We start from the raw sequence: 53512 nt of genomic DNA, 5'->3' as shown, positions 1-53512 counted from the left end.
TATATTATTGACATATAACTTACCAATAACAATCAAATTAAATACCGCAAGGGTGGTTGGCCTAAGTGGTGAAGAGGAAGACATTTCTTGTGAAAGTTCAAACTTCAAATAGCATGACCTCCCACATGTGAAAGGTTAGAGCACAAATAGCTTAGGGTTGACTAGTAATGTATCACGATAAATTACCTTACAATGGTTGTAGGTTCAGTCATTACACTCCCAAAGTTTACGTGTAGTATTCTCAATTAAAATAACCCCACCTAATTTCACATATTATCGAATATAATATGCCTTGATAACAAAGACATATATGTATTATCTAATTGAAAACTTTTTCTTCTCAAGTATCAAATTAATGCACATTTTAAGGCATTACTTTTATAGATTTAACTTCGAATGTTATAAATACAATATCTTTAAAATAATTTTATATATACAAATAAATTATACAAAGTTATTTATACAAATTAAGGTCGTAGTATTTGATTGAATAATTTTGAGGTGGAAAAAAATAAATACGCACATCACCTAATCACAAACTACCACATCAGTTTGTATAAATAAGTTTATACAATTTGTTTATACATATAGTTTTATTCATATCACAAAAACCTTTAATTTAATTTTTTGTAGATTAGAATATTTATATTTTTGTGTAATGTGAAATAATATCGTTGATTACCAATTCTCTAACATGTGAGGATTGAAATGTCAACTCCTATGTTGTGTTCAAGTGTATTTTTGAACCAAAGCTTCATGGAAATCCCTATTTCTTGGCCAATAAAATTATGTGCACAAATTTGTGTATAAATAATAACATGTTATCGTATGATTGAGTGATTTTAAATTAAAAATAAAATTATATTTATGCACAAATTTATACATATTAATTATCCACATAGTGCTACTCTTTCCTGCCATTGATTTAATGTTTATCGCTTAAAGACATTAGTTTCAAAATTGCTTTCACTTGTTAAGTTTAATGGAACCTTACGGAGGAGCTGAGGCCTCCTCTCCAACTGATGTTAAGCTTTCTGGGTCAAAATCAACAGAAGCCCAATACTTCATTTTAGAGAGGGAAAAATTAAAGGCCGAATACCCTCCACTTTTGTAACGTAAATAGAGTAGAGTAGTGTTATATATATAATTTTTATATATAAATAATAATATATTATTATGTAATTAAATAGTTAAAAATTAGAAATAAAATAATATTTAATCATATGATAATATATCGTTATTTGCATACAAAGTTATACATAGTTTTATTGATAGAGTTATTATCTCTGATCTCTCCTTATGTTTAAGAAATATTAAAAATTTCCACTTAGGTACGCATCAGATTCTAAAAATTTGATTGTCTAACTGTGACACCCACGAGCATATTTCAAAGTAATTTTATCTTTTTGTAATCATTGAGTTTAATATTGATTGTGACTAAGTGGTAAAAAAGAAATTTTAAAACGATGAATGATTGTGTATAAAAACACATATCCATTCATACAATACTATGTAAGATAAGCGAATAACATTCCATATATGAAAATTTTAGGGGTACACTAACGTGCATGACGAGTGCATGCCTATGCATGGGGTTAGATGCGAACTGATTGTTTGATTCAGTTCCGTTCAACTCTAATTTGAATTTAAACTAAATTTAAACTGAAAGATTTTGTTTGTTTTTTAAAACTAGGAGATGTTCAAATTGGATGAACTTGTTCAAATTCGAATTCAAATTGATCAAACTCATCTAAAAATTGTTTGAGATCAATTGGCTTGAGGGGTACATTGCATTTGGTACAAAGCAGTTGTATCGCATTCAGCTTAAAAAGTCAACAGCAACTACAACTTCTTACATAGGAATACAAAGCTATGTTGTCAATCCTTGCAACAAACAATCTGACCCGTTGAACACCTTCTGAAAACACAATGAGCAACAATTCCGGCCATCAGATTCTGACAGGAACAGTAGCATAAACAGGAAGAAAACCCTTCTCTCCAATTCTTTAATCTATGGCGAGTCTGTGGACTTCTGTGTTTGATGATACGGCGAGTTTTGGCTAAAACTCACCATGTATATCACTTAAGCCAGATTCCTCCCTATGTCCATCGTCTTCTCCTTCTATCTTCTTAATTTGTCTTAATGAAATCTTACTGCTCCGTTATTGTACTAAAACAGTTTAATCTGAGGCCAAGGTGAATTGATCTTGAAATCAAAACTACTTCAATTTAGTAGTCTGTTGTTGCAAGTTCATTCTTCACACAAATGCACTAAAAGATCCCTCTCAACTAAGGTTGGATTCAAATAAAGCTTTTTCAAGCTTGATTCAAATAAGCTTAAGCCTGAGAGTTCAATTTTTTCGAACTTGAGCTAGAGCTCGAGCTTTGGGGGTGTTCAGTTCGTCAAGTTCTTGAGCTTTAAAAATTTGATATTAATTGCTTTAAAACGATTTTTTTTTTTACTAATATACATCAAAATGACATCATTTTACAATTAGATTGAACTCAAAGCTCGGTTCCAACTTGACTTCTCTTAATCGAGCCAAGCTTGAACACCTATGATACGAGCTCGAGCTTGTCTCCTCTCAAGTCGAGCTAAATTTGAGCTTAACTCAACTCAAATCCAACACTACTCCTGACTCCATGAATACAACTACGAGGAAAATGTTCCGTACCAAATGCAATTTACATTGAAATAATTGCTTGTATAATACCTTATCAATCAAATTATATGGATATATTTTTTGTATATAATTTAGGTACACAAATAATGTTTCACTTTGTGATTGAATGATTTTGAATTAAATATAATATAATATTTAATCACATTATGACATATTATCTATATATCAAATTGTGTACAAAATAAATGTGTACACTTCCCATATATGCTAAGCTTACCTGGGTATTGAAAATAATGGAATAATGTCTCGTGTTTAATCAAAGAGCTTGCTGATCAACACGGCCACCAGAAAGCAAATTCCACAGACAACCAACCAGGTGGATAACGCGAGAATTGAGGGCAATGGAGTTATAATGCGCAAGAAAAACGCAATTGCTGCAAACAATAAACCCAATCGTTGGAGCGCTAGAGAAATTTTAGGAAATTTCGAGCTCAGTAATTTGGCAAGGGAGAGAAAAGTGAGGGAGAATACGATAGCAACACAAAGAAATTTCTGGGATTGAGTCCGCCGAGATTGGAGAGATATTACAACAGCGCTTGGAAAGCAAAACCCTATCATTAAAAATGTCACTTCTAAGGTATGTTGATCAGCCACCGGAGCCGGTGGTGGAAGTTGGTGCACGTGTTCCACTATTGCTTCATGATCGGAAAAAAAGAAGGCCTTGAGACGACGTAGTTTACCCATTTATGTCGTGATTCAAGTGAAACAATAATGGAGACCATGTAAGTGCCGTGGTTTTCATTATAAGTTCTTACTTTAAGAGCGGCCGGCGGAAGATTCTAGCGTATACATACAGCCGCCAACGGAAGAAACAATTAGTATAAAGACAAGATTTGTTACAGACCGACAGGAGACAAAAGTAGAGGCGGTCCATGGCAATTGTCGAGCAAGAGACCAAAAAAGGAAGGATTCATAGAAGTTATCTGCTCCAATGTTGCAGCTACAAAGGCCTATGGTTGATGGATCATCTAATCAGGGGGATGAGTTTGACAATGGTGACAATTTTTTTTTTTTTTTTCTGGTAGTGTTTTTTTTCTTATCATATATTTGGGATATTTTTTTATATTAATTTAGCATCCTCAAAATTTAGAATATAATCGTTTTTCTTTATTTTATATTTGAATTATGTGCTCAAAAGTATATGCATATAATATCGTTATAATATGTATTTTAGGTATAAATCGCACTCTGAGTCACGATTATACGCACACACTTTTGAGTATGTAAATGATGTTATTATATAATAATCATATAATAACATATCATCTTTGGACAAATGATTTAGAATACTTGTTAGTCACAATGGCACGATCACATTTTTAAATGAAATATATATTTTTGATCCGATTTGATATGATTTTGATTTGTTTGCACATCATTTTTCTTATTTCATAGAATTATAATTCCATTTCATACTAAATTGTAATATTATAAACAAAACTATGTGAAAAAACAGTGTACACAAATTTGTGTATAAATGATGACATATCATTATATGATTAAGTAATTTTAAATTAGACATAAAATAACACTTAATCACACAATAATATGTTATAGTTTGTGTACATAATACTACTCAAATACTATATATATTATACAGTATTTCATCAATAATATTTATTAGATTCACAAATTCTTTATGGTATCATAGAAGTAAAGATCTTCCGACATTTTCCATGAAATTACAGTTTTTATATTTTTCTTTAGTTTTAAAAACTGACATTTTTGCTATACGACAGTTCAACCTTATTCTCTCACATAATAAACAAGGCAAGTATACGTGGATATTAACAAGTTTGTACATGGTGAAATTCAAGGTGAAAAATATAGTAGGTGATTCTGGATAGTTATCCCTTTGTATTTTTTTGTCATTCCTAGCTATTTGGTTTAAAACCTGTCAGATTTGAGCAAAACTCAGTTGTGAATACAAAGTGATGAGTTTGCCCTGGCTTCCCTCTCTTTGGTTTCTTGCCTGGAGGAGCACCTAGAGCATGATCAGCAACAGGAAGAGTCAAAGCAGCACAGTAAATGGACTGGTGAAATGTCGAGGACAAACTGGCGTACGTAGCTTGCAATTTCGACATGGGATAAATTAATGTTGAAGTTGTGATGGAAGAAGCAAAACCAACAACAATTCAAATTGAAGTTCAAAACGATTGCGGATAAGTTCGTATCATATGTGACAAAAAAGGTCATTTCAGAATCCAGATAAGATACACGGAATAAATTCTGGAAGTTATCTGTCTGATCACTATTATTTCACTCTGTTTCGGTGTCCTAGTCCCTGAAACCCAAGAACTACCATTAAAAGATCAAAATCATATTAACTTGTTTGATTTAATGATTTTGAGGTTAATTATTAGATATGATATTTTACCTATTTTATGTGATCAGTTTTCTCCCTCTCTTAAAAAAATTGTCTAACTCAAATAAAGTTTTTTCGCTAATAAAAAAAAAAAATCTGAAACCTAAAACCTGAAGCTCCAGTTGGGTGGTTTATATGATTTATCAGGTAAAAAGACTTTACATTTTAAACGAAAAGGAAATGGAAATGGAAATGGAAGGTTAGTGAAGGAGGTCTTTCTCAATCTCTCCTCTCCTGCATCTATTTAAACCATGTGGGTCTTATATTCTCTAGTTTTTGCAGAATGAGCCATCTGTGTTTACACTTAAAAGCATTCTTTTTATTATTAATCAATGACAAAGTGAACAACCCCATGTCCTTTCAAATTGAAGGAACTCTTGTATTTATGCCTTTGGTTTTTAGATGGGTTTCGCTCTCTTTCACAGCTTGTAGCTGTCTTCTGCTGGCTGAAGTCAGAGAATTAATGGTCTTCAGATTTATTTTCAGGAGATCAATGAGAGTTATCCCTTCTCCATTTAATATTAGGGTTGTAGAGTTTAGTTAGAGTCAAATTAGTTTTTTAATTATAATATAGGTTTTTTTCCAACATGTTTGCATATGATTATTTTTTTAAGAAATATAATTAAGAATAGGAAAGGAACCTGAGAGTATTCAAGAGAAAATGAAGAAAGTTTGAGAGAAAAATAAGGGCAAGGTTGAACATGAGCATTTTAAAGTAAAGGTAAGGTTGAAGGCGAACATTGAAAATAAGGGTAAGATTGAAGATAAACAACCACATGGTACAATAATTGTAAGTATGATTATTATGTCTCTGGTTTATTCAGGCAACTAATACGAACGGAATCTTCGGTTACAAAAAAAAAATACTAAATCTTTTTTATTGTTTTCATTAATTGAAATTAATTACAAGTGTTACTTTATATACAAAACAGAAATACACACGCGCAATAACTAAGGCTAATAGAGATAGAATACCAACATTTTTCTGACTTTACTAATCTCTTAATAGTTCTTTTACTCCTTCATTCATTTACTATATAAGAACAACAATAACATGATTAGTGGAATATTAGGACTTTAAAGGAGATAATCTAAGTTTAAATATTCGTTATGCATATGAAACTTTGAAAAAATTGCTTAAAAAAGAAACCTTCATCGCATGTTCATTAGATCCCATGTGAAAGTTCGTGTAAATGTGATCGTACCATTAGAAAGAGACGTAGAGAGAGAGTCAATTTGTGAGGCGTGAAAAGGGACTAGTAATTTTTCTTGGACTGAATCACCATAAATTTTGTGCTTGTGTGTGAGTATTTATTTCTAGTCCGCTATAAATTTTGTGTTTGTGTGAGTATTTAGTTTTAATAATAAAATTATTTATACATATTTTTAATACATAATTTAAATATATAATTGATATATTATCATATAATTCGATAATTTTGAATTAAAAATAAAACAACATCAATCACATGATGATATATTATCTATGTACTTAAATTATATATAAAAAAATTGTATATATTTAGTATTTCTCATTATGTGAATTTTTTCATTTATAAAAGAAAGATGTTTTAGGTCAGTTAAGGCATAACTGGTTTACTCAGGTGTCTAAATAAATTTATACCCTTAATTTTCTATTCAAACTTCTCGTTCTTCTTCAGCTTCTTCTTCTTGGCTGTTATACCAATGGAGTCTTCCAACGTGTTTGGAGGATCAGGTGAAGAATGTAACAGCTGTGAATCTGGTTGGACCATGTATATTGGCTCTGATCATGATGATGAAGAACAAACTGATGATACTGATGATAATGGTAGTGATAATAATGATGAAACAGAAGGTGGTGATGATGATGAGACGACGACGACGATGATGCTGACAGTGATGATTCCATGGCTTCTGATGCAGCTTCTGGCCCTAGCTATCCATATGGAAATGGAGAGAGCGTTCGCCATTTCAAGCATGTTGAAAAAGTGGAGGTTGACGGCAGCTCAGGCAAGAAAGCTAAAAGACAAATGGAAAGGCAAAAGGCTCAACATGGAAAAAATCATGAAGAGAAAGAAGAGCATGCTTCTGAAAGAGCTTCTGGTCGAAGTGACTCCAAGGTAGAGACAAATAATGTCAGGATAGGCAAAATAAAATAGACCATATTTTCTCCTTTACCCTCTTGTTTCTGGCATTGCCTTTGAGCTTTGTAGATTGGCTGAAACTGCATGTAGTACTAAATCAAAAATAATACTTAATTAATTTTAAGTAAGAGTTAAGTTGATTAAGAAATTTTCATTTTTAGCTGAGACCCACTTGCATTGGCTGAAAGGATAAATCTGAGATACAGTAATCAGACTTTTGACAAATATAAAAATAATTCAAACTCAAACCTTATTTTTAAATATTTTAATATTTTTTAATTGTACTAACATTTGGGTCAATTAAGATATATTACTCCTACCTTATATGATCAATTGCTTCCACCAACTTATTGCCGACAATATTACTTCTGTATTCATGTGTGGCTTTTGTGTTTGTGTTCTTTGTTCATTATCAATATTATTATACTAATTGATCAACTGTGGCAGGTACAGAGATACAGTATAGGGAGGTTAAAATTCAATAAAAGTAAAATATATGGGTAAATTAAGAAACAATGAAATCTCATCAGGGCAATGAAAATTTTAGAAGTTATATATTTTGATTTTTTTTCTATAAACAATATTTTGTGTACATATTTTTTAGTATATAATTAGTTATATAAATGATATATATTATATAATTAAATATTATTTTATCATTCACTAAAAATCACTCAATTATGTGATTATATATATTGTTTATGTATCGTATTGTATAACAAAAATTATGTGTACATATTTTTATTGTTTTTTAATATATTAAAGTACTAGTTTTTTAAGAGTAATGCTATATATATATATTTTGAGTACACAAAATAAGTACACAGATGATGTATCATCATATGATTGTGTGTTACTTTATCTTTAATTTAAAACAATAAAACTATGTATACTCATTTTTTATACATAATTTATGTATACAGATGAGGTATTATCATGTGATTGAATATTTCTTTATTATATGATGATATATGTTTTAAAATCACTTAATTACATAATGACACATTACTGTGTACATAAATTATGTATAAAAAATGGGTACACATAGTATTGCTTAATTTAAAATCACCCAATAACATGATAGCGTATCAACTGTGTATTTATTTTGTATACTTAAAAGGGTGTGTTTGGTTTAGATAATTTTTATTATAAAAAATGAAAAATTACCTGTTTGATAATGGTTTTGATAATTTTATTATAAATAATTTATATTGGGTATAAATTGTTACTATATTGATAAAATTTGATAAGAATTAATAAGTATAAATAATTATTGTATTTAATTAAAGATAATAAAATAAAATTATGCTCATGGTTATAATTATTCTAAAATATTTTTTATTTTATATATTATATTAATTGAAAATGAGGTTATTTTTCCCAAAAAAAATTAACAATTAAGAAATGATTGTAATAAAATATAATAAAGATTACTACGGTAATCTTTTAATATCTAAGATAAATAAGAGTATCCATTATATAATCTATTACATTACTATCAGTAATAGAAGTTTATCGAAATTTTTTATTACTAATAAATTAAACAAAATAATATAAATACTAAAAGATATATTATTAAAGAATTATTTCAGTTTCCTCAACCAAAATGGTTTAAAATATATTTACATAATTTAATTAAATTTTTTAACCCTAAACCCAAGAGTGACCCAGCATTCCAAGAGAGAAAAAAGAATATGTAAAAGCATCTGTGTGTGTGTGTGTATATAAATAATGGGTCTCCTTGTCCACTAAAAATCATGCCAAACTATATATATATTTCAAAGTTATAATATAAATTATAAGGAGTAGTAAAATTGGTAAAGTTTAAAAATTTTCAATAAAAATATCTAAATTTAAAGGAACAACAACTATTTCTCGTCCAATTTTTAATCTGCTCTCAAAAGTATATTCACGTTTGATGAAAAACTCAAACATCCACTCATCTATAAACAATCGTTAAGTTCTCGTTTAAATAGAGGGATAAAACTGTCATTTTACTATTTATAGTTCAGTTATATAATTTTATCTTATTTTTTCCTTCCGATTTTAAAAATTAACTTTTATCCTCATCTCTAAACTTTGAAAAGTGACTTTCACCCCCCAAATCCCTAATTTTTTTTTTTACTTTCCCTCCAGCCACTAGCGATGATGTCGTTAGAGGGAGAGTGACAATCGTCGTCCATCTTGGACAACGGTCATCCTTCTTGGATGATGATCGTTGTCTAGAGGTCATCGTCTTCCAGAGGTGATCGATCTCTGGACGAAAACTTCTTTGTTGTTGTTAGAAAAAGTGACTGCATTTTAGGAGGGAAAAACAATTTTTTTAAAACTTAATTTAGGCGACAAATGTTAGTTTTTCAAATTAAAGAGAAAAAACTAAGATAAAATTTTAATTATTTAATATTATTGATAAAATGACGAATTTATTTTTAACCCTAACATGAAAATTTGTGATGGGTCTAAACATATTAAACTTTGAAAAGGTATTTAAGTTTTTTATAAAAAATAAATATATTTTTGAGATAAAACTAAAATTTGGATGAGAAATAACCCTTTTTCCGAATTTAAATCTTCAATATATTTATGAAAGTTTAATTTATCCTATTCAGAATAGCGATAGCAAAACATAGATACGCAAGCTGGATTCGTAGGACATATTGCCTTGCACCAGACATGAAGACGATTTTAAGGATTTAGCCTTGGATTAAGACAATTCTACACAATCCCTACGCATATCACGTTCCTGGCCCTTCGCAATAGGGTCAGCCTAGCCTCCAATTTAGACCAGATTCATTTGACCGTATTTATATCATATGAGTTTGAATTTCAGACCAAAGATCCCCAACCCTAATCTGTTCTGTAGTAGAACTGTATCTAACTTTTTAAACCTGTCTAGGTTTAACAAATATGGTTTGGCATCTTTTGAGTTTATTAGAAATTATTTATAGTATTTATTCTCTTAAGGTTTTTTAATGTTTTAATTTTTTATCAAATTAATTTAATTTATTATTAATAAAATACATAATGTAATATAATATTTTATTTATAATTGATTAAAAAACTATATATTTAGACTTTTAAAATATATTAATAATTATAATAATTTGTCTGTAACAAATTTCATTATAATAATATTTCTCTAAACATTTTGATCAGTTTAAATTAGTTTGAATTATTTTAATATTAATCATACCATAATTCGATTCAATACCGAATTATGTCAGAGTAACTCATGTTAAATTTCGTATCAAAAAATTCAACTCTTACTCATTTTTTTATATCATACCATATTTGTTCAATGAATCCATCTCTAATGCAAAATTTTCTGGTCTCCCCAGTAATGACATGGGTGGCTATTTAATATTGGTCCACTTTTTCATCCTATACTTACTCTGCCTAAATATTAATTGTGCAGCCGATGCCTTTCATATGGCCACGGCGCTTTTCTTCCCTTGGCAAGGAATCCAACATTATATTCAATTAATGCGTCTTCCATAATGGTTTCAAAAATCGACAGCAAGAATCCAGCATTGCCAACGATATTACTTCTGTATTCATATGTGTTTAGGGTTTGTGTTCTTTGCTCATTATCAATATTATTTCACTAATAGATCTGTGGCAGGTGCAGAGAAACTATATAAAGAAGTTAAAATTCAATAAAAATAAAATACATAAGATATCTAAAAAGGGTCGGTGAAAATTTTAGAAGTTATGTATTTTGAATTTTTTCTATAAATAATACTTTGTGTATATTGTCACGAGCTCATATTAGAAGTTGTGATAGAACTTTGGATAACTACTAATGATATGGCATGGCGCATGCACCACTGATCCTTGAGACGATACATCGAGATGTTGCACAAGCATGCCTGTTATGTTAACAATTAAGAACATAATTGTAATAAAATATAATAAAGATTACTTAAGTAATATTTTAATATCTAAGTTAAAAGTGATAATAAAATTATTTATTATATTATCTGTTATATCATCATTGATAATAGAAAATTATTGAGATATTTTATTATTTATAAATTAAATAAAATAATATAAGTGATAAAAAATATAATAGTTTAATTTCTTCAGCCAAACTATCCAAAATATATAAATTTATCCCCTTTTCTTAACCCCAAAAATGTATTAAACTATTAATTTTTTTAATCTAAGAGGACCCAATAGAGAAAGAAAGATGAATACGTAAAAGTATTATGTCTGTCTGTCTGTCTCTCTCTATATACAATGGTTCTTCTTGTCCATGACTAGAGTGATATGACATAGCGCATACACAACTGATCCTTGAAATGATGCATCAGGGATGTTGCACAAGTAGGTTGAGAAAATTCAGCGTATGACTATATTTTTGAGTATAGAATTGGTTATATAGCTAATGTATTATTATGTGATCGGATTTTATTTTATTATTCATTCAAAATCACTCAATCATATGAAGAAACATATCATTTATATATCATATTGTGTGCTAAAAAATGTTTGCACATAGTTTTATTATTTTTCGATATATTAAAATACTAATTTTTTAAGAGCACTATTACATATATACACTTTGAGTATACAGAATGAGTATACAGATAATGTGTCATCATGTGATTGTATGTTATTTTATCTTTAATTTAAAATCATTTAATAATATAATGACACATTAATTATGTATTCATTTTATATACTCATAGGGTATATTTGATTTTGATAATATTTTATTACAAAAAATGAAAGATTACCCGTTATATAATGGTTTTGATAATTTTATTATAAATAATTTATATTGGGTATAAATTATTACTATATTTAATAAAATTTAGTAAAAATTAATAAGTATAAATAATTATTATGTTTGATTAGAGGGAATAAAGAATACTAAAATATTATTTGACTTAAATGTCATGATTATAATTATTCTAAAATATTTTTTATGTTATTAAAAATGATATTATTTTTTCTTAAAAAAGTAACAAATAAGAACATAATTGTAATAAAATATAATAAAAATTACTTAAATAATATTTAAATATTTAAGTTAAAGGTAATAACAAGAGTATTTATTATATTATCTGTTATATCACCATTAATAATAAAAGATTATTAAAATATTTTATTATTTATAAATTAAATTAAATAATATAAATAATAAAAAATATATTACCAAAATAATAGTATAATTCCCTCAGCTAAACTACCCAAAATATATAAATTTATCCCCTTTTCTTAACCGTAAAAAAGGTATTAAACTATTAATTTTTTTAATCTAAGAGGACCCAATAAAGAAAGAAAGATGAATACGTAAAAACATTATATCTGTCTGACTATCTCTCTCTATATATAATGGCTCTTCTTGTTCACTCAAAATCACCCCAAACAATATATATCTTAAAATTATGAGGCATATAGATTAATAAAATTAATAAAATATTAAAATTATTTAAAACTTTTTAAATTTAAATATTTATTATAATTATAAATTTTAATTTACCTAATAAATAATTATTATTATGGTGTGATTTATCCATCCGATCCACCATAGAAAACGATTTGAAGAGAGATAAAAAGAGAGAATAAAATGGTAAAAGGTTGGTGAGAAAAATGAATGGATAAAGGAAAAAAATCTGTACGGAATACTGATAGCAAAGCAGGTGGATTTGTGGGACATACTGCCTTGCACCAGACATGAAAAGCCTTGCATTATGACAATCCTACACAATCCCCACCCAAATCAAGTTCCTGCCTCTTCGCACTAAGGTCGGCCTAGCTTCCATTTTAGACCCGATAGTTCTCTTGGTGGTATTTATACCATATTAGTTTGAATTTGGTCATGTTTTGTATTAGAATTGTATCAAAAATTTTAAATTATTTTTAAATTAAATTATATTTAAATTGATTTAAAATTATTTATTGTATTCATTCTTCTGAATTCTTTTTACGGTTAATTTTTTTTTCAAATTATTTTAACTCATTATTAACAAAACATATAATATAATATTTTATTTTGTTACTTTTAAAATACGTTAATAAGAATAGTAAATAAATTTCATTCTCACTACTTATTATAAAATAAAACTTTTGAATAAAAATTAAGAATAATTAAGTTATATAAAAATATAACTATATATAATATATAAGGAATGTAACTTTAGTTGATACTTGTTTTTCCACATTTTTTTAATCTATTTATAACAAATTCTACTATTGTAATATTTCTCTAAATATTCTGATCAGTTTGAGTTATTTTTGTGTCCATCCTAATAAAATTTAATTTAATTCTAAATTGTGTCATATTAACCCATGATATATTTTATATAAAAAAAAAATTCAACTCGTATCCCTTTTTTTTCATATCATATTGTGTTGGATTAACCGTTAAAAATTGTCCATCTCTAATGTGAAATTTTCTGATCTTTTCAGTAATGATATGGGTAGCTATTTAATATTGGTTTACTTTTTCACCCTACACTTCACTACAATTTCAAATCTATAAGTTGCTTGCAGGTTGTCCAGCTGCAGCAGCTAGGCTGATGAAACTTGGGGCAGCTGAGACAACATTATCCCTGGTGAGTGTTAGAGATGAGAATTTTGCCCCATTTTAAGGGTTTTAACCTTTTTTATTTTAATAGAGAGAAAATTTTTTGATAGAAATAAAAAAAGAAATGAGGATAAGGATAAAAAATCTCTCTGTAATTGGAGATGAGCTAGAGATAGAGATAAATATATCTCCTCCCTTCCCTGCCCTTTCTTTGCGTCACTCTTATCTCTCCCCTTCTATATTAATATATTTACTTAAAATACTAATATATTTTTATATTTATTTATATTTTTTAAATTTATTTAGATTTTTATTGTACATATTAAAGTGAGTAACATATTATATCTGTTACATTTGAAATAGTATGTTGGTTTTAATTTTATTTAATTTTATTATTTAATATATTTATATTATATTTAAAAGGTATAAGAAAGTGATTTTTTCTTATGCGTACGAGAAGAGGATTTTTCCTTGCGAGGACGAGGAGGGAATGAAGAAGAAATTTTTCTTCATGAGGAGGGAATGAACAATCATTTTCATCCTCATAATGAAAACAAACTAAAGATGAGAATTGATATCTCTTATAAAAATAAGGACGAGGATTGAGATTCTCTCACCTCTTCTTTTTATTGTCATCCTTAATAATTATATTGATAAAATAATATTATATATATTTAGTATATAATTTAAATATATTAATAATATATTATTATATAATTAAATATTATTTTATTTTTAATTTAAAATTATTTAATTATATAACAAAATAATTTATATATTTAAATTTGGTATAAATACACAATATTTTATTTAGTGGCAAAACAATGTCTTTTCTCTTTGAAAATGGCTCTTCCAAATCGTACAGAATCTTGTTCCCAACCAGCTGGCTTTGCCCTTTATGCCTCTCCCTCTCTTCTCCCTCCTGTCATGTCACAACTTACAAGCCGAACACTTGTCTTCAACACATCTCCATCAATAATTGCCACCCAAATGTCATCAAATCAATCTCTTCAACTCGGATTGGAATCCACACTTCTTTGATTCTCAATCTCTTTTAACAGTAATATGAAAGATTGAATTTATAGGCAATATTCTTCATGATTATAGGATTGACTCTTGCACAAATCATGAAATTTAATAACTTATTTTCCTTTAGGATTGTACTATTGATTTGTATAAACATTTCTTTTAATAATAAAATTATCATCCAGTTCATTTTTTTTAAGGGATATTAATTAAAATAGGCAAAAAATTTTTCGTTTATACTTTTTTAGGCAAACACACAGTAGTTTTACTTTTATAAGCAAATTTTTTTGTAACTCCAAAAATACACTCCCAGCCCTGTAGCTGTAGGCGTTGGAAGGAAGGTGTGGTGCACGCGGTGCGTACGCAGTGCGCACCGTGCATACGTAGTGCGTGCGGTGCGCGCGGTGCGTACGGTGTGCGGTGCGTGCCAGTGTGCAGTGCGTACAGAGTGCGTGCACCCTCATATAATATATATAATTAACTGCATGCGCACTTTCTTTTATATATATATATATATAATAATATAATATAATAAATAAATATATATTAAATATTATAATATTTAATATAATATACATAAATAATAATAATAATAATTTTTAAATATATATTATATATAATATTATAATATAATAAATATATATTATATTATTATATATATTTAAAAATTAATATTAATATTTATATATATTATATTAAATATTATAATATTTAATATATATTTATTTATTTATTATTTAATATATATATATATATTTTAAAAAATATAATAAATAAATATTTATATATAAAATAAATATTATAATATTTAATATATATTTATTTAATATATTTTTTAAATATTATATTATATTATTTAATATATATATATAAGAAAGGGTGCGCGCACTGCATGCACTGTGCGCACCCCCACACTCTGTTTTTATATATATATATATATATGAGGGTATGCGCACTCTGTACGCACCGCGCGTACTGCTCGCACTCCTCACGCACCGCGCGCACTGCGCGCACTCCGCATGCACCGCGCGCACCAGACCTTTCTTCCAGTGCCTATAGCTACAGGGCTGGAAGGGTATTTTTGGAGTTATAAAAAAATTTGCTTATAAAAGTAAAACTACTGTGTGTTTGCCTAAAAAGGTATAAGCGAAAAATTTTTTGCCTATTTTAATTAATATCCCTTTTTTTAATTTGTAATATGGTATCAAGGAGGGATGGGAATTTGGGTTTAATTTTAGGAGTTTCGATTCTCACTGATCCTAACAGAAAGAGAATTCTCTAATAAAAAAATAAAAGTAAATTAGGATAAAAAAATCTTCGTAATCAAGAATGAGTCAGGGATGGGGATACATGTGTCTCCTCCCAGTCCCGTCTCTTCCTTTCCCAATCTCTTTATATTAATATATTTATTTAAAATACTAATATATTTTTATAATTTATTTAAGTTTTTGTTATACATATTAAAGTAGTTAATATATTATATTTGTGATATTTAAAATAATAGATTAATTTTACTTAATTTTGTTATTTAATATATTTATATTGTGTTTATAAAGTATAAAGAAGAGATTTTTTTGTAGGGACGAAAAAGGAATTTTTTCCATTGAAAATAGGGAGGGGATTTTTTTTTGCGAAGAGGAGATGAGAAATCATTTTCATCCTCATAGCGAGGATAAACTGGGGATAAGGATTGATATCCCTTACGGAAATGGGGATTGAGATCCCCTCCCCGCCCCTGCCCATTGCCATCCCTAGTATCAAGGTCTCATGAGATTTCATAACTTGAATTTTTTTCCTTATATATTGTATTTGTTTAAAATAATATATTTGTTTTCCTTATGTATTGCACTCTCATGATTGTATATGAACATCTCTTTTAGTAATGAAATGATCATCCAATTTACTTTTTTTCATTTATAGCATGAATAAAATGAATTCGTGAATGTAGGGCGTGGGGGTTCATAAGCAATCAACTTTGGTAAAATTAAATATACATAAAGAAGTTACGTGGATAAAAGAAGTTCATGCATATGCATGCAAGAGTTAAAATGGAATAAGGTAACTGTAATTATAAATTTTTTACCTATAGATATTGAATTTGATGAACTACTTGAAAGAAAAATATAAAAAGTGTTGTAAATTTTAATAAGTGGAGACAAAATGATAAAGAAAGAAGAATATATAAAGCTTTCAGGAACAAAGCACAAGTGAAAGAGAGATGCTTATTTGTATTAAAAGCGAGGAGGAGGTAATTGTACAATGTAAAGAAAAAGAGGAGGGATACATATAGGTTGCAACCACCAATGTAATACCTAAATCAATATAATTATACGTATATATTTTTTATATATAATTTAGATATACATATAATATATTATCATATGATTAAATATTAGATCTGAATCTACTCATAATGGGTCGACCTAACTCGATTTAATATAACTGTCAAAGGCAATTATAAGAGACAATTGGACATATATAAATTGTCCAAACTACCTTCCTATGAAAACATAACGTTATTTTTCTAGAGAAAAGAACTCTTCCCTCTTCTCCTACCAATGTAATGCAAGATTTTATCTCTCTAATTGAAAATCAGTACGTGGACAAATGACATCATGGAAATAGACTAACGTCGATACCTTACGCCGTATTCGAAGAAGCTTCATCAAATATTACTTTAGGTACATAAATTTTTATTTACAAATTTCATAGAATTTGATCATAACATATTTAATTATTTTTAATATTAAATAATTTTAAATTAAAGATATAATAATACTTAATTACATAATAATATATGATTTATATATATCTAAATTATATATATATATATATATGTATATATATATATACACATAATATTATTCTACCTAAATATTAATTGTGCGGCTAATACCTTTGATATGGCCGGTGCTTTTTCCTCTATAGGCCGGAATCCAACATTATATTTTAATTACTGCACCTATCATAATGAATTCAAAAATTGGCAGCACGAAAAAGTCGATTTTATATATAAACTACCACCTTCGACTCATTAATGTGCTGTTTTTTTTTTTTTTTCCCGATATTTGACTCTGAATGCTCGATTTATTTGATCACATGTACAAATACGTTAAAACGTTTAACACGTGCGCTTATTGGAGCTAGTTTAGTGCATATTGTTGACATTTAACTTACCGACCACAGACAACAAAACATCCAAAGCATTTGATTTGGCATATTATCGAATATAATCTGTCCTGTACACACACGGGTGTAATAAAATCATATATAATATAACACCTAATTTAAGTCAAAAATAGTTGTATATAATATTATTTTTATATGTATCGATCAATTTTGTCTAAAATAAAAACAATCAAAGAGGATAATGACATAAATTGAGGGGAAAAGAAAATTTAGGAGAGAGAGAATAGGGCTAGAGATGGTGATATCCACCAAAAATAGTGATTGAAAAAATAAATATTATAAGAGAAAGAAAAATAACTTTTTAAAACTATCAATAAAGAGATATTGTTAATATTTTAAACTAAATAAAAAAATGATAAAATTTTAGTTTTTAAATATTTTATTAAATAATAATTTTATTTTTATTTTAATAAAAAATATATATTTTTAAGCTTTTAAAATCACGAGTAAGCAAAAAAATCGATATTTAAGATTGCAAATAAACCTAACCTGGGGTGGGAATAAGTATGGAATGTTAAGCTTTTTGGGTTAAAATCAAGGGAAGCCCAATACTTCATTTTAAAAGATAAAAAATAAAAAGCCCGAAATAATTTCCACACTTAGTAATGTAAATAGAGTTATTATCTCTTATCTTCCCTAATGTTAAAGAAATATTAAAAAATCCTCTCAATTATACATAAGATAAAGAAAAATTTATTATGTAGGTGTAATATACATTGGTATGTTTCAAATGTAATTTTGTCTTTTGTAATTGTTGAACGTAATATTGAATGTGATTAACTATTAAAGACAATAATGATACATTGCATGTCTATTCATACAATGTTCGTAAGATAAATAGATAACATATCTATTTAGATTTTTCAATGTAATAAAATTTTTTAAACTCAAGAGGGGTCGGGTCTACAAACCCCTCTTGACCGTTCTTAAATCTATCTCTACCTATATAAGGACAATAATGATACAAGTCTACGCATTCTCAATTGACTTGACCCCTTGTTTAATAGATCTTCTGTTGCTATGTGTTTGTTAGAGGATTAAAGTTTGCTCAAGGCATTAGCTTGAAATGTCAAATGTAGAAAACTTATTTAAACATCAAGCTGATTTTAGATACACACTCTTGACTAATAATTGTGTACATAGATAATATATCATTATGTGATTTGGTAATTTTGAATTAAGAATAAAATAATATCCAATTATATGTTAACATATCATCTATATGCTGAATTTTATATTTAAAAGTGTGTACACATAATATTGTTCAAGTTTGTTTAGGAATTTATAAGTGTTATGAAATCTCTGGGGTATACTTTTACCTAACTCAAACCTCATGGCCAATATTGTTTTGATCTCAAAGTTCCATATGCATGATCCAGATCCTGAATTCAACTACTAACAGCTTTTAACCATTGAAAAGATTGTAGCTTGCTGAGTTAGGGCTTACAAGTTCTTGCACAGGAATACAAAGCTACGTTGGCAATCCTTGCAACTAACAATCTGACCCGTAGAGCACTTTCTGAAAATACATTGAGCAACAGTTCCAGCCATCGGATTCGGACTAGGAACAGTAGCATAAACAGGAAGATAACCCTTCGCTCCAATTCTTTAATCTTGGCGAGAGTTTGTGGACTTTTGTGTTGATGATACGGCGAGTTTTGGCAAAAACCCACCATATCACTTAAGCCAGATTCCTTCCTATGTCCATCGTCTTCTCCTTCTATCTTCTTAACTTGTCTTAATGAAATTTTACTACTCCGTTATTGTACTAAAACAGTTTAATCTGAGGCCAAGCTGAATTGACCTTGAAATCAAAACTACTTCAATTCAGTAGTCCATTGTCCGTTGTTGCAAGTTCATTTTTCACACAAACGCACTAAAAGATCCCTTCAGACTCCATGAATACAACTAAGAGGAAAATGATTTGTACCAAATGCAATTTTCAAGCAAGTAATTGTCTATATAATACCATATATGCTAATCTTACTTGGGTATTGAAAATAATGAAGTAATGTCTCGTGCTTAATCAAGGAGCTTGCTGATCAACATGCCCACCAGAAAGGAAATTTCGTCGACAGCCAACCAGGTGGATAACGCTAGAATTGAGGGCAATGGAATTATAATGCGCAAGAAAAACGCAGTTGCTGCAAACAATAAACCAAATCATTGGAGCGCCAGAGAAATTTTAGGAAATTTCGAACTCAGTAATTTGCCAAGGAAGAGAAAAGTGAGGAAACATATGAGAGCAACACAAAGAAATTTCTGGGATTGGGATGAAGAGATCTCCAGACGAAGAGACAGTCTCTTCATCAAGACAAGAGACTGATCTTTTCATCGGAGACAAAGAGATCTAGAGAGAGAAAATCTTCATGCCTCGTCATGTGTCGATCAACGTTTTAAGGTGGAGAGAGGAGATTGTCAGCACCAAAAATGGTGGTCCATGAAATGAAGGAAAAAACCTTGGGTGGGGTGGGGTGGGGTGGGGTGGGGTGGGGTGGGAGAGGAGAATGTGATTTTTCAAAGTTATAAAACTTTAAACAGGATGAAGTTATTAGTTTTTAAAACTTAGAGGAAAAATATAATGAATTTTACATTTTTTTAATACTACTAGTACAATAACAATTTTATTTTTATCTCTAACAAAAAATTTTAACAGCGGTTGATACATAGATAAGACTTTAATTTTTTCAAACCTCGTGGCCACCAAAATAGTAATAGAAAATCTTGCGAGTGACTTTGGGAATGTATCAAAATTTGGGCCGGAGTAAGTCCTTTGGCCACCAAAATAATATGGGGCGAAGCGTTGAAGTTAAGGTTTTATTGTGCTTATCCCATGTTACAGAAAAAAAGAGCCTCTGAAATTAAGCATGTTGCGGGAAGTGAGGTAAGTCGGACGATCTAATTATCTTAAGTTCTGGTTTGGTTGCTGAAGCATGTTACAGAGGGTTCGGCATGATTGTGATTTAAAATATATGCTTATAGATGTAATATCTAAAAGCATGATTAAAATATTGGAAATCATGTGTCTGGGTGAATCATGTGTCTCAATCCCTCCTCAACATTAATGGATCAGTCATTGTGAGCATTGGCGATGATAATTACCTCGCCAAGTTGGTGCTTCCATAAGATGTTAGTACTAAATGTATCCTTGAACCTTCGTGCAGCTGTTTCTCCTTGCTTGGGGCTGCCGGGTCTATGGGCTTTTTATTGGGGGTTATCTTGGTTTTGTACTTTGGGTGAGATGCCTGGATCTTGCTTAGAGAGAGCTTGGTTTAAGGCTCTTTTGCTATTTCTATGGATTGTACTTAGTGTCAATTTGCTTTTCTTCCTTGGCAAGATGAGCTTAGATTATATTTGGATCTCGTTGCTCTTTTTTGGTGTAATGTAAAGGCCAAAAGACTTATTCCTGCCCAAAGTTTAATGCAAACCCAAAGTTATGTCCGCTAATTTTTTAAAATCTAAATATTTATTCGTTTGTTAAATTTTGTTGTTACTATCAGTGATAAAATTGTTATTTAACAAAAATATTTAAAAAACTAAAAATTTATCATATTTTCCTTAGGTTTAAAAATCTAACAAATTCTTTTACTCAAAGTTTGAAAAATAAATATTTTTTCCTAGGGTTTTTCCAACCATGTTGCTAACAGTTGAAGACAGCAACAGCCGTGTTATCTCTCCTTCCCAACTTTTCTATCAATCTCATTCCATTCTTGATCATACCCGATCGACGAAAATGACAAATGTACAGAGAACTTGTACAAATTATCGTCTTTGTCGAGATGAGAGGGGAGCCTTGGTTAGTTGATTTTGTCGATTGGTGATGACCGAGGATGGACTAGGATGGAGAGAGAAGTCAGGAGGGGGAGAGAACTAGGTTGTTGTCGTCTCTAGTCATAGATAGTGATGACTGGAAAAATCCTAAGAAAAAATATTTATTTTTCAAATTTTAGGTGGAAGAATTTGTTAGTCTTTAAACCTGAAAAAATGTGATAAATTTTTTAAAATATTTTTATTAAATATCAATTTTACCTTTGACAATAATAACAAAATTTAATAGACATATGAGTATTTAGGTTTTGAAAAGTTAGCGGGAATGATTTAGGTTTGCCCCAAACCTTGGGTGGGAATAAGTCTTTTGGCTTAATGTAAATATTTTCTTACAAAAAAAAGAAAAAAATTCTAAACTAGGATGAAAGCATATATGTCGATCTGCCTGGAGTTTGTGGACTTCTGTGTTGATGATACGGCGAGTTTTGGCTAATGAAATCTTATGTTCATCATCTACCCTCCAGATTCCTTCCTGTGTCCGTCATCTTCTCCTTCTACCTTCTTAACTTGTATTAATGAAATCTTACTGCTTCGTTACTGTTGTTTTTCTAGCGAAACAGTTTAATCTCAGACAAAGCTGAATTGACCTTGAAATCAAAACTACTTCAATTCAGTAGCCTGCTGCAAACAAACAAAATTAATCTTGCAAGTTCATTGTTCACGCAATTGCACTGAAAGATCCCTTTTCACGACTCCATGAATAAAACTACCAGGAAAGTGTTTTGCTCCAAATGCAGTTTACATGGAAGTAATTCTTTAGAACATACCAGGAAATTGCTAATCTTGCCTGCGTAATGAAAAAAATGAAATAATGTCACATGTTTATTTTAATCCTAAGAGCTTGATAATCAACATGCCCAACGGATATGAAGAGATGCGCGATGTTGACTGCACAGGTGAAACATCATGTCAGAAGGGAGATAAATTGCCGAAGATAAAGGCTGGGCTGATGGCGGCTTGGTCTTGGGCAGAGAAGGCAGCCGGAGACGGAGGACGGAGATGGCCGGGAGGAGAGCACTAAACAGATATTGAAAGTGGGGGGTGAAACGAAAGTTTAAAAAATATGGGGCTGCACAAAACAAGCTGAAAACTATGAAATCCTATAGCTGAAAAAAAAAAGTCACTTTTCTAACTGCAGTTACTGGTGGATAATAACCGCTCTGATTCCATTAAAATTTATGAACTGGGTTATAAATTGAAAGGTTATTATTGACTAAATATTATATCTTAATCCTATAAAATAAAAAAAATATACAACAAATTAGAATCATATCAAATCAAATTTAGATAAAATTAGAATTATATCGATCAAATCAATCAGAATTGGATCACAATAGGATCACACCGAATAAGGAAATAAATTTTATTAACAATTGTATTTGTTGTTCTAAATAAAACAGTTTAATCTGAGTCAAAGCTGAATTGACCTAATTCAATTCAGTAGTCTGCTGCAAATCAACAAACAAGGCTAATCTCGCAAGTTCATTCTTCACACACACTGAAAGATCCCTCCTGACTCCATGAGTACAACTACGAGGAGCATGCTTTGTTCCAAATGCAATTTACATGGAAGTAATTGTCTATATAATATCATTTATGCTAATCTTACCTGGGTAATGAAAATAATGCAATATGTCACGGGTTACTATAGTCCAAGGAGCTTGATGATCAACATGCCCACCACATACGAAATTGCATACGCAGCCAACCAGGTGGTAAACTCGAGAACTGAGGGCAATGGAATTATAAAGTGCAAGAATAACGCAGTTGCTGCAAACAATAAACCGAATCTTTGGAGCGCTAGAGAAATTTTAGGAAATTTCGAACTCGTGAATTTGCCAAGGAAGAGAAAAGTGAGGGTGAATATGATAGCAACACAAAAAAATTTCTGGGATTGAGTCTTCTGAGATTGGAAAGATATACTAACAGCGCTTGGAAGGCAAAACCCTATCATTAAAAATGCCACTTTTGGGGTAAGTTGACCAGCCACCGGAGCAGGTGGTGGAAGGTGATGCACGTGCACCGGTATTGCTTCATGATCGGAAAAAAAGAAGGCCTTGAGACGACCTAGTTTACCCATTTATGTCGTGTTTCAGGTGAAACAACCATGGAGACTATATATGTTCTGTGGTTTTCATTATAAGTTTTTAGTTTAAGTGACCTATGAAGAAAGTTATCAAGAGCGACCGGCGGAAAATTCGAGCATATGGATACAGCCGTCAACGTAAAAAACAATTGGTATGAAGACAAGATACGAGAAAGAGACAATAGTAGAGGCTGTCCATGGCGATTGTCGAGCAAGAGATAAAACATAGGAAGGATTCATAGAAGTCATCCGTTCCAATAGGTGTAGCAACAAAGGTTTATATTATAGAGTTTATTATTAGACTTGAGATTTGACTAATTTAATATCGGATAGTTCTTTTCTAAAAGAACGTATAACTCAAATCGATCCATCATTTAAAAAAATAAATAAATAAAGGTCTATAGTTTATGAATGATCTTGTAAGGGGATGAGTTTGACAGTGGTGGCAATTTATGCTCAAAATTGTTTTTATAGCATTGTTACAATTTATGCTTTTGGTATAAATCGCTCTCTGAGGCGCCGTTGTGTACCCATTGATAGCAATATGAAAGATTCAATACCCTTACTATGATGCTTTAGTGTTTTTGCTTTCGAATAACAGCAGTAGGCAAAATCCAGTAGCCTCACCCAAGGTTGGGGAATGATAAAATAATAGTCTTTATATATAAGAGAGTATAAATTTAACTCTCTTTTGATAATAAATTAAGATCAAAATTTTAATTTATTTAATTTAGTGATTATAAAATCAGTGAGGGGTGGATTCAGGCGGGGCTAAACCCGAACATCCATTGGCTCAAGTTCAGCAAGAATAGAAAATGATCTAGCTAGAATTCGACTAGAGTTTATTGAATCAAAATTAAGTCTAACTCAGATGAAAAATGGTTTAACTCGATTTGGTTCAAGTTTGGCTCAATTTCGTAGCTCGAATTAATGGTTCAAATTTGTAGCTCGGTTCAACTTGAATTAACGGTTCGAATGTATGACTCGGATTCATAACTCAAGTTCGTGGTTCATTGACAAAATAACGTCGTTTTACCTAAATAATATTCAAAATTTTTTATTCGAATCGAACCAAGTCATAAATTCAAATTGCCAATTTGAATTATTAAATTCGAGTCAAATCGAGCCACAAATTTGAACTACTGATTTGAGCCTTAAATTCAAACCGAAAACACCTTGGCTCAAGTTTAACTTGAATTGAAAAACAAGCCAAATCTTTTTGCTTGAGTTCAATCCGAATTTGAATCAAACAAATTTGAGTCAAACTAAATCAAGCTAAATTGGCTTTTCAAATCAAGCCTACTCGGATCATATCCAGGCATAAGGTCGGCCATTAGACCTGAGATTTGTTTTACTCAGTATGGTTGTTTTCAGTCTAATGTGACAATCTGGCTTGGATGAGGTTGATTGATTTCGACTCAATGTGATACTCCAATTCAAATAAGGGTTCTCATTATTAAAAAGAATTTGATAGCCTCTTTCAGCCATGTCTATGTAAACAATTTTTTTTCTATGTGCATATACACGGATTCTACGTATACATTATGTTAAAAAATGGTAAATTAGTACATTTATGATTAAATTTACAAATGTCAAATAAAACTTTATCAATGCGTCTAATCTTAAGTGGAAATAAGTCTTTTAGCGCACACACTTGATTATTAAGAATTATGTGGTAACACAGAATCGCGTAAATTAAATCATTTTAAATTAAAAATAAAATAATATTTAATTATATATTATATATTTAAAAGTGTGTATACCTAATAATGTTTATGCAATATGTATGAAGTAAATATATGCAACTGCATGAATTATAGTCTTGGAATCAAAATAATTAAGCTAGAGAAATGACAAATGGAAAAGAGAAGGCACAATTTTGACGCACAAGAGAGTAGCCAAAATGAGTTTTGGCGAATTTGTGAGATTAACAATGGTAATTTTATTAATCTGTTGAATGTAATGCATTTTGAGAATCTTCGTTGGAATATGATGAAGATGGGTTTTGCAATCGTGTCTGCAGACAATCAGGCTTGGCGGCTTCTGTTTATGCTTTCGGATTTGAAGCTTGACTCTTTTTGTTTTTCTCTTTTGACTGCGATGAAGTTGAAAATGACTGCACCAGATAAACTTCAATACCATCCCATGGTTCTCAGCAGCACCACTGAACATGTCTCTGGTGAGTTCACTTCCATGCCTTCTTCACCACCACCGCTATCACAAACACTCTCCAATTTTACAGAGATACTTCTCAACCTTCAACGCAAAATCTTCTCTTTCTCTTTCCACCAAAACCCTCCAATCACAAGCACAAACCCCTTCTTTAGCCAGCAAAGCCTCAACCCATGAAGTCGTCTTTCTCCAAGAATTAACCAGTCTCTGTCAATCCAAAAACCTCGCCGAAGCTTTGTATCTCTTGCAAGAAAACCTACACACGGCTCAAGCCAGAGAAGGTATAGGTTTGTTATTGCAAGCCTGTGGACAACAAAAAGACATCGAAGTTGGTAAAAGAGTCCATGAAATGGTTTTGGGTTCGACCCAGTTTAGTGATGACTTGGTTCTCAACACTCGTCTCATTACTATGTATTCCATGTGTGGGTCTCCATTGGATTCTCGTAGCGTTTTCGATGATTTAAAGACGAAAAATCTGTTTCAATGGAATGCACTAGTTAGTGGGTATACTAGAAATGAGCTTTATGATGATGCATTGAACATGTTTGTTGAATTGCTTTCCGCTACGGAGCTTAAACCCGATAAATTTACTTTGCCTTGTGTTATTAAAGCTTGTGGGGGAATTGGTGAGGTGGGGTTTGGATATGTTATTCATGGGATGGCTGTGAAGTTAGGTTTGATTGGAGATGTGTTTGTGGGTAATGCTTTGGTTGCAATGTATGGGAAATGTGGGTTTGTTGATGAAATGGTGAAAGTGTACGAGTTTATGCCTGAGAGAAATTTGGTTTCTTGGAATTCTATAATTTGTGGGCTTTCTGACAATGGTTTTGTTAATCAAAGTTTTGAGTTTTTTATGAAGATGATGGGATCTGAGGAAGGTTTGATACCAGATGTTGCAACTCTAGTGACTATGTTACCAGTGTGTGCAGTGGAAGGGGATGTGAAAATGGGAAGGCTGGTTCATGCTTTAGCAGTAAAATTGGGGCTGAATCAAGAGATGATGGTGAACAATGCCTTGGTTGATATGTATTCAAAATGCGGGTACTTAGCTGAAGCCCAAATCTTATTCGATAAAAACAGTAACAAAAATGTTGTTTCTTGGAATACCATCATTGGGGCTTTTTCTATGACAGGAGATGTATGTGGAACAATTGATTTTCTACGCAGAATGCAGATGAAAAAGGAGGAAATTCAGGTAAATGAGGTCACAATTTTGAATGTATTAACAGTTTGTTCAGAGAAGTCGGAGCTGTTGAGCTTGAAGGAACTTCATGGTTATTCATTGAGACATGGGTTACAAAATGACAAACTGGTAGCCAATGCTTTTGTTGCTGCCTATGCAAAGTGTGGACTTGTTACTTCTGCTGAGCATGTCTTTTATGGTATGGAGTCTAGGACAGTAAGCTCCTGGAATGCACTTATTGGTGGTCATGCTCAAAATGGTAATCCTTCACAGGCTTTAAAATTTTTCATTCAAATGATGAACTCAGGCTTAGAACCCGACTGGTTTAGCATTGGTAGCCTCCTGCTAGCTTGCACTCATCTGAAATCCCTACTCCATGGCAAAGAGATTCATGGATTTGTGCTACGTAATGGGTTAGAAACAGATTCTTTTATTGGCATCTCATTACTATCACTTTACATGCATTGTGAGAAATTGTCTTCCGCAAGAGTACTCTTTGATGTAATGAACAATAAAAGTTTAGTATCTTGGAATGCAATGATAGCTGGTTACTCACAGAACAAACTTCCAGATGAATCCCTAGTTCTCTTCCGAGAGATGTTATCTAATGGAATTCAACCCTGTGAGATTTCCATAATGAGTGTGTTTGGTTCTTGTTCCCAGCTATCTGCCTTGCGGCTGGGGAAAGAAACTCATTGTTATGCTCTAAAAGCTAGCTTCCTAGATGACATATTTGTTGGCTGTTCAATCATAGATATGTATGCCAAATGTGGCTGTATAGAACAATCTCAATTCATTTTTGACAGGTTTAAAGATAAAGATGTGGCATTATGGAATGCTATGATCATGGGTTACGGAATACACGGATATGGAAAAGAGGCAATAGAGCTATTTGAAAATATGCAGGCACTGGGTAAGAAGCCTGATGGCTTCACATTTGTTGGTATATTGATGGGCTGTAGCCATGCCGGGTTGGTTGAAGATGGGCTGAAATATTTCACCCAGATGCAGAACTTCCATCGGGCAAAGCCAAAACTAGAGCATTATGCATGTGTTGTCGATATGCTGGGTCGTGCAGGAAGACTAAATGATGCTCTAAAACTCATAGATAACATGCCTGAGGAACCAGATGCCAGAATCTGGAGCTCATTGCTGAGTTCTTGCAGAACCTATGGTGCTTTGGATACTGGAGAAAAAGTTGCTGAGAAGTTGTTACAATTAGAGCCAGACAAAGCAGAAAATTATGTGTCGCTCTCAAATCTATTTGCTGGATCAGCAAAGTGGGATGATGTGAGGAAAATTCGGCAAAAGATGAAGGGGATTGGCCTGCAAAAGGATGCTGGCCACAGTTGGATTGAACTTGGAGGGAATGTCTATAGCTTTGTTGCAGGTGATACAACAGTACCAGAATCAGAAGAGATCCGAGGAATGTGGAGAACATTAGAGCAAAAAATTAGTGAAATTGGTTATAAACCATACACAGATTGTGTGCTTCATGAAGTAACAGAAGACCAGAAGATAAACATATTGCGCGGCCACAGTGAGAAGCTTGCAATTTCTTTTGGGCTGCTAAAGACAAGAAAAGGCATCAAACTGAGGATTAACAAAAACCTGAGAATCTGTGTAGATTGTCATAATGCTGCTAAGTTAATTTCAAAGGTTGCTGAAAGGGAGATAACTGTGAGAGACAATAAACGGTTTCACCATTTCAGAGATGGTTTCTGCTCTTGTGGTGATTACTGGTAGGCGGAAGAAACTCAGAAACAGAACACAAATTTTCTCACAACAATGGAATTGCTTGAGCTTCTTTTCCCATTGGACATTTGCCCTTTATTCTTAGATTCATTAACCAACCTGCCACATACATACCTTCCTAATTTAGATGGTAGAGTGAATATGTAAATGAGAAGGCAGATTTATTATTAGGCCAAATAACGGTTTCACACCCAAGGTTGGATGAAATAACCAATTCTCACTTGCTAACTTTTAAAAAACCAATTTTTCACTTATCTATCAAAGTCAATGGTTATTTTAACAGTCAAAGAATATTTATGTAATTTTATTCAAATATTATAATAGAAGTATAATGTGAAATGTCAGTTTTATTTTTTAAAAACTTACAAAGGGTAAGAAATATTTTCCCTATCTCATTTAAAAAATTATTATATTCTTCTTATATATTTTGAAAATGTAATATAGTTTTAATAGTTTGTAATATAACATTTGTATCTCCTATTTATTGTGTATTTTGAGGGTGTAATTATCCGTTTTGAAAATGTTAAAATGTATATTGCAATTTAAAACTTTCAAAAAGACCCCCTTTTTTTAATTACAAAAATAAACCTTAGAATTTCACTAGCACCCCTAATATTTTAAAAAAATTCAATTACCTCCAAATGAACAATTATACATTACTGACACCCCTATTTATATTTATATGAATAATATTTTATTGAAATTGATATAAATTGGGGTATAAACTTATTTAACAAAAATTTGGGAGTAAAGTATTAATTAGTTTAAGGACTTTGTATGCTTTTCAGTAATTTAATAAAAAAGTTAACCAAATTAAAAAGAAAAAAGAAAAAACTTAATAAATAGGTGGGAAATTGGTTTTTTTAAAACTTACAAGGGTGAAAATCATTTTGTCAAACCTTGGGTGGGACTTTGTCACTTGCCCTTAATTATGAGTACAAATGATATTTGCTTGATTAAAGTAAGTTTTCGATTAAAAGTGCATTTAGCGGAACTTCTCATTTGTTACTATAACAACAAATTTCAGATTCTAATTTTGTGGAATTAAAAAATTCTGATTTCGATTTCAATAAATTTTGATTTCAACTCCGATTCCATTTTATATAAAGAACCGGAACTATAACCGAAACCGAAATCATTAATTATATGTATATAAATATAGGAATATGTTATACTCATATAGGTTTCGAGTTTTAATTTCTATTTTTAAGAATTGATCAGTTTCAATTATATCCAAACTCACTCTTATATACAAATGAATATAGGAAATATACTACAGCCTTGTAGGTTCCAAGTTCTGATTCCAATCTTTAAGAATTCACCAGTTTCGATTGTATCTGACCCTATATATATATATATATATATATATATATATATGCCAAAAATTGCGTTAGGGTTTGTGGACAATGTACGTAACGCCGTTAATTAAAACCCCATTTTCCATTTTGTTTGAGCTCTCTTTGTTGGACATGAAGTGTCACGAGTCACAACTTCTCAAAATTACAGTATATCTGTCATTGACCGAAGCAGGCACTGGCCGGAAAGTGAATTTTTTTTTTTTAATTTGGCTTTAATCTGTATACCATAAACACACCATCTCAAAGTGTTGGGAAGAAATTATATTGAAAGGATTTTGTGCTGTGCTGAGCTGCTTCTAAAACCGAAAATGGCAGCTGTGGCATCGTCGTCGCCGTCCTCCGATTCTCGGCACTCAGCCACTCAGCCTGTGCAGCCAAAGGGCGAGGTCCTTTCTCTAAATAATGCATTTATGTTGTTATTGTGTGTTTAGTGCTGTGATTGTTTTAAGGGTTTTTTTTGTTTTTTCGCTTGTAAGGTTGAGGATGTTACAACCAACAATGGCGTATTCGATGTATTCGAGAAAAACCCTGACTCAACGCCCCAACATTTTCAGTAAGTTCTTTCTTCGAAGAAAAGTGTGTATTTGGTTTATACATATTTGCTTTCTTTCTCAATCTATTTTCTGTGCAAATAATCGTGTGTAATGCTTCCAGTATTTAATTAGAAAAAGATTGGGGTTCTGAGGAAGGACCTTTAGTTGCTAGCTCTGTATCGTTGGACTGCAAGGTATTTAAAGATTTTTTGGGATATGATGCGAGCCTGCTTGAGATTAATTCTTGTGACTGAGAAAAAGAAATGAATAATTTTTATATCACATGTTTTTGATGGGAAAGGCTGTTCCAAGTTGGTTTCCAGAAGTCGTAAAATGAAATTACTAACATTTGTCACTTTTCAACACAGAATTTCAAGCTTTTGCAATTGAATGCACTAAACTGTTACACTTATGTCTTTGCTCAAAATGGAATTGCATGGATGCAAATATTAACAGGAAGAGTCAAAACTAGTAACCTAGTTTGGGAAGCTTTAAATTCGAAGTATGCTGAGGGTTTAGTGAATGATAAGATGTTTTATCATCATTGTGTGATTAGTTGAAAGGGAAGGAACTTTTATAGTTAAGAGTTCAAAACTTTTTAGGTCAATCTTTACTTTTTCCTTATTTTGTCTTTCAAAATACCAAGAAATGAGGCACGAGATCATCACTTCAAAGAATGGAAATCTGGTTTTTTAGATCTGTTATGTGTTTTCTTCCATTATCCATTTTCTAACATCGTTTCAAATAATGTTCATTTGAAATGGCATGATATAGATTTATAATTCATGCACTAATTTATGGAAGGAGTATATTTATTCGGAGTTTTCTTGTTTGATATGGTCGAAGTATCCACTTTGTTTAGGGTTTCTTGTTTTCTCTTGTTTTGCCTCTGTGTGTGTTAGGCCCCCAATTGTAGCAACGTATCACAGAAGACTGCGGAAAGATAAAGCAATGAAGGTCTACAAGAGGAGGACAAGAGATAAGAAGTAGCAGATGAGGAGGAAGCAGATAAGGCAAGAAGAGAAGAGTTGGATAAGGCAGGAATGGTTTCCAAATTAGTAATTTAGGATTGAATAATAAACAATATTACTTATATAAAGATAAGTGAATGGATTTACCTATTTAAATAAGCCATTGTTGGTAGGAAAATATGAATTATTTTCTGGACATTGTTGACAGAGTAGCTCTGTTTTAATCTGGCGTAGTGTCTAAGTTATTTTATTTTATATTATTTTACCTTTTGGTTGTATTTCTTATCATTCAATAGATATTCTTCCCGTTATTTTCTTATCGCAATTTATGGTCCTATCAGTGTTCTACCTGTTCGTGCCAGAGTTAAGCTCTTCTTCTAGCTTGCTTTGCCTTCTCATCAAATTGCAGGTGTCACTTAAATATAGTCTCTTACTGTTATTTATATTGAATAAATTAATTTTTTTACAATATGTGATTACGTGTGCATGTTTATTTTTTTCCTCTTATTATTATTTTTTTTCATTTGGTAATACATATATATATTTTTTGATTGAGAATATATCTCTTCTTTACCACATTAAATAGTTCTGATACTCTATTATTATTTTTTGTTTGAATTGATGTATAGTGGGAAGAAATTAGTGCCCTTTGTTTCAAAATATATCACTCATTTACAACATTAAGTAGTTCTGATCCTTTATGATTATATTATGTAAAGTGGGAAAGAAACCCTGTTTCATTGTTTCAAATTTTATTCTTGTTTTGAGTCTTGTATACTCTCTTGTGCATGTGTGCACTTCTATGACTGACCTTAGTTCTCATATATCATCTTGCTAGAACTTGCACGAAGTCTTTGCCTTGATGGTAGACATTCATTACATGATGTGCTGGTGTGCAAGTTATATATACACAGCTCAGTCACCTATGCATATGCTTACAAAATCCTAAATTGTTTTGATAGCCTACAAAGATTAACTCCTCATGTGACATTCTTACCCATGATATATGAATCTCTAAATGGATAAGAGCAAGGTCAGATGATTTTGATATAATGACTGATTAATCCTGATTTTTTTCATGCCTTGTTCTTGGTTCTATCTCAAAATCTCATGACATTTATGAATTGGTATGCATATGGTGGATTACCTGACTATTTATATTAAAAGCTAAGTTTTTAGTTTTAGTTGATTCCACTGTGAACCAAGGCTAATCAGTTTCTGGGGTTCTCAATTTTCACCTTTCACATGATGACCTTGACATGTTGACATGTACTAGTTTATAGATCTATATTTTATTTCACTCTTGCTAGGGTTCTTAATAGCATGGACTATATTGAAAAGTAAAAAAAATATGAAGCTGACTGCCATCATCGGTTACTGGCAAAATACTTCTCGAAGAAGAACCTTTAAGAGGGTATAAGACTCCTGCTCTATGTTCTTTCTTGCCCTGTACATTCATTCTAAAACACATTACTTTCTGATTTCTGTTGAATCAATCAACTAAACTTCTGTCCTGGATTTCTTTGTTCTTCCAGGCAACTTATTTGAGGAAACTATGACAATAAACGGTGAGACAATAAAGTCAAGCAGGTATGACACAATTCATGCAGCCATTTACAAATCCTGGAATCTGCCTTGCCATCTCATGAGTTAAGCTGTGTTTTGTCAAATTTTTCTAGGTGGCCCTGCACACGATCATTTGCAGACCCACTGCAGGGTTTTGAAGATCAGAGTAGCTGTGCTTGATCTTCAATAGCAGATGGAAGACTTACACCTAAGAAAAATGGCTGAAAATCAATATGTTGCTTTCATTCAAGGTATTGTACATTAACTGATGTGGATGCTTTAGACCAACATGTTATTAGGAGAAACTAAACAGAAATTTCTTACACCTCTCGTCTGTCATATTCTCTATTTTTTTTTTCTCATTGCTTGGGGCAAATTGGCTGACTAGCTCTAATTTTGCATCAAGTTGTTAGAAATGGCAATTATAATCACTTTGTGCAAACAAGCTTTTAGAAAATTGGTCATTTGTAAGTGATTTAGACTTATTAAATAGAGAACTTTATTGGGACAGACCATTTGAAGCAATCAGTTTTATGTTGAAGATTATTTCCTGGTGTACATGCTCCTTTTATATATCAAATTTACAAACCTCGCTTTTACCTTAAAGAATGCACTTCATAGATCTTCAGAAAAGAAGAAAGAGGATTTGTAGTACTTAATAATCAAACATATGTGAAGAGTAGAGTTTATTACAAACATTGCAGGAGAAAGTGCCCATACTGAAATTTGATGAATATTTACATGAACACAATACACAACATAGTTTATAGTCATTCCATGGTTTAGTGATGAATGGATTGGCATGAAGTCTCAGATCTGAGGCTATTCATATTTGCAGTGGGGGCAGTGACTTCTTCACGACCTCGGAGAGGGTTCATGAGATCGGAGAGAAGTATTTGAAGAGAAGAAACTTTCTCCTTGAGCTGTGAGTTCTCTTGCAGCATCTGGTTGTTGTTTTCTAACAAGAGAATGATCTTTTCTGATAGTTGATGATTAATAGCTTGAACCTGCCCAACCTGAATCTGAAGCTCTTCGATTAGTTTCTTCTTGCGCATTCTTGATCTTCGAGCAGATTCCCTGTTAGATATCACTCTCTTCATCCTCCTTTCATTGATGATACTCACTCGGTTCTCTCTTGCTTCATCATTTAGAGTTGAGCCTGTGCTGACAGACAATGTATTCGGAGAGAATACATGGAAAGGAACATGAAACTGATCGTTGGATCTGACTCTGCTGGAGAAACTCGGGCCACAAGCCGGGTACATTGTCGAGAGATGAAGAAGGTTTTGATCTGGGCTTCCTCCATATTGTTGCTTGAATCCTTGTGGCTCCATGGCTCCAATGTTAAGATGACATGGAACTTGAAAGGGAGGGAGAATGATAGAGAGAAATGAAACAAGTTTTACACTAGACACTAATTATAGGGAGCAAAATTGAAATCAAATCAAGATTAATTAATGATAATAATTTCTATTTAAAACAAATTAATCAAACTCAAACCAATATTAACTTGAAGAGTCATCAAGAATGCTTTTCCTGACAAAAATAATGCAATCAATTAATTTGAAAATTCTTTTTCTAATACAAATTTGGTAAAATCTAATGTTTCCTTTTTATTGTAGAAAGATTTTAAATTTGAACTATTTTATAAACAAATATGGTATGACTTATTTAGCCATATTTCTATCTATCTTTTATTTTTATATCGTATACCAATTTTTATTTTTAATATAAATATGGTATGTATCATTATGTGATTGAATGATTTTGAATTAAAGATAAGGAATATTATTCTTTATATATAAACTAGCATTCTTTCCAAGAATTTACTTGTATATGGACAAATTTTAAGCTTGGTTTAAAAGTGGTAAATTAGTTTCAAATAAAATGATGGTGACATTGATGCAGTGATTATGGGAGGTTTTATATATTTGATGTGATCAATTTAGTTTAAAAAAATGATTTGATTTAAATAAAATTTTTTCGTTACAAAAAAAAAAAATGTCGGTGACATTAACCTACACGTATGACTATATTAATTTCTCATAAACATTTCATTTTTCTTATATTATTTCTTAATGCTATTAAGTGATGAGAGTGAATTGATAACTTAATATAGAAGAATATTTTCCCAGAATAGGATTGGAATTTTTCAGCAATATTTCAAGTGGCCTGTATGGAGATTTTTATCAATAACTTTTATTTATAGTTTTTTGGGTTATATTAGGGGATTACTCTGATTGATGGGAACATTTTAATTTAGTAAATCTAAATTTCAATTTGCTATCTAGATTTGAGTTAAAATCTCAGTATCTGGAATAGAGTGTTAAAATCACGGATAAAAGTCAAGTTTCGAGCTTCAAACTTTTCTGCCAAACTGAGCTCAAGCTTTACTTTAATACCGTTCGATAAACTAGAGCTGAACTTTAGTTACTCCATATTCAGCCTGGACTCATCTCGTATCTGACCTAGCCAGAGTTTTCAATGGACTGAAACTGAAAATTTTAACTTGAGGCATGCCGCAGCAGTACAGGAAGATAATATAACTAGACAAGTACTTGCTTTTGAATAACATTGTAGAGATTTGCTGGGAAATATTGTACTTAGATTTAACAAGGGTTAATAACACAAAGATAAAGGATCATTAACAAGTTATATTCGAACCAAACTAAACTTGAGTTTAAACATTCAACTTAAGTGGAGATAAACTTAAACTTGCCAAACTCATCTCAATTTTTCAAGCTTAACTTGCTTGAAGAAAGTTGAGCTTGAATTCAATTTGAGTTTAAGTTTGGGTCAAACTTTGAACTTGTTTCGATGTTTATGCTCAAAATAACATCATTTTAATCAATTCATATCAAAAATTTTCAAACTTAACAAACCAAACACTCCTACAATTCAAACTCAAATATATATATACCTCTCAAACTCAAACTTGTTTAAACTGAATTCATTTGAAACTCATTTAAACCAAACTCGTATTCAAAATTGAATAAACTCGATTCAAATCCAACTCTAGTTCTATCAGGAAAGTGAAAAGATATTAATCTCTGCCTCATAAAAAACTAATAATAAATAAAACAGTTCCAGTTTCTTTTTCCCTTGATTTGGCCGGTGTAACCATGTAAATGTTTTTATGCCTTTGAAAATTATTTTGGCTTAAGGTGGATCTGTCAAATTCAGAGAATACTAAAACAATTGTTGAACTTGGAAAATTCTTATGAATATAAAGTTAACAATTTAACTAACAACTAATTATAAGGCCATAAGACAGTTAATTACACAGCTATAGGCCGCAGATATAAATAACAAGTTTCAATCTGATACCAGCCGCAAGGTGTCAAACCTTGCCACTCGGTTTGAATGGCTCATAGCAGCAAAAGGGACTTCCCCATCTCAACAAACTACTTTGTGACCAGCCAATACCAGCCTGAAAGCATCTCAATAGAGAGAAAACAAGAAGGCCAAAATCCATACCACCAGCCAATACCAAATTTATATTCTTAACACATGCAACTTATATTTGAAAGCAGTACTTGCAGTATGCCCCTTATTAATAAAGCAATAGAACCTATTTCTCTTATAGCCAAGAAAACATGCTCCCTATGCAGTTAACCACACATAATATCTTCCACATCCCAGCACAAACCAATCAAATAAAGGCTCACTAAAAGATTAACTTCAATATAAGCATAAGTAAAGGTAATTAAGATTACTCACAGAGGCTGTCTTAGCCTCAAACTATCTTTGCCAAATATGTAAGCATCAACCAATTGACAAGGACAAAAAACCCTTTATTGAACAGCTAAATGAAATCATTCTATCCACAGCCTGTGCAACAATACAAGTGTTAAAGACAAACAAAGCAAATAAGAAATTAAAAAAAGACAAATAAGTGAAAAAGAATTATGCTTTGAAAACAGCATATATTACATTTTACACTTGTTCCAAAAACATTTCAGTGCCTAAGGGAAAAAAAAGAAGAACACAACGAATATATACATTGAAAATCATTATTTAAAATGTAGTCATTGAACATTCTTATACTCCCATTAAACACATTTAAATACCAAAAAAATTTCTCACAATCTTCACGTAAATAGTTTAATTTTTCCCCACCAGCAATATCTTTAAACAACCTAGTGCTCATTAAGAAATTTCAAAATCATAAGTGACCATGAGTTACCGTCACTGGCCACGAGAAGCTCTCTGGGTTCTCCTCCTCTCATACCCAGGATCATCTGTGGGTAACTCATAGCGACAAACAGGGCATGTATTCCTAATCCCAAGCCATGGTGTAATGCAATCGCCATGATACCGATGGGTGCACGGCAATTGCTTTGCTTTTTCACCAACACTAATATCATCCTTACATACAGCACAAACAGCATTTTTATTCTCTACATCCTCTTCGGTCAGAATTACCAGAGGAAGATTCTGAATAACAGCTTTTGATGCCGGAGGTCTACCCATCCACGCATTCTCATTCTCTGCAAATTGTCCCAAAAACATCTCATACTCTGCAGTATGAAAAAAGTCATCATGATCACCAAAATAAAGTTCATTATTATTATCCATTTCAGGATTTGTCTCTAAATTATTAGCAAACAAAACTTCCCACTCCAAATTTCCAGTTCCTCCTACTCTTTCCACACTAACAACATCCTCAGGAGCAATTATAGGGGAGATCGAAAGCGAAATTGAACTCTCATCATCATTTTCATCAATGAATATACTACTTATAATATCCCTCTCATCAACACGACCATCAACTTCCTCCCATTCAAAATCCTCGTTGGTTTCCCTATTTGGATCCCGACAAAGGCGAACGCTTGTATCATCATCAAGATGATCTTCACTCAAATACTCAACCTCCGAATGCCAAACCAAATCCCCTAATGCAGTGTCACACTGATTCCCATCCTCAGATTCCGAATCTGAACTAAACCCAATAACCCGAATATCAGAGGACCCCGCCTCACCTGAAACCCTCCCTTCAACGGAGAAATCATCTTCGTTACAATCAAAAACATTAAGATTAACGTTATTACAATTACGAGAATTATCCTCATTACTCTCACGAATATTCAAAACCCCAAACCCTAACCCTAGACTAAAATCGACATCCAAATGTTCAATACCTATGTCAATATTTTCCCCAATTACACCAAACCCCGACCCGTTTAAAGGATCCGAGACTAACCCACTACCAATATCATCATCATCACCACCATCACCGCCGCCGCCACCACCGATTACCTGAGATTGCTCCACGCGTTGCTGAAACAGATCCATGACGAAATTAACCTGATTCTCACGGTGATCGAATAGATCTGAGGTGTTTGCGATCAAGGAATCGGATTCGGAGGCGTCATCATGAAAACGAACGTCTGATTGACTGCGAGAATATGAAGGCAGGGATTCGGAATCGGAAGTGTAGATATCGAAGTCGGGGTGAGACCGGTAGGGAAGAGAATCTAGTGTCGGAGTTTCGTCGTCTAAATCGTGCTGAAGGTGAAGGTAAGACGAAGAGACCTGAGCCATGAATTCGTTTAGGCTTTCCGGTTTTCAAAAACATAGAAAACAGAAACAGACGCTGGATTTTGTTGGAGAAGGTTGTCATGAGATGAAATTACGTAATTGTCCTTATATGGGAAAAATTGAGATTCTTGAGAGCTGGAGATATTGGAGTGTTCTGTCTTTTTCATAAATATTATTTTTGCTATTATTTATGGTGATTCTAAAAGTCAAAAACCGCATTTCTTGCCGCGTGGGTCTAAACCTCTTATCGCTTTGTTTAAAATTTGAACTATCCAATTTCTCATTTAATAAATAATATTTTTTAGAAAAATATTATATATATAAATAATAATATATTATATAATTAAATAATTAAAAATTAAATAATATTTATTTATACGATAATACATTATTGTTTATGTATAAAAATTGTGTATATAATTATATTATATTTTTAATATAAATTTTTCAAATATAAAATCAATAAAATTATGTACATAATTTTTATATATAATTTTTTATATAAATAATAATGTGTCATTATATGATTAGATGTTATTTTATTTTTAATTTTTAACCATCTAATTATATAATAATAAATTGGGAAATTTTAAAAATAGCCAAAATACCCTCCCATTAAGCCAAAATGCCCAAAATCACTATTTTCAAGCCAAAATGCCCAAAATCACTGTTCCAAAAAAAAAAGCCTATGACTTTTTTTAAATACCGAAATTACCCTTTCTCTCATATTTATATAACTCTCCCACTCACTATAAGGGTTTTAAGAGAATTTTAGATAAATATGGAGGGTTTTTAGATATTTTACACTATAAAAGATTTTGATATTTATTTATTTATTTATTTATTTAAAACTTTTTCTAAAATAACAAAATTACCCCTCCCTTCATTTATATAACTCTCCTCACTCACTATAGGGTTAAATGTAATTTAGGATAAATATGGAGGGTTTTTAGATATTTTACATTGTAAAGGTATTTTCATATTTATTTATATATTTTATTACTTTTTCTAAAATGTCAAAAATACCCTTCCCCTCATCTATATAAACCCTCCTCACTCATTTTATTTCCACACACTTCTCATATCACTCAAACATTCACTTTCATTTTCATTTTTTTTCAACATCAATTAGTAGGGATTCGTTCGGACGAAGGAAGTTCGTATTTCTAAATTCGACTCGAAAAAATACTATTCATCAAAAAAAGATATTTATGTCAATCTTATCCTAAAACTTCATTTTATTTGTTAAGTATAGTTTTTATGTCGTAATATGGAGGTTAAATGCAATATATGACAAATATTGGGGGTTAAATGTAATTTAGGATAAATATGGGGGGTTTTTAGATATTTTACATTGTAAAGGCATTTTCATATTTATTTATATATTTTATTACTTTTTCTAAAATATCAAAAATACCCTTCCTCTCATCTATATAAACCCTCCTCACTCATTTTATTTCCACACACTTCTCATATCACTCAAACATTCACTTTCATTTTCATTTTTTTCAACATCAATTAGTAGGGATTCGTTCGGACGAAGGAAGTTCGTATTTTTAAATTCGACTCGAAAAAATACTATTCATCAAAAAAAGGTATTTATGTCAATCTTATCCTAAAACTTCATTTTATTTGTTAAGTATAGTTTTTATGTCGTAATATGGGGGTTAAATACAATATACGACAAGTATTGGGGGTTAAAGTAATTTAGGATAAATATGGGGGGTTTTTGGATATTTTACATTGTAAAGGCATTTTCATATTTATTTATATATTTTATTAATTTTTCTAAAATATCAAAAATACCCTTCCCCTCATCTATATAAACCCTCCTCACTCATTTTATTTCCACACACTTTTCATATCACTCAAATACTCACTCTCATTTTCATTTTTTTTCAACATCAATTAGTAGGGATTCGTTCGGACGAAGGAAGTTCGTATTTCTGAATTCGACTCGAAAAAATACTATTCATCAAAAAAAGGTATTTATGTCAATCTTATCCTAAAACTTCATTTTATTTGTTAAGTATAGTTTTTATGTCGTAATATGGGGTTAATGTAATATTTGACAAGTATGGGATGTTAAATGTAATTTAGGATAAATATAGGGGGTTTTTGGATATTTTACATTGCTATGGGGGTTTTAGATATTTTACAATATATACATGATTTATATAACATGTTATAAATATATAGGGATTGCTTTGATACAAGACGACATACAAAGGTGTCAAATGAAATGTTATTAAAATTAGGGCGTATTTTCATATTAAACATTGTAGGCGCATTATAATTAAAATTATAGGTTTTTTCGAGTTTCACCGCTTTAGGAGATATATCAATGCACATTTTTCTTATTTCTGAAGAATTTTTCGATTGTTGTCATTCTATGGTATTTCAACTTTTAGGATTCAAATTTCAGTTTTGTTTTTTTGAATTTCACCGTTTTAGCATATATCAACTCGTATTTTTCAGATTTTTTTAGAATTGTTCGATTAATACCATTCTAGGGTATTTCAATTTTTAGAATTCGAATTTAAGCTCAGTTTTTTTTTAAATTATCGTTTTAGGATATATCCACTAGTATTTTTCAGATTTCTGCAGAAATTATTTATTATTGACATTTTAAAGTAATTCAAAGTATAGAATTTGAATATCTATTTCAAAGTATAGATATTATAAAAACGTTTTAAATAGAACGTTATAAACAGATAGATGCATTTTGATATAAGATAACATACGAAAGTGTTATATAAATTGTTAAATAATTATAGGGGGATAAATAACATATTAGAAAAATATGAGGAGTTTTTTTTAATTATTAATAATTGTACGGCTGATTTACATAGTTATTATTGATTTTTTTTTATACCTGAATAATTATCTTCAAAAACTTGTCATTGCAGGATTGATATTTAAAATGGAGGGTTATGCATCGGTTCGTTACCAAGGAGAATGGATTCAAGGTCGCAACAACACAATGAAATATGTTGGAGGAGCCAAACAATTGATTAAAATCACTTATGGAACAACATTCGAGGGATTTATTGAGCTTTTGACGGAGTATTGCAGTATTGATCCAATGAAAAACTACATTCAAGTATCAATGAAGCCAAGAAAAATTGAGCTCGACTGTCCCATCCAGATCCAAAATGATGAAGATGTGCAAGGTCTTCTTGATATGTCCCAGTACTTTCAGGAATGTATTCCTGTTTTTGTTACATGTACCCCAATTGAAGGGCAGAAGGAAGAAGATGAAGATGAGGATGAAGATGAAGATGAAGATGAGGATGAAGATGAAGATGAGGATGAAGATGAAAAAGAAAGCAGTTGGGTCAAAAAGAATACGATTTGGAAAAGTTGATTGATTTCAGTAATGACCCATTATATATTGCAAACTCATGGGCTCATGGAGAAAAAGATATAATTCCCTATTGGGGTGATTTCGATGGAAATGATATGTCCGACATTCCTTCAGACGATGTAGAGCCTGAGTATATGACATCAGTAACCGAGGGTATAGATAGTTTACGGCTTGAAGATCCTACTTCAGGTGGTGGAAATTATTCTGGGCCGTTTTTTGACAATGTCCCCACTGATCCATTTAGGTGGCTTCCTGATTTTCCTCCACAACCATCAGCATCATCAAGTGGTTCCAGATCAATCCGAGAGGAGAATGAGGTCAAGATTGGTGATATTTTTCATAGTAAAGTCCAATTGATTGACGCCATGAGACAATTCGCCTTACTAAAAGGATTTCAATTTGGTGTCAAAAAGTCTGACAAGAAACGGTGAGAAATTAAATGCAAGGCTGAAAATTGTAAGTGGTATATACATGCAACCAAGTCCACTGTCGGTGATGTGTGGGGGATCAACTCTATAAATCCTACCCACACATGTTTAGTTGATCAAATCATGCCATATCACAGACAAGCTGGGGCCGAGCTTTAGGTCAATTAATGAGATCAAAGTTTGTGATGATTGATCGAATTTATCGACCTAAAGAAATAATTGTAGACATCGCCGACCGATATAAAATTTATATTTCCTACTCACAAGCTTGGCGGGCAAGAAATTGGGCTATCAATTCATTGAGGGGTTCACCGGAGGAATCTTTTATGTTGTTACCAGATTATTGCTACAATTTACAACGTACTAATCCGGGCACCATTACTACTATTGAAACAAACGATGAGCATCGATTTACAAATTTTTTCATGGCGTTAGGATGTTCCGTTCGTGCGTTTAGTCAATATCTTCGCCCCGTTATTTGCATTGACGCTGCTTTCCTTAAAGGTCGATATCTGGGGCATTTATTTATCGCTATGGCTCTTGATGGTAATAATCAAATATACCCTATTGGTTTCGGTGTCGGCAAAAAAGAAGATCACGACACGTGGTGTTGGTTTCTTATGAGAATTAAAGAATGCATCCCTGACCTCTCTGAGCTTACAATAATCTCCGATCGACATCATGCTATCTACTCGGCAATGGCTGAAGTCTTTCCAGATGTCCACCATGGATGTTGTTGTCATCACCTTCTGTGTAACATGCAGGCAAAGTATAAATGAGACTCAAAGGTATATTGTAAACAAGTTATTACATTTATATAACAGTTTATCATTTTCAAACATTTTGCTTACAATGAGTTTTCATATTTTTTTCCCTCTTACAGGTCGCGGGTGCATATTGGAAAGCCGCTAAATCATACACAGAGTCTGAATTTGGGCAGATGATGCAATCCATTGACTCAATGAACCCCCAAGCTGGAGCTTATCTACGAGATGTCGGTTTTCCCCGTTGGAGTAGAGCGTACTTTCCAGGGCATCGATATAATATCATGACCACAAATATTGATGAGTCATTTAATGCCCTTGTCAGACATGCACGGGGCCTACCTATAACCATGCTCTTGGAGTTTATTCGTGGTACAATGCAACGATGGTTTTACGAGAGGAGAACTCATGCAAGTAAGTATCAAATCAATATTAATTAAAAGTTGTCTCATATACTTTTTTTCCACTTTGTTAATCATATTACCAAATGTGTTCTTAATATTTTTTCTGAATTACAGGTGAATGTCATAACTTCCTCACCCCTTGGGCGGAAGATAAGATCAGTGATCGTCTTTCAAAGTCTGCAAGTTTGGATGTTCGACCGATTACACCTACTCGGTATCAGGTTGTTGGAATTGGTGGATTCATGGGTATTGTGGACTTTGGTGACATGTCATGCACGTGTAGAAAGTTTCAGCTTTCACGTATTTCGTGCAAGCATGCCATTGTCGTTGCACGACATATGAGACTGACGAATGTGCACGCATGGGTTCATCCATTCTTCCGCATCGATATTTATTGTGCAATATATCAGGAACCAATCAATCCTCTTGGAAATCAATGTGATTGGTTACACTCACCGGATGACAGAGTTATATTGTCTCCCGTCCTCAATAGTCGTCATCCAGGTCATCCAGTTAATAGAAATCGACGTCCATCACAAGGAGAAATTGTTACACCGAGGATTTGCAGTCGTTGCCATGAACCGGGGCATACACGAACCCAATGTAAATCTCCAGCACCGGTCCCGAGCTCTGCCCCCAGCGTTCACATACAAAAGGCAAAGGAACGAGATCTTGACATGCTTATACTCAATTTTGTTTTTTATATGATTCTTCATTGTTGTACTCCAGGTTTATGCAACCGATGTATTTTTATTATTGTTTCAAATGTGTAATTGTATTGTCATTTGATGTAATAAATTTAGTGTTACTTTATTTCAGTATTACTTTATTTTCTTTAATTGTTTCAATTGTGTAAATGTTTGAGTAATTATACGTTTTTATTGTTTTTTCATAACAAGATTATGTAAAAAATGAACTCAAATATGATACACATCCATATATAACCACAAATAAAGTATATCATATACATATGAACATACACTAAATATATACATCTAAACATAGGAATAACGATAAATATACATCCGTGAGCTACTCAATATAATGAAAGTACAATTGCGCCGCTAATCGTCGACGCATAGAGGTAGACGACTCCCGGGGGAAAATGTAGCTCCGTGACAACGCCAAACACTCAAAAAATCGCAACATAAACACGCCACAGTCACCGGAGCCTACCCCCTGCTGAGGGACATCCGACGCTCGATGCAAAGTGAAGGGATCACGTCGTGGAGTCATCCTAGAAGCTGTCCAAAAACTCGTCGCCTCTAATAACGCGGGAATAAAGGTCATGTATGGTCGCATGCACTGCTCCAGAGTCCCTATATTCCCTGTGAATGAAACCTCTAAATCGTACACCGTAATCGACCACTCACGGAAATCTATAACTCCGGCGACCCAATGTGCGTTCCCGAAGTTTATAGGGATGAAAACCTATAAACAATGAGACATTTTAGTTACTTATCGTTGTCGTTATGTTCTTGAATGTAATAGAAATGTATATAAACTATACCTGATCGACCAGCCCCCATGGTTTGTATAACAATCCCGGGGTGTACGCTGCATCAACCATCCTCGTGAAAAGCCTCGAAAACTCAAACTCGCCAATCGGGGTGGTCTGCCAACTCTGTCAGGCCATCTCAATATGGCCTCCGAAGAATGTGTGCGCAGTCGTCCAACGCTGTGAGATAGTCGACTGGTGATCGTCCTGCTGCCGACGTAATAAAGCCAAAAAGGAATCCACATGCTAAAATGGTATAAACAAGTTCACGTGTTAGTTATTAATAAATATATCTAGCTTTTTACCAAATTATATAATATGGACAACTCACATCGTCGGTCAACCACTCGCGTAACTCTACAACAAGCCTCCAGAAGCTGTCTTTCGTCTTCGATCCTATGAAGTACACATCATGTGTGTCAGAAGGCGCAGCTCTGGTATACCATGTGAGGAAAGATTCCTCACGGTCTGCCGCAGAGGATGGAATCGTCGTGAGTTGCCGTTTCGCGCTCCCTCTGAGTGGATTTGTATATGGGGTGCGAACAAGTGGACCCTTCCGGACGATTCGACCACGTGCAGTACGAACCAACTGCATGTTACAAAAAACTATTAATTCATTATTTCATTCAACAAAAAACATACACATTATTTGATTTATGTTACCTTCTGTACATATGCGGGAGGAGGTTTAACCGAAGAATCCTGAATCACGGTCAAGTCAATATCGCGTGCTCCGTCGACAGACTGCATAATTATATATTCAAATATCTTAGTGACATATATTTAACAATTATATTTATTTAGTAATTGTAATTGACAAACCTCAATGTGAACGGTCTCATAAACATCCTCATGGACGTCCTCCTCCTGTGAACTAATATCCACAAGCTTTTTGGTCGAGCTTGGGATATCAGCAAGTAACCAGAGTCGCTCATCCTGAAAAAGAGACAAAACATCATTTAAAAAAAATATAATATTAAAGACAAATTGATTAATGATTTTTGCAAAATCCCCATAACCTGAACTTCCGGGGAAGGTGTCCGGAGATAACCCTCGATCGATGATATGTCAATGTCAAGTCCCTATATATATGAAAAGGAAAAAATGGTTAATGATATTTAATATAAAATATCATATGAACAATAATTTTCATACCTCCAGTGGATGATCTAAAACGATAGGAGATCCGATCGGTAAACCCTCCTCATGACGAAGACCTTATACAAATATATATCATGAATTAATCGATAACAAAATAGTATTAAAAATTAAGTTATAATGATAAGTGACATACCTCAGATCGGATCGGTGAAGTCACCGAAGGGTCAACCGGTGCCCCATCCTGTCGATGACCCTAAGATAATAGTAATATTAAATCTATTCAGTGACATTTTATATATAACGATATTGTAATATAATAACAACATTGGACATTAAATATAAATTTGAAATTATATTCGTACCTCATGTGACTGATGGGATGGTATTGCGGTATCAATGGGGGAGGTCATCCCAATAACGTCGTCCCTCTCCTGTACGAATGGTTCGAATAGTTGTCAGAATAATAACACTAAACGCATTTTATATAAGTAATAAATTAGAAGTAGTTTTACAACCTCAACGACGGGGGCTGAATATGTACGCGTGACGATGTCCTCCAAACGAGTCATACGATCCTCTAATTGAGTCATCTGGGAATAGATATCGTCACGTAATCGAGTCATCTGCGAAGAGATATCGTCACGAAAACTCGATATCTCACGTAAAATCGTAGCACCCCAGTGCGCTAATGTAGTATCTGATGTAGAAATACTGAGTGATACGAATGGGGGACACTGCTCGGTGGCGTGATAGGTAGTGCGGTCCTCCACACCAGGATGCTCGTCCACGCTAGGGTGCTCCTCCACTCTAGGATGGTCTGTCGTCCGTGGGCTCTGAACAACAGGGGAACATACATGCTGCTCGATAACAGGAGGCTGAATAGGCTCCTCACGTGTCTCAGATGTCTCTACGGGTACATCTGAATGTCTCGAGGATGGAGGAGCCACGTCTGCAGTCGCGGTCGGGGCCGAAGAAGATGAGGAGGAATCAGCATCCGGTAAACTGGTGTACTCACGAATCTCAGCGTACCACGATAAACTCTCCTCAATGACTGATGGACGAAGAGGGAATGTGACATCCTCCTAATGATGAAGATATATAAGTCAAAATAATTGTAATATATAATGAATTAATCGACTTATTAATTTACTAGTACATACCGGATCACTAGTGAAAATACGACCGATATGAGTCCAAACAGGGACGTCTCGCGTACGCCACCTCAACATCCGTGGGGACACATAGAGATCGATAAGGTCAATCCACTCGTGTAACGTCTCTAGAGTCTCATATATCCAATACTACAATATAATTATTTACAATATAAATAAATCAATTTATATTTTTGTCAATTAATATATATAAATAATAATATAAAACTTACCTGAAATGCGAAAGGAAATTCGTAAAGGTCGTATTTACAGATTTCCTGCATCCGTCTGGAACAGACTCTCTCACTCGCCTGTGACATAGAATCGTATGTCATCTGCCAAACAGCGACTCCCCAAGGGTAGGAATTAAACTCGTCCAAATGATCAACTAACTGTAAGTACTCCGTGGACACCTTCTTTCGTCGATCATTCCCCAACAAAACCATGTGTAGAATATACAACAAGGCCAGCTTGACAGCGTCAACATCGTCATCCCCCCATGGCCTCGACAAGAAAACACGCTCAATGTCGTGATACTGCACCTTCGGACAACCGCGAAAGTACGTAGATCTGATCCTATGTCCGGAGGAGCGAGGAATATATGAAGAAAGATCAGTCCGACGACTAAACGAAAGCCCTGTCACCAACGCAAACTCAAACGGGCTAAACCTCACATCGACCCCGCTAATCCTAAACCAAAACTCCTCTCTGGCAAAAGGTGGATGTAACTGTCGTAGTAGAAATGCATGAACTAATATCCCGCAGAATTTTGTTTCGGGTAAACGAAGGAATGACCCGAAACATGTCCTCTCAAATAGTCGCAGCTGACGCGGGGTCAATGTAGAAGAAATCTGAGATAATGCAGTACGCTGTGCACGAGATATCGCATCTGCCCGAAAGTGTCTGGACTCGTCGGGAATGCGTAGCTCGCTGTCAACTCGTCTTCTTTTGCGAGAAATATCCTGTAACAATCACGTAAAATTTGTTAGATATTCACAAAAATAAATATGTAAACAAATGTATTAGTGAAAAAAACATATAAAAATGAGAAATACCAAATAATTAAAAAGGAAATGACAAAACTTAACAAATAAGAACAGAAATTCGAGTTCTATATGTTCAACTTCTGTAGAATGTTAACAATCGAAAAAGTTATCCTTAAATGACGGAAAATAGAAAAAACGAAACTGAAATTCATACTTTATAGGTTGAAATACCTTGAAGTGACGATAATCAGAAAATTGTTCGAAAATTTTGAAAATACGAATCGATATATCCTAAAATAGTCAAATTTGAAAAACGGATATAAAATTCAAATTTTATACGTTGAAATACCTTAAAGTGACGATCATAAAAAATTCGTTCAGAGATCATGAAAATACGAATCGATATATCCTAAAATGGTTAAATTCGAAAAAACGGAAATGAAATTCGAATTCTATACGTTGAAATACCTTAAAGTGTCGATACTCAGAAAATCATTCGGATATCGTGAAAATACGAATCGATATAACCTAAAATGGTAAAATCTGAAAAAATGAAACTGAAATTCGAATTCTAAACGTTGAAATACCTTAAAGTGACGATAATTGAAAAATCGTTCGGAGATCATGAAAATACGACTCGATATATTTCAAATTGGTGAAATTCGAAAAAACGGAGTTGCAATTCGAATTCAATACGTTGAAATGCCTCAAAGTGACGATACTCGGAAATTCATTCGAAAATCTTGAAAATACGAATCGATATATCCTAAAATGGTTAAATTCAAAAAAACGGAAATAAAATTCGAATTATATACGTTGAAATACCTTAAAGTGACGATACTCAGAAAATTATTCAGATATCGTGAAAATACGAATTGATATAACCTAAAATGGTGAAATCCGAAAAAACGGAACTGAAATTCGAATTCTATACGTTGAAATACCTTAAAGTGACGATAATTGAAAAATCGTTCGGAGATCATGAAAATACGACTCCATATATTTCGAATTGGTGAAATTCGAAAAAACGGAGTTGCAATTCGAATTTCATACGTTAAAATACCTTAAAGTGACGATACTCAGAAAATCATTCGGAAATCGTGAAAATACGAATCGATATATCCTAAAATGGTGAATTTCGAAAAAACGAAACTGAAATTCGAATTCTAAACGTTGAAATACCTTAAAGTGACGATAATTGAAAAATCGTTCGGAGATCATGAAAATACGATTCGATATATCCTGAAATGATGAAATTCAAAAAAACGGAGTTGCAATTCGAATTCGATACGTTGAAATACCTCAAAGTGACGATACTCGAAAATTCATTCGAAAATCGTGAAAATACGAATCGATATATCCTAAAATGGTTAAATTCGAAAAAACGGAAATAAAATTCGAATTCGATACGTTGAAATACCTGAAAGTGATGATACTCAGAAAATTATTCAGAAATCGTGAAAATACGAATCGATATAACCTAAAATGGTGAAATCTGAAAAAACAGAACTGAAATTCGAATTCTATACGTTGAAATACTTTAAAGTGACGATATTCGGAAAATCATTCAGAAATCGTGAAAATACGAATCGATATATCCTAAAATGGTGAATATCGAAAAAACGGAACTGAAATTCGAATTCTAAACGTTGAAATACCTTAAAGTGACGATAATTGAAAAATCGTTCGGAGATCATGAAAATACGATTCGATATATCTTGAAATGGTGAAATTCGAAAAAACGGAGTTACAATTCGAATTCGATACGTTGAAATACCTCAAAGTGACAATACTCAGAAATTCATTCGAAAATCGTGAAAATACGAATCGATATAACCTAAAATGGTGAAATCTGAAAAAACGGAACTGAAATTCGAATTCTATACGTTGAAATACTTTAAAGTGATGATACTTGGAAAATCATTCGGATATCGTGAAAATACGAATCGATATAACCTAAAATAGTGAAATCCAAAAAAACGGAACTGAAATTCGAATTCAGAAAAACGAAACTGAAATGACGTTGTTACATCGTAAGTTGTGTCAAAAAACACCAAAATTTGAAAACTCGAATTTGAAATTTGAAAAATACATATAGAAAAACCTAAAATAGAAAAAACGGATATAAAAGTCGAAAACTACACGATCAGAAACCGTGGATGAGAAAAATCTCAATTTAACCCCAAATGAAAATTCTTTAATTTAAAAGGTCCAATGTTATATCCAAAATTTCCATAAAACCCCCTTTGTTGTAATGAATCTCATCCAGCTCTCCAAGATTTTAAAAAACCCAATTTACCCCCCAACTAAGTAGGAAAAGGACGCTGCCGTGGGAAATTGCGTCCTGCCGTGGGAAATTTCGTTCCCACGGCAGACTGCCGATCCATGTTTCAGCCAATTTCGGCCAATTTTTGGTCGTTTTGACCTCCGATTTTTGCATAAATCAAATCTACACATTCTATAACATAAAACCCCTCAATCAATTCAACAAAAACAACCAAAAATCCAAACATTTTAAGCAATATTCAAAGCGTAAACCCTAGAACTTCAAACCCAAAATTCTCAATCAAATCTTAATTATATCAGCAATAAATTGATCCAAACAAGATTACGGGAGATATACTAACCTTCTTTGCCATTTTCGGTTGCCGGGAAGCTCCAAAATCGACAGAAATGACCTTCGCCGTGGGATTGACGTGGGAGGAGGAAACTTTTGCGATTTTTCGTGGAAATGCACAGTGAAATCAGAGCTGTCGTGGGAAATTTTGCTTTGTATATAAAGGGGGGCGGGTTCGTAATTTCGCTTTTCCCACGACAACGTGTGAAATTTCAAAAAAACCCGACGTGGGCTAAGGATTTCCCCGACACCCCAATGTTTTAAAAAAGCGAGTTTACCCCCCCCCCCCCACAACCCATTGTTCATTCAACTGCCGTGGGAGAATTCGTCCTACCGTGGGAAATTCCGTTCCCACGGCAGACTGCCGTTCCATTCGGCAGCCAATTTCGGCCAATTTTTGGTCGTTTCGACCTCCGATTTTCACATAAATCAAATCTACATATTGTATAATATAAAACCCCTCAATCAATTCAACAAAAACAACCAAAAATTGAAACATTTTAAGCATTATTCAAACCGTAAACCCTAAAATTTTAAACCCAAAATTCTCAATCAAATCGCAATAATATGAGTAATAACTTGATCCAAACAAGATTACGGGAGATGTGATAACATTATTTTCCATTTTCGGTTGCCGGAAAGCAAGAAAATTGACGGAAATGACGTTCGCCGTGGGATTGCCGTGGGATGTGGAAAAAATTCGAATTTTCTTTGAATTGCACAGTGAAAATTTGCTGTGTTTATATATGGGGCCAGTTTCGTCATTTCACAAAACATGGGCATTTTTGCTTAAACCTGAATTTTTTGGGCAATTTCGCTTAGACCCCTTTAATTTTGCCTAGTTTTTAAAATTTCTCTAATAAATTATTATTTATACATAAAATTATATATAAAAATTATACATATAATAAAATATTTATCCGATATCAGAGTATATATGTAAATTCAATACGTAAGCATAGGAGAGTGAATAAACTAGAGAGAAATAAATTAAAGATATATTTATTTCTATTTTTATCTTATATCCAATTACATGGATTTTAGTCTTTTTTATCTGTGTTGGGAAATCTCCTTCCCTCTGAATGGGGAGGGACAAACCGAAGAGCTGGTTTGGTGAGTAAATTGCCACCTATGCATGTGGGTTGGATATGTTCTCTCCTTGGCTTCATTAAGCAAACTTTCCTAATATCGAACCAGAGGCATGTGAGCAACCACTCCGAAATAACTTGGAAGTAAAGAGATGCAAAAATCGGTGTGATTGTTGACAGCTTACCTCCAGTAAGCTATTGAACCTTTCTGCCAAGTTCGGGAGTTTCAGTTTGGTCACAAGCTTTATTGCACCCTGCATCGATTTTTCCAGGGAGAGAAGCTTCACAAGTTCGGTGGCTCTCACGGGCTTGCCACCCTAAACAATTATCACAAGCATGGATACTCACTTAGAACCTTACAACTGTATCAGAATTTTGATTTATGAATAGGGAAAGGAATCATCATTACAGCAAGACGCAATTAGCCTCAAGATGCATCTATATTGAAAGCTTCAACGTCGAGTAAACTGTATCAAAACCAGCTTCTGCCATGTCTTCCGTTCTTTTCTGAATCTGTAAAGGTTGTACATATACGAAATTTTTGCAACAGGATAAGAGATAAATTCAATATAACTTCGTAAATGGATTAGCAGATAACTCCTTAGAATCATAGGAACTTAATTGGCCTTCTTCACTGAACCCAAACAATGCTAGACTTGAACCAGAAGAAACTGGAAGACGTCCTTTCAAGGGCTGAGTCCCCTTAGCTACATTGAATACTCTAAACTCTAGCATCTGCTCAATTTTTTTTTTTTTCAAATGAAAAGAAAACAAGTTGGTGTATTATCATTGGCTATCAGCCATAGCTTTTGAGCTGCGGTTGGTTCTCCCATATGAAAGTTGTATGAGCTTTTTTCTTGGAGATTTCATTGATGCAGGAACAACTGAATCCCACCCACTATATTTTCCTGAAACATCAATCACAGCTAAAGCATTGCCAATAGGCTTCCATGCCATACAACATATTCTTTCATAAAATTTTTGTCTGTCAATATCCCGTTTCTTATCAACATCCCATATGAGAACTTGCCTATCCAAACCAGAAATGCCATGTATTTGCCGTTAGGTGACCAAGACAAGAAACAAATAGGTTTTACATGATCACCTCTCAATGAAAACAACTTTTCAGCAGTGTCTCTATCATATATCACCACATCATTTTTCAAACCCGGGACAGCCAAGGACTCCTC

The 53512-nt window shown here is 32.5% G+C and overlaps 4 protein-coding genes across 4 annotated transcripts; 2 read left to right on the top strand and 2 right to left on the bottom strand.

The window, feature by feature from the left end:
• Nucleotides 1–6577: 6577 nt before the first annotated feature.
• LOC123204961 (protein SUPPRESSOR OF PHYTOCHROME B 5-like) lies at nt 6578–7342 on the top strand. Its single transcript, XM_044621786.1, has 2 exons — nt 6578–6859; nt 6904–7342. The coding sequence occupies exons 1-2, from the start codon at nt 6736–6738 to the stop codon at nt 7188–7190; spliced, it is 411 nt and encodes a 136-aa protein (XP_044477721.1). The 5' UTR covers nt 6578–6735; the 3' UTR covers nt 7191–7342.
• Nucleotides 7343–25740: 18398 nt separating this feature from the next.
• LOC123204069 (pentatricopeptide repeat-containing protein At1g18485) lies at nt 25741–29200 on the top strand. The gene has a single exon (XM_044620616.1). The coding sequence runs from the start codon at nt 26010–26012 to the stop codon at nt 28938–28940; it is 2931 nt and encodes a 976-aa protein (XP_044476551.1). The 5' UTR covers nt 25741–26009; the 3' UTR covers nt 28941–29200.
• Nucleotides 29201–34046: 4846 nt separating this feature from the next.
• On the bottom strand, nt 34047–34893 carry LOC123203837 (basic leucine zipper 43-like). The gene has a single exon (XM_044620285.1). The coding sequence runs from the start codon at nt 34709–34711 to the stop codon at nt 34160–34162; it is 552 nt and encodes a 183-aa protein (XP_044476220.1). The 5' UTR covers nt 34712–34893; the 3' UTR covers nt 34047–34159.
• Nucleotides 34894–37273: 2380 nt separating this feature from the next.
• LOC123204897 (E3 ubiquitin-protein ligase CIP8) lies at nt 37274–39010 on the bottom strand. The gene has a single exon (XM_044621703.1). The coding sequence runs from the start codon at nt 38919–38921 to the stop codon at nt 37566–37568; it is 1356 nt and encodes a 451-aa protein (XP_044477638.1). The 5' UTR covers nt 38922–39010; the 3' UTR covers nt 37274–37565.
• Between the last annotated feature and the right edge of the window lie 14502 nt (nt 39011–53512).

Source organism: Mangifera indica, chromosome 20, assembly GCF_011075055.1.
Source record: "Mangifera indica cultivar Alphonso chromosome 20, CATAS_Mindica_2.1, whole genome shotgun sequence".
Lineage (NCBI taxonomy): Eukaryota > Viridiplantae > Streptophyta > Magnoliopsida > Sapindales > Anacardiaceae > Mangifera > Mangifera indica.
Note: the sequence above shows the minus strand (reverse complement) of the source record. Positions and strands in the feature narration are given on the sequence as shown.

Coding starts and splice junctions, on each gene's coding strand:
- LOC123204961 (XM_044621786.1), top strand. CDS start 6,736: ATGGAGTCTTCCAACGTGTTTGGAGGATCAGGTGAAGAATGTAACAGC. Junction 6,860..6,903: donor TGATGATACTGATGATAATG/GTAGTGATAATA, acceptor GATGATGATGAG/ACGACGACGACGATGATGCT.
- LOC123204069 (XM_044620616.1), top strand. CDS start 26,010: ATGTCTCTGGTGAGTTCACTTCCATGCCTTCTTCACCACCACCGCTAT.
- LOC123203837 (XM_044620285.1), bottom strand. CDS start 34,711: ATGGAGCCACAAGGATTCAAGCAACAATATGGAGGAAGCCCAGATCAA.
- LOC123204897 (XM_044621703.1), bottom strand. CDS start 38,921: ATGGCTCAGGTCTCTTCGTCTTACCTTCACCTTCAGCACGATTTAGAC.